This window comes from Lutjanus erythropterus, chromosome 14 (assembly GCF_056507025.1).
Source record: "Lutjanus erythropterus isolate fLutEry1 chromosome 14, fLutEry1.hap2, whole genome shotgun sequence".
NCBI classification, from domain to species: domain Eukaryota; kingdom Metazoa; phylum Chordata; class Actinopteri; order Lutjaniformes; family Lutjanidae; genus Lutjanus; species Lutjanus erythropterus.
In genome coordinates this window covers 19,057,465-19,125,856 of record NC_139330.1, presented here as the reverse complement: position 1 = coordinate 19,125,856, position 68,392 = coordinate 19,057,465, and the positions used below count along the sequence as shown (strand labels likewise).

General features: G+C 38.7%; 2 protein-coding genes across 2 annotated transcripts; one reads left to right on the top strand and one right to left on the bottom strand.

Annotated features, from left to right (window-relative positions):
* The first annotated feature begins 21,141 nt into the window (after positions 1 to 21,141).
* On the top strand, positions 21,142 to 29,993 carry plek (pleckstrin). The gene is made up of 9 exons (XM_084736203.1): positions 21,142 to 21,299; positions 26,019 to 26,174; positions 26,447 to 26,628; positions 27,612 to 27,703; positions 27,796 to 27,980; positions 28,818 to 28,922; positions 29,265 to 29,348; positions 29,459 to 29,528; positions 29,685 to 29,993. Exons 1-9 carry the CDS (start codon positions 21,258 to 21,260, stop codon positions 29,822 to 29,824), a joined length of 1,056 nt encoding a protein of 351 aa, XP_084592329.1. The 5' UTR covers positions 21,142 to 21,257; the 3' UTR covers positions 29,825 to 29,993.
* Positions 29,994 to 55,774: 25,781 nt separating this feature from the next.
* Positions 55,775 to 65,389, bottom strand: prokr1b (prokineticin receptor 1b). The gene is made up of 3 exons (XM_084735845.1): positions 64,979 to 65,389; positions 63,261 to 63,923; positions 55,775 to 58,219 (listed from the first exon to the last, which is right to left on the bottom strand). The coding sequence occupies exons 2-3, from the start codon at positions 63,725 to 63,727 to the stop codon at positions 57,514 to 57,516; spliced, it is 1,173 nt and encodes a 390-aa protein (XP_084591971.1). The 5' UTR covers positions 63,728 to 63,923; positions 64,979 to 65,389; the 3' UTR covers positions 55,775 to 57,513.
* Between the last annotated feature and the right edge of the window lie 3,003 nt (positions 65,390 to 68,392).

Here is a 68,392-nt window from a genome sequence, read left to right as displayed (position 1 = left end):
GAGGTGTCCTTTATTGATTTTCAGGTAGGTTCGAATCATTCGTCCATAAACACTGAGCTTAATCATAATAACTCAATCCGTCTGGACCAATCAGGAGTTTGGCCAACGACTGCAGAGAGATGTTTAATCTAATTAAAATCCATTTGTGCTTGTCTGACAGATCCATTAGCCAACAGATTTAAAGGATATAGTATTGTTGTTAAAGCACAAACAATAACAGATATTTCAGGGGGAATTAGTGCTAAATGGCTCAGCACGCAGCACTTGGCCAAGCCACAAATCTCACAGTAAGCTCCTGATGAATTATACATGTGGATTACATCAAAGAAATGTGGAGGTTTTTGTCTGTAAGAAGTCGCTGTCCTTCCTTGTTATGCAGATAAAGATGTCAGATCTGGGTCTCTTTTACAATGCAGTAACATTTCTTGACAGCTTGAACGATTCATAACACTCCACCAGAGCTGTACATCCATCTGACTCTGAATCCGCAGCTAACACGGCCCTGATTTACATAAAGGATATTACTTTCACTCTCATTTTTTCCAGCAATTTTAAATGTATTCACAGTGGTTTTCATATATACTGTACACCTCATCTTTTGTAACAGGCCATGTTTTATTGAAAGGTTATTCAAGGGATCTTTGCAAGACTAAAGGTTCCATTAAGACCCTTCTCATGAAATTAGCCATTTTTGGGAGGAAGATTTCTTTAAGGATATTGAAAGTATGGGCATTAAAAGATCTTCAACCTCAAATATGCAATTTTTTACCCGTTTCATCTGTTGAATACAATATAGTTCTTCATAGAACCCTCAGAAAAGTGAGGAGGGACCATTCTATAGAGAACCTCTCATGGTTTTTGAGCCGGTTCTGCTCAAGTTTCTTGGAACCTTGGTGCTAACTAGCGAACCAGCCTACGCTTCCTCCAGTTTTGAGTGGAACCATTGTAATCAAGGATGTCATCAACAGAGGGCGTTGCACAATAAACAACAACCCGTAGAATATGACCTGTTTGTTCCATCTGAGAACCAACTTTTGGGGTTCTAAACTAATTTATTTTAGGTGGAAATGGTACAGTTCAAAATTACGTGCTTGAACCTCCACTTGAACGGAGCTGATTCCATGTTAGTGGAAATGGCCTTTTAAACCTATTTTGATATGTGATTGCCTGCAGTCAGGAGGAATTGGCTCCAAGTTTTTCATTAGAGTCCAAAACGAATGCCACCACAATTAAGTAGTTAATTAATCTTTATGACAGAACACATCATTTTTCATGTGTGCAGTCATTTTTTGTTAATGTTCATTAATTCACACAGAAAACAACCCAATGCAAACTTTTATGACAAAAGATGTAGATTCCATAAACACTACTTTTAATTTAAGTATAATTAAATATTTCTCGAATCCATAAAACATAACATATTATTGTTTTTGACCTACAGCTACATTTATTTGATACAAATAAGGAAAAACAAATGTGTTACTGCTCAATGTTCAGTATAAGAAAAAAACATCACTCAATTAGTTTGTCTGAAATTTTGGGGGAAGTTGTCATGCACTGCTTGTACTTTTTCATAATTAATTAACATCTTGGACACTGTGAACATGACACAGATATCGCAGCACGGAACAAAATGTGACACATTTATTTAATATGCTCAAAGTGAGCGCTCACTGTGTTGTGCCTGTGATAAGTGCGCTAATGGCCAAATCTGATTCTCTGCCATTAAAAAAAAATGGCTCGATTTCTTAATTGTCTTTTATCATTATTGTTGGCGATTCCACAAATTGTCCCCTATAATCAGAAAATAATGAACTATTTAACCTCCCAGGCAGCCATCTGCTTGATATGCATGAGGCAGCACACATGTTAGGATGGATTTTGGAGCGAGGATCAAAACAAACAAGAGCCCGGCCGATGACAGGTGGTTGCCAATCACTGTGTGTCGATGGCAGGTGGTAGTCAGTCATGAATGTACCAACTGATTTGGCTCGCCATCCACGTTGTTTACAAGGCAACTGTCATGACCAGAGACCGAGAGGTGACAGCGACAGCGTGGCAGAAATATCATGCAGACAGCAATCACTTTCATCCGTCACTGTCAGATAATCAGCCCACATCACAGTGAAACAAACGAGTCAATCAAACCAAATGACGCTGGACATCATGGGCAATATGGACGTAATGTTCAGTGAATTAGAGGAAAGCAACAAAATAGAATCGATCTACACTGACACTGGAGGCAAGTATTCTCTTCTTAATTAAAGAGTAAATGACAGCCGGCCTAAAAGAGACACTCAGTTAAACTGCTCATATAATGAGGTGTTCTCAAAATTCCCTGGCCATCCTGGAAACAGTCAATAAAAATTAAAACATATTCTACTTGGAAAGTGAAGCGCATAAAATCTCTGAATCAATAGAAGTAGCGAGAGTATCTGGCACCAGGTTCAGATTTGTAAAGACAGAAGAAGAAATTTGTAATTATGTGTGTGGGTGCTGTGTACCCAAGTGAGCACTGACACATAACTTCATAAGTTTCTGCTCACAACTCAACAACATAAGCTTATTCCTCTTCACTGGAAGAAAACAAATAGACCAAGTGTCAAAGAAATGATTAACCAAATGGCATCATGTACAGTGTTCGAGAAAATAACTTATAGATTAAATAGAAAAAAATATGTTGCATTAGAGACACTCTAACATAAGGCAACAATCTGATAGTTCATGATACACATAAACACCTTTGAGACAAAATGGCATTAAGAATTTAGACATAATTTATATCCATTTATTGATGATTTGTTTATTTGGGGTTTGTTTATATACTTGTCTTGGTACTGTTGTATTGTTGTTTTTTTGGTTTTATGTCTCACAGTCATCTATAAAGCATGTGTTATTAGGTGACACTCCCCCCATTTATTTACTTTATAACAGTACATGAACAATCAATAAATTGTTTATGACACATTGTAATGAAGAGGCAAACAGATGTGAGGATTTAACTGTTTAGTATCTTTGTTAACAAGCAAAATATCGCCCATGAAGCATTTATAACTGGTGTATAAACAGTTAAGGAACAAAAAAAACATAAAATGCATATCAGACATGCAGGACACACAGACTTGATTAGTGTCTGAACTGTTATAAATATATATGAAAAAAATAATAGTGTGTATTAAACATGAATTTCTATAGGTTGAGTTTGGGGCTTAAATAAGTTTCAAATGTTATATTCATAAACAGTTTTTAAAAAAGTGATAATTATGTGATTATGTAAAAATGCTTGTACTCTAAGTGTGTTTAAAACTACTGAAGATGTGCTGATGAAGCATCCATTAACAGCTGTGAATGCTTCATAGAAAAATTGTTGAGTATGTTAATGAACACTTAAAAATGTCCTTACAGTATATTATCTGCGTACAAGTACTCTGAAGTACGCATATAATGCATGTATTAATTACTATAAAAGCTAAATAGAGCATTAAACTATAGTGTCACCTATTACAGTTTCTTAATATCGTAATTTTATTGTCATTGAGGGAACTGAAATGATAAGTTTAGGTTTGGGAGGTACGCAAGAGTAAGACATACTCATACAGGAGAAACTGGTGTACCTACAATACGCTTCCCTGTGTCACACAAGTATAATACTTCCAGGACTCGAGAGTCCCGCGAGGTGAAGGAGATCATTCTGGTAAGATCCAGTGCAATGTCTTGTAATGAAAAGTGAGCTCATCTTTAATTCCAGTCCTCGTGTTATTCATCTTGTAACAACCATAAATTATGCAGCACATGACATATGATGTGTCAAATACATGTAATACATAATTAAACTGTTATCAATAATGAATCAAATGCAAATTTAATTGCTATCCAGGAAATTGCTGGATAACATGTTTGAAGCGAACACATGTTAAGCTGTAAATTACATTTGCTATAGAATTATAATTTATTAAAAAGAAAAATCATAACAAAATATAATTTGCATTGCCATTTAGGGTGAGAAGAGACCCCTGCATGTCAACACTGCTTACTTAAGCGATGATTAAAATCACAAGAGCAGAATTTAAATTTAAAATAAGCTAGAAATATATATATTTTTGGATCTACGAATCAATAATTAACAAACTACAGAGCAACCTCAGTACTTTTACTGATTATGCCAACTCTGATGCATTACTCATTTGCAGTTATTCTCCATGACACGACTGCGTATGAGGTCTTTAAAGAGCCAAAAATCCAGAGGCCTGCGACTGACCAGCCAGAGGATAAGCAGTCTGTGGAGCTGCTGAAGGAGCCAGGGGATTTGGATTCTTAATATCGCGGCACATTGAAACCTCTGAGGATACTGACTCAGTAAGCTGAGCCTGGCCAGACCAGAGCTTTGGCACTGAACAGGGCCATGTGCACCGGCTGGGATACACTAGAACTATAGTGTAAATATACTGTTTGGCAATCGACTCAAACGATAAGAGCGCTTGCATGTTTGCATGGAAAAACCTAACAAAAACAGCAGGTTATTGTTTACTTTACTGAAAGACCAACCTGTAAGTGTAGTAATTAAATCTGGATACACTCTGAAAAAGAATACAGTGACTCAACTTAAAAAAAATAAAGGTAACAATTTGCAAGGATCGTTCCAACTCGGCTATAGACGTTACCTCTGGACAAGCTTTCAGACATCAGCTGAAGGATCTATTTTGAAGCACTTGAAAGTCTTTTTCAGTTCTTTTGAGTAGCTGAGATTTGTGTTTGTGTATCAGCCACATTAGCGAGGTTTACATGGGCTGCAGATACGTCCAGGTCTTCCAAGGCTTCTGTTTCCTCAATCATGATCCTTGTGCTGGCTGGACCAGCCATTAGGACCCTCTTCGTCTCTTCACTGATAATGCCACCGTCAGAATTAATGTCATCGTATTTAAAAACAAGAGGAAAACAAAGTGATTTACCTACTAACTGCTTTTTAAAGAGATCCTCCTCCTCCTCCTCCTCTCTAAAATACACCACCAAGGCACAAATAGCAACTTCTCCTTCTTTCCACAGAAACATCCAATGAATAATAAAAAAAAGAAATGTGAAACTGCCAATTTTACTGATTACCAACTTAGCAAAATGTGCCCGCTGCCTACCTATCCACATTACAGAGCAGATTGTTACATGGAAAAATAAGTTTCACTTAAATTGTTTAATGCCAAATCAAACGATTACTTCTAAAATATTACAAGATGAAAAAATTATAAGAATGGCACATACGTAATAGGAATGTTAGCATATACAAGTGCTCATGTTAAATATTGTGATTAAAATAACTAGCCAATCCGTGATGAGCCTCCTTTCTCCCCATCGATCAAGGGAGTAATGTGATGCTCAGTTCATGTATGTGCAGGAGAGCAGAGAGAAAGAAGTTTCTTAAAGTCTCTTTACGTTCAGCTCTCAGTACTTTCCTAGCTTCTACCAGAATCTTTATCTTTTGAAATATAGTTTTTCTCCTCTGTTGCAGTTTGTATTTTCAAGTATCTGCATTATTTTACTGTTTAATATTCGCTTTCAAAACAACATGGGACGTTTTTTGCGAAGAATTTAAGGAAACAGTTTGTTTATCCCAGAGACATACATGAATGGTTTATCCACTGCTTTATAGCCACCCGACTTGAGCCTCCTCGAGTTCGTCGTCAGGTAAAAGACACTCCTTCAAGTGGGTAGCCCTATTGTAATGGAAATGCAAACCCCCACCATGCTGGGCTGATGGACTGAGCCAAATAAAGTTGAGCCAGATCAGCTCTGTGTATGGAAAAGGGCCATAAATCCTTCACACTGGTCCTTTAACTGTAGCTTTAGATCAGATATCAAAGTTTTGGTACAGTAACAGTTTGCTGCTGTTGCTTGCTGGATTTTTGAATTAAGCAAATGAAGAATGTGACCCTCTATAAGCACATTATTGATAGCAGGTTTAAGTCCATGACCTGAGTTTTTTCAATTCTGTATTAGCTCAGTGTGGGTTGATGACCACTCAGATTTGTTCAGCTTACACTGTCCTACTTTAAAAGTCTCTCTGAAAGGAAGGAGAAGCTGCTATAGGCCTGAATGAGAAAAATCCTGTTTTTATAACTTATGGTCAAAAGAGTCTAGGCCAATCAATACTTCTTTCATATAGAACCACAATATGCACCACTTGAGTCGCTGCTTGAGGCAAGATGTCAGCCTCAGAGCTCAGTGTGCGTGGGCTCCCGTAAGGATTCTGGATCGGGTTCTTTCACATGTTGCTGCAGTAACCATCCAGAAAGTGCTGATTAATGGACCGAATTCGCTTTTTTTTTTTTTCTAAGACCGACAGAAGGAGATTTATAGCTTTTGCTTTTGTTTTACTTTGGCCTGCAGTCGACCATGGGACCACACTGTGTTTAAGAACTGAATGACAGCTAAACAGCTTCACTATTTCACTTCAGAGGAAAGGAGGCTTTCCGGGCCAGTTTAAACAGTAGGATACCTTGGGGCAGGCCCAGAGCACACTGGAGAGATTACACATCCCATCTGGACTGGGGACCTCTTGGTATCCCCCAGGATAAGACTGGGGAGAGATGCAGACCTTGATAATCGAGAGAAAATAGAAAAATTAAGGGATATCAAAATCTTTATGCTGTGAATACATCATAAGTGAACGAGGCCTGCTTCCTTTCAAGGGCTTCTACAATTGCAGACAAGAGATGCTGGCTCCCAGGACTAAACAGAGATTTGAAGCCTTCAGAATCAACAATCTTGTGTGCACTCGTCAACTGTCTGATGGCACTCAGGTGGTTCTTGTCTACATTGTTGTTACATACTGTCATATATACACCCAGCTGGTCAACAATCACAGGTAATATGATGTGAATTTTGGTCAGTCAAAAAGTCACAGCACGATGTTCATGCTGGACAAAAGTCATCTCCTTTTTCTCAGCAAGAAAAATTAAGTCATGCTGTCTGAATATATTTAACAGTAATGTAGTGTCGATGTGAAATGTCAAGACTGTGACTGCAAAATATCATGGTTTTTGTTCCAGTGGTATTTACAGCCTGCCGTTTGCATGCAGCTTCCTGGTGGTGAAGCTGAAATGTTTGATCTTATAAGCTGTTGAGGACCACTCAAACACACCGTTTTTTTGTGTATAGACTCTCTTTTGGGGAGGGGGAGCAAACTGGCCCAGCGAAAGAGACAAAAGGGAACGTCACACATGAGAGATTAAACTAAAATAGATAGAATGAGACTGAAGTCAATCATGTGTACCTGATTTCCAAATATTATTTTCCCTGCTCTGCCTCTTGGCTCCTGAACCAAGACACACATCACATGCAGAACATGTTGAGGGTGACGTCACAGGATACAGTCCAAGGCTTTAATCTGTGGAGACGTTGCCATGTATCTACAGTGTCCAACTGCACACTTTTGTTTGATTGTTTTATTTTTGTTTTCAGTCTGAACAGGTCCTGGAGTAGTTGGGTGAAAATGTCGGTCCCTCTGGCACGGCCAACACACATATGTTATTCCTCCCGGCTCTGCCATCTACATCCTCAAACCTGTCATCGAGACGTTTTACTTGCGTGGGTAGCATGCTAACTGTGGTCTCCAACTCATTATTTCAGAGTCTGTGGTCTCATGAGCACGTACTGTACTCTGAAGAACTTAAATTGGGTTTTTTGATTCTTGTCTCACAGATGATATTTCCGAGCACAGACTTGTGGACAGGGGATCAGTTTTCCAGAATAAGCCACACTTAAGAGAGTCCATCACTGCAGCCGTGTAGCATCAAGGCTTTTCAGACAGGGAGTGGTTGACATGCCTCATAATTCATTTTCAATGGGAGGCGAGCAGGCAGGTAAGGAGGCGCCTGTGATCATCCAGCCAGGGCAATAAGCAGGCGTGATCTTATAAAGTGTTGCGGTCATGCTTGTCTCAAGCGCACGCCTGCTTGAAACTGGGTTTGAAGGGTCCTGAACTTTTTTTCTACGTGACACGCAGCTACAACAGACAAGAGGCTAATCCTCACTGTTTGTGAGTTTCCTGAAATCTATAACTGACAGAGACATAAACAGAAAGGCTTTTCCATGGTAGAAGATGGGAGTGTTTGTGCTTGGAGATTTATTTAAAAGTTACGCAATTAATTTCACAAAGCAGTCATAAAAATGCCTGTCAGTTGCTATGTGGGTGCAACAAAACTTTTCTTCTCCCGCTGCTGCAGCTGCTCTTTCAGTCTGAGCCAACTCAGACTCAATGGGGAGCTGAAGCAACAGTGATTTAACCTGGCTGAAATCAATTTTGGTTTTAGTGTACGCTATATTTAGAACATTTTCCTCCTTTTACTTTGCTCTTAGACAGTCTTTACTGATGGCGAACTGAAGCCACCGTCTGTGCTTTCTTCACAGCCACAAAATTCCATTGAACACATCCATTTCCTTTGCAGGGCATGGGAGTTACTGGTCTACCGCTGCTTTGATGCGCAGCAAGTAACATTACTTTGGACAACAAACACCGAAGTCAAACAGTAACACAAACTAACTAACATACACAAACAAAAACTCCTACAACTCCTGTGCCCTGCATGATAAAAAGGCTGTTTCTGTCCAGGAAGTCTGGCGGCTAGACGGTGACCAAATACAGCGTCATGGCCAAATTGTAAACTGCTAAACTAGGTTAGATAAATGAAAAGTAACACATATTTTAAATCCAGTGTCTTCGTCATATTAGTTCTGATTACTCATAAAAAATATTATGAATATTGTAATGGTTATTCTGTTTCAAAATTATAACTATTATTGAATTATATTTACAATTAAATTAAACTACCCAACAGTATATGAAGAAGCTGAAGGTAGCAACTAAGTTACAACAATAAAGGACTGCTAACACATTAGTTCATCATGTAACACTGACAGGGACCAGTCTGCACAGTGAGTGCATACATACATACATAATAATAAATCTTTCTTTAAGTAGAAAAACTTGTAATGGTGTATTTTCATATTATGGTATTGCTACTTTTGTTTAAACTACTAGAAGCAACTGTTGATTTTAAAAGCCCATGTGGACAAAAGCAGTGTTTCCACCATCATAACCACAAAATTCAACAAAAAATACAACTACTGAAATAAAAATTTCCTCCAGCTCCATTTTAACTTTGTCTGGGAAAATGTACAGACAGGCTCATTTCATCTGATTTCAAGGAGAACCCGATGTGGTGGCAGCCATTAAGAATAACTAGATAGAAATAGCCAGTTTTCTTGTGGATGGACTCATTTGCACATGTAGGTCATACAGAGGCATCAGTATTAACAGATAGTGTTTCATAACCAGTTAAAAAAAACCCTCCTTGTTGTAGGTTTAAGTGATTAGCATACTTTTTCCACCACTGGATAATGTCTCATCATCCCTACACATTCCCTTGCCTTTATCTAAATCTCTAATGCTTTCCATCCTAATTATGATTCTGCTGCTGTAATCATTTTTGCATGCTTCTTTTTGTGCAGAGTTTTGAAGTCACTAACCTGGTGGCTGCCGAGGTGCAGAGGCTCCTGCAGACCTCAGAAAACACTGTGTGTGTGTGTGTGTGTGTGTGTGTGTGTGTGTGTGTGTGTGTGTGTGTGTGTGTGTGTGTGTGTGTGTGCCGTCTTGTCTCCAGAGAGATTTGATTTATATCCTGCCTCAGTCTGTTGTTTGGCATCTTCTCACTCCCTGCTACCCTCCGTCCCCCAGAGTAGGAGCGAGCCAGCCCTTCCCATCAAAACACATCATTTCCATGCCAGTACTCTCACACAGCCACATATACCCACTTTTAATTCCAACTAGATCATCAACAACAATAGGGATGTTATAAAGCATCTCAATACAGATTTTGGATTTGTTTTTGGATGATATGTCAGAGTAGTTCCTCTCTGTACAGATTAAGCAAGTGGTCATCACAATCTATTTTTTTGGCATGTGATTATGTCTATGGAATGAGTAAAGGAAAATTCTACTATGCCATCAAAGTCATATGTCACTGGGTACAGAAGCTGACTGTGATCTGTTTTTATGTCTCAAACAAAGTGAGATCAAGGCCCGAGGCAACCGAACGCACAGCTGGAACAATCATTCACCCCAGCTTTAAGAAAAAAAAAAGAAAGAGAAGACAATTTAATATTTGTACACTAATGATGTGAGCACAATGGCCCAGCCTGGAGCCACAAGCATGAATGTCAGCATCTATTTTAAGGAGCTCAAGGGAGGCAGCGCAGCAACATCATCCACAGGTGTTGGCAAAGTACTGCAGATCAAATAGAATTTATATAAAAGCTGGAGAAATGAAAACAATCTTAGGGGCACTGAACAGACATATGGATAGGCCTCATCAGTGCTTTGGTCTGATGATGAGAAGAAATCACATAAGTGGCTCCGGGCTGTTACTCAAATCAATACCTTTTAAAGGATTTAGACAAGGTGCTTGAAGGCTCTCAAAATCTTTGAGCTTCTGCATCTGGTGTTTCACTTGGTACACTCTCAGAAAAATGAGTTCCAAAAAGGTTCTTAATGAAGGGCTGAGGTTCTACCCAGAACCATTTGCTTCTGGAGAACCCTTTTTTTAGAGAAAGGCTTCACCAAGAGTTTGTTGTGCCACAAAACAGAAGTCCTCTTGGTAAAAACCTCCTTGGTGGGTTCTACGTAAAATCTTTGGTGTATAAAAGATTTCTCAGTTCAACCTCCAGAGTGGGTTCTTGATAAAACCTTTGGAATATAAAAGGGTTATTGTAGAACCCACTGGGTGGGCTCTGCTTAGCACCGCTAGAAGGTTGACAATTAAACCCCAGAGAGGGTTCTGGGTGCACCATAGATGAGTCCTCTGTAGAGAAGTGTTTTGTATGAAACCTCTCACAGATGGTTCTAACTCTCTAAAAGGGTTCCAAGTGGAACCTTTATTCAACGTTGTACCAGGAATCAACAAGGGCTTTTCTATGAGGACAAGCCAAAGAACCTTTATGGTTCTAGTTAGCACCTTTATTTCTAAGAGTGTACAAGGTAATCATATGAAAATCCATATAAAGTTTTTGAAGGCATAACCTGTGAGTGCACCCAATCGTCCAATCCGAAATAATGGGCAGGAATAGCTCGCAGCGGAGCAGGTGTGAGGCGACGGATAAGACGACTTATCTGCATAAGAGCAAATACACTGTAAAAAAGATCACATTAGCATAGTTTTGCCTTAGAACTAAACTCTTGAAGGGGGTTTCTGGCAATAGCACGGAGAGATTAGAAAAAAAAATTATGAGAATAAATAAGCTCGCTTGTTCCCCGAGGCTGTTAACAACACGAGGGTGGTGTTGGTTATGGCGGCGATGTGGTGTAGTTCCCTGCAGGGCTCACAGCACATCACTCGTCTCTGATCCCCAATGAAACTGTTTATCCATTAATTTCCTCTTTATTTAATTGGCAGCTGGAGGAGCCCCCTCCTCCCAGCTAGAAGTAGCCTGCAGGTTTATTAGTCCCACCACAGTGGGTCATTGTCTCCAGCAGCTCATTCATTTCACTTTGTTGTCAATTCAGGCTGTGAACTTGATGTCTTTGCCCTTTATCTCTTGTTTTATTTTACACCCTAACTGATGATTGAATCAGGAGGTAATTAGAGTGAAATTCACCATAAGGAAGATTTGATGTAGGCCTGATGTTATAGATCAGAGAGATGATGGTTCATTTGCAGAGACTGTGGAAATCTGAACAGGTGTAACAAGAAACATTTTCATATTTAAATGTGTGATAAAATGGCATTAGTCAGTGTGGCAGGGATACTGTATATTTGTCTGACATTACTTTTGATACAGGGTTATATTGTATGATGTATGGTGGATTATTTGATTGTGTTGTGTTGTTTTGTTGGAATTAATTTCCTGATTTGTTATTAAGTGATCCTTTTAAAGCCCTGCCTCTTTTCACTGTGTGCTTCAGTGACAGTTGAGCAAGCTTACAGTCAACTTTCTCCTTTACTGTTTTATATACTTATTCATGTTATGTGTTATGCACATCTGTGTTTTAAAGAATACCAAATTTTGAAGATGATTAAAAGATATTGCTGGGGGACCTGTAGAAGCAACATATTAACATCTTAAATTAGTTCATGCTGGCAAAAAGCTAGCTAAATAGCTGTATAATCTACATCAATCATTGACTGGCTATTTAGCTTGCATTTTGCCAACATTAGCTATCTTGTTAGGTAGTGTTTTGCTAACATTAGCTAACTTAAGATGCAAACCTACATGTCTCTTTACAGGAAAAGGAGAAAGTTGACTGAAGTATACAGTTTGCTCAGCTTTTATTGGAGCACAGGGCAAAAATGGGTGGGATGGCAAGAATGGGTCATTGGATCATTTGTGTTACGTAATTACTAACAGTTTAAATACATTTCAATTTCAACATGTCAACAAAAGCAAAGATTCTCTGCTGGGAGAAGATAAATTTTGCGGACACAGTCTTTTAATGATTTCTAAAGATGTATTGATAGATGTGCCATCTGGAAGAAAGTGAGCTCATTATGATTAGATTAAATAATTTGTGAGTCTGCACTTATGCACGGCAACACTTTTGCTAACTGCTAACTTTGACAAACTAATGTCCTCACAATGAAAATGGCAGCATGTACTGATTTTATCAGTTTATCAGGTTTAACGTTTACCATATAGTAGTACCACCAAAGTTATTATAATTTATCCTTATGGTCCATGAATGTCTAAACCAAAGGTCATCACAATCCATCCTATAATTGTTGAGATATTCCACTGAAAGCCACAAATGTCAACCTCAGAATGGTGCTAGAGGAAAAATCATGGGATCATAAAATTCATTAGGATACATCAACCTGAAACCATGAATATGATGGATACCATGTTTCATGGCAATTCTATCCAGTAGTTGTTGAGAGATTTCTGTAGGGTCCATAGTCTGTATAATAAATAGTCGACGGAGATTCTTTGTCAGAAAAGTGAAGCCAATTCTCAAATGCCTTAAACATGCATTCTGTCTCATATCCAGCAGGGGGCGAAGTCTGATTGTTTGTACTCTAATGGCAAAATGATCCTACTTCTCACATGATTTATTGCCTCCGTTAATAGTTTCCTAATGGGTTTATGTTCTCAATCACTAGTTTCAACTTTTTTTCAGTGCAGCATGATTTTCATTTTGTAAATTATGGTCCCAATTAGAGTCAAATAGATGATGAAGTATTGTATGCTTTTGGCAGTGATGTCTCGTCAGGGGAGGCAGGATAGGCGTGTTTCACCAAAGCTAAAAAAACAAATGTTGAGATTACATGATTACAAGCTGTGTTTGTTGATCATTTCAACAGATTCAGGATTTTAGGACTTGTATTTATTACATTTTAATTATTCAAAATTTGTCTCAGGGTTAAACATACTCCAGTAATAAGTTGTTTCAAAAGTATGGTACCCTCCTTTTGCCACAGTTTGCTCCTGAAAATGAACCTTCTTGCCAATTGAGGCAGAGGCTATCTGTCCGCACTAAGGACAACATTTTTGTATTCCAGCTAGCAGTGCACCTGTGACAGACATGAGTGTGTATGAGTATCTGCTGCAAGTTGGCTAACTGGTTAGCTTGTTTCCATGTCACGTAGCATTACCATTTTTTTTACATTTCAAGCAGCTTTCTATTAAGAGGACATATTGACATAGTGTGGCTGTAGTTTTTCCCAGCAGTTTGACAGTGATTGTGCACAGTTCCAGAGTCGGGCCGTTCCCTGCTGCCACCACTTATTTTTTTTTTGGCATGGATAGCTTAATGGTGGTGGCCAGCATGGACATTTCTCACTTCAACAGATTTTCACCATTGTCTTTTTAAGAAAAATGAGCTGTGGTCACTGATGGTAAACCAACATCTGGTCTGCAGGATCTTACACAGCAGAGGGGGCCAGAGAAAACACAAACTTTTCAAATAGACTGTCCACTCTTTGGCAACAGTAGTAATGACATGGGATCAGTGTGCATAATGCAAAGGTAGAGGAAAACTGAAATCTTAAACTGCCTCATTTATGTGACCTGTTACATCACCAAACATAATAATCGACCCACATTTCTTGTCACAGTGACTCTCCCTCTCTTTATTTATTGTGCTGTGTGAATACAGAGTAAGCTAGATGTGCTTATTAGTTTGGTTTGATTACAGTACATTTGCACAGTTGATTGATGATTTATAGCCTAACTAATGTAGACTATATCCAAGTGTAATAGAATGTAGACATATGCCATATTGATAGGTCACTGCCCACCCAAAGATTTCACCACTCGTGACTGGCTTTAGGGTTTGGCTAGCTTGTAATTGACAAGTTGTTGTCATTGAGTCCATCCAGCTCAATGAAACAGGCTCAGGAAAGTTAGATCAAATTGTCAAAGTAGACAGATTTCAAATATGATCAATATTCTGTTTCTATGTTTTCTATTTTTTACCTCAAATGTTTTCAGAACCATATTTTATTGTGCTGTTTAGCTGGAATACAAGAAATATTGTGCCATTTATTCCTGCTTAAGGGACGAGCCAAAACAAAACAATGCCCAACTTGCAGTACACCACCCACCATCTCCACGCTCTCATCTGCATATTGTGCATGTGCTGGTTGCAACCCCCCCCCCCCCCCAAAAAAAAACAAAACAAAACAAAAAAACAAGCTAGCATCCTCCAAAATGCCAAACTCAGGACTTCCAAATGGAGCTCAGAAAGTAGTGGGTGGCGTCACAACATCAGGGTTTACAATTGGTCCGGATCTCAGTGGTGTACCAACCGGTATACATTTCCATCCCAAGGGTTGCACAGCTAGTATGGTTAATAAAATGGTTTGAATTATTCTGAACTGGCTTGTTGTTGTAAAACATGTTTTCTGGAAACATTCAAAGTGACTGAATTGTGTTAGATGCTCACAGACAAGTCATATAGTGTCTGCCATGTTATCACACATAAAATCACCATTTGTCAAAAATGACAGGTGTTCAATATGCAAATAAACAGTTTAAAAAACATCACAATCACTTGGTTGGCAGGATGAAAAAATATTTATCAAACACCAATCAGGGAGTTCCAATTACAACCGAGCCTGAATGCATAATGTATCTTCCATTTCTTTCAGAAAAAAATATGTCTGATTCATCTGGCATCATAAGATCTGAGTTTAAAATAAGGGATTGGCTCAGCAGGATGTGTGGGAACAAACGTTGCAACACCCCGAGGGAGGGCCAGCACCATCTATTAGCTAAAAAGATGATTTACATTTCAATTATTCGTGGCAGCATGTATGAAGCAGACTCTTTGTTAATTTGAGAAATGAACTTTTCAGATTGCATCTTATCAACATAGTGCTGAATTTTGTAGCTATATAGTGTGAAGTAACAGAAAGTGTGTTTCTCCCCATATCATACAGTTTTTTTTATAGTTCCTGACAGAATGTAATCAATCTTCAGAACTCCATATATATACATATACATATATATATATATATATATATATATATATATATATATATATATATATACATACATATATGTGTGTGTGTCTGTGTGTGTGTATATATACACACATTCACACAAAATACTGTATGTTTTTCAAGCAATGCTTAAATTCCCTCATGCAGTTTTCTTTCAACGTTTTCTTTCAATGTTCAAGCAATTTCTTTCTTCCGTGTTTTTCTTTCCTTTTCATTGATTAATAACAGTCATTTCTTGTGGCTCTAGCAATAAAAATAAGCAAATAAAAAACCCTTTTGAGAACCTATATTTTAGCTGTTCAGGAGCACTTTCTTTATGTCGGAACTAAATGCTGTGTGCTTGCTGTGTGTGTCTGTTGTTCATACAGCACAAAATGATAAACAACATTGCAGAAGGTCATGTTAGGAAGTGCGGGAGCACAACAGGAGCAGAAGGAGGTAGAGGAGAGATTGAGTGTGCCATGGAAAGCCATCAACTGTTCCCCCCTCTCAAGCTCCCCTCCCATTTTCAGCTCAGTGCACTCTTTAGCAGAATTATTGATGGCGCTTGTGAGGTACAGAGGACTGGGATGAAGATGTCTCAATCCCTGGGCAGCAAAACAAGAGCTATGGCACAGGGTTGGGCAGCAGGAGGAACAACACATGCAGTATTTATTGCTGTGTCCAATATGAGGAAAGAGAGGAAGAAAAATGGAAGTGATCTCAAAAGTGGAGCAGCATAGAACTCATCCTGTACTGCTGCAACTGTACTGGCAGTGCTGAAGTACGCAGTCAGCTCCTTTACTCAATTAAAGTAGCAATAAAAGTGAAAACATCGACAATGTACATATCAAAAGTGTAAATATTCATGATGCAGAATGGCTGCTTACAGAGTGTTATATCATCATGTATATTACATGGTTGCATTGTTATTACTGATTCATTGTAAGCAGCAGAATGCATAATATTTTATTAATTGATCATGCATTTTTGTATGTAAAATCTTAATCTGCTTGGTACAGTTGTCAAATACATGTAGCGGCTTTAGAAATAAAACATTTGCCGAGGAGTATTAAGTACCAAGAAATGGAAATACTCAAGTAAAGTATGTATGAATCACATTCACAGGAATCTATATGTAAGAGGAAAAGATGTACTTTTGATTATGGGGGGAGTGCAGTATTTGAGTAAGAGCCCTTACTGTCAACATCTATGTGGTTGTAATATCACACTTCAGAAGTGAGAAAACAGAAACTAATCAGTCAGATGGAATATTCCAGTAAAGAACATAAGAGTTTGAATTCCTCGCAAAAAGCATCGAAGTAAGGCGTGACTATTTTTTGGCAAACGTAAAATTAAGTTAGACTTTGTGGTTTTCAGTTAGCATCTAGAGAGAAGTTTCACCTTTTACTTCAAAGTGTTACATTTCAACAGAAAAGAGTGGGGAAAATGTGGGTGTGACGTGCAACAAAAGGCCTGGGAGAGTTTTCACCACAGGATATCCGCCTGTGCACGGCACAAACTCCACTGACTCCAGGAAACTGGACAGAGCATTTTATGTACCATATAGAAAATAACAGTACCTTATAATAATGGTCATGGAACATTATGTACAGAGGCACTGCTGGTTGGTGTTTGACAATTGCTGTTCAGAGGTCATTTCAGGTGTGAAAAGGGGTTTGTGAGATTGAAAGAGAACAGTTTTTGTGTGTGTGCGTGAGGATGTCCTGTTTCTTCGGTTTCATCATGCTTACAGTACCTTACTCGTCTCCTCTTCAAGCTTAGTGCTAAGAGATCTGTTTCTTCTCTCTATTCCCAGGACGTACAGTACATCGCTCATGCTTTGTATGCCATGTGCAGATGAAAAGACAACTGAGGGGTGTAGAGGAGAGACACGATTTCAGGAAAATAAACCAAGAGGGTGTTTAGATTGTACCTTTTGTAATTGCACCTCGATGAGTCTCACACAAAGAAGACTGGGGTTAAGTGTCCTTTCTTTCCTTCTCAAGGCATCCTCAATAACTTGTCTTAATTAGAACAAGAGATTACAAATGCTCTGTAGCGTCCTCTTTGCTTCCATCGTTGTTTTCTCGGGGAAATTAACATTCCATACCTCGAGTCCCTTTTTCAATCACCAGCACAGAGAGATGACTCTTATGTTGACAGTTAATGAAACTCATTGCCTCAAGATTCATCAATAAACTCATAACCACCAGCCCCCTTGATGTTTATTCATAGCATGTGCGAGAGGGCAGCGTGATTCAAGGCAAACAGCACGGCCGGCGTCCCTTTTGATAAATGCCACGGTCACAGAGAACGTCCCTGCCACGTTTATAGGAATGAGATCATCATCAGAAGGTGACTTTTAATAGCGTGGTCTTATCATGAAAAAACTGTGATTAAAATGTGGCTGCTAGTTTAAAGCTTCTTCCCATTAGGAGGATTATTAAACACATAAGATAGCTTATAAATAATTCCATCAGCTTGTTTTTGTGCTCCAGTTGTCTAAATGATGTAAACCCAATCAAAGACTGATATGAAAACCCCTCCAAGGCAATTTCACCAACAGAGATATACACGAATATTTTTTATATGACAACTTTTACGAGATATTCATATATTTTATCATGACTTTTATGTTCCTCACTGATAATTTCCATCAGCCTTTTTCTTCTCTTTTTATCGTCCTCTTATTAGTGCTAGTGTATCCCCTGAACGCAGTATACAGCACATCTCAGATATCATTCAGCTTACATGTGTTTATGAGACCCTCTAGAGGAACATCAACAACATCACATCAAAAATAAGCCGCTGTAACTGATGTTGGTATTGGAATATGTCGTCCCTGTGGATTGCATCACGAAGAGGAGAGGTGATTTTATCTCATCTCATCATCCCCAAACAACCTCACCACAAACCGTATCCTTGATGATTTACGCTGAGCTGAACCTCGGCCTCTGCTACAGATGGGAAAAGAGAGTAAACATCATTATCTTCACACTTGTAACAGATTTTTCCACTCAGATATTGTGTATTGGAGGGCATTATAGTCAGTGGTGGAATAATTATCCAGATCATTCACTTATGTAACACTAGTAATACTGTGAGAATACTTTTAAAGTAAAAGTCCTTTTAAGTGAAAGTATTATTTGCAAAATGTGCTAAAAATATCAATAGTAAAAGCACTCATTAAGCAGTAAAATGGTCCCTGTAAGTATTTTGCTCTTAGATGTTTATGGACTAATAACACTGCTGTATTAATGTTATATTTTAATGTTTAAGGTTGAGCTCAACTACTTTATATACTGTTGGGTGGTTTAATCTACAGCGATGCATCATATTCTATAAGAGCATTATGTGTTTGTAGTGTCCAAGGAGAGCCACATATCAAACAAATGTCCACTTTTTATGGTGTCAGAAAACAGTCCTGTTTTCAGCTTAGTCATGATGCATTTTCTAGCTAATCGAAGGATTATTAAATTGTTCATATAACTTAAGAAATAAGAGAATTTTCTCGACCCACACTTAACCCTAATTCCACTGCTTTTGGTGGTAACCAGACATGGGCTCATTACTTATTACTTTAGTCTTACCTGAAAATAGTGGACAACTGCAGAGGACAGCAGACGCAGCAGAAAAACAGCCTGTTCCCCGATTTATGATCTAATGTCAGTATGTCAGCCAACCTTATGGATGTGAAAGACAGTTGAGCTGACGTGAGCTTGCTTTTCATCACAGCAGTGGCGGACTCAGGCTGTCTGAGAGGCAGGGGTGAAAAAGATTACGTGCATTTAAGGTGAAAAAAAAAATCCAGTTCCTGGTTTAGATTGATTTGATTGTTTTATTTTACAACAACTACTCCAACTCTGTAATAGAGACACCAAGTCTTTTCAATGATAATGGGCACAATGATTGATAAAAAAAAAATTGACAGCTGTCACTAAAATATTATAGCTCTGTAAACAGTGAAAAGCTAATTGAAGTAGACATTTAAAAGGCAAAAGTTACTTTTTCCTGTTACTTTTGAGTGAAATAACTAGTAATTGTAACTACAATAATTACTAAATTATAGTAACTTGCCCAACTCTGCTGAAAAGTTGTCAGATGTAGTGGACTAAAAAGTTTATTATATACCTCTTAGATGTAGTGAAGTAGATATAAGTATAATGTTGAGTAAATAGTTACATTCTAGCACTGATTACAGTAGACAGATGTTCCTGTTATTGCGTTGTTATTGCGTCCACCGCCTGTCGGTTGCTTCACAGGTGATTGAGGAGGGGAAAAAAAGAAAATACAGTATAAAAAGTGCTGTATTAAATTGTGTAGCTGGCCTATGTTGGATTAAATTTATTGATTCAGTCAGTCGTCCAAAACAGCCTCTCATTCTGTCACATAACACCCAGTCTGTGTTTCATCTCTGTCACTCACTTCATGGTCGGAGCTCAAGTTATTCCACTGACGCTAGCAGCTGGGTTACCATGTTGATGAGAACTGATGCCTCAGATACGAACATTTCCTTTCATGCTGTGAAATGACTACAGTTTGTGAAACTACATGCTGTGACACATGTTCTGACAAATGTTGAGTAAAATCTGTTGAAACTCAAGCTATGTGACAGTCCAGCATGTCTAATAGTGTTTAAGAGATCGGACTACAACTGTGCCGGATTATGTCATTTATACTTAAGTTGCTCTTCTGACTGCTCTTCTATGATGCAGCTTTTTACATACATTTTGAAATTTAATAGATTTAGAAGAGATTTTTTTTTACCCCAGCTGGTGACTTCATTGCAACTACAACACACTTTAACCACACTGAAAAATAAGGAAAAGAGGAACCTTTGCTTCTCCAGAAATAGGTCACCAGTGTCTCACTCAGGTCAGCTGTTGTGATCCCAAATATAGCTAAATCATGTACTCATAGTTAGTCATACTGTAACTATCTATATATTTTTGATATTTTATTTTTTTTGTGAATGCAAAATTGCAATATAAGCAATAATAAAAGTACAGCATGCCTTTCAAAACACACAGGGTCAGCCACCTTCAGGACAGTAAAAATTACAAATTCAAGAGATAAAATGTAAAAAAATGCAGCACAAACATATGAAAGAAAACCACCGGAAACAAAGATCCACTCAAGCAAAAGAGAAAATGCAGTACATATGGGCTTGAGAGTATAGGCAAGGAAAGTTTATTAATAAATCAGTGTAAAATGACAGTTAAATAACAAGAAGACCTCCTAATTATAATAAAGGAAATAAAAGTCCTGTAAAGGAAATTGCTCAATCAGATGTTAAAAAAAGAGTTTCATTCAAATTTGACTGTGGTTTTAAAGTCTAGACACGTTTGCTTGTTTTTTTCCATCTGTGCTTCACTGTTTCTTTCCCAGCCCAACCGCCTCTGTTTAAATCTGCAGTTTTAGTCTAAGTTTTATTGCAACTGTAATGAAATGTCCAAACCTTGTTCAAGAGTATTTTCATCAGAACTGCCAAGTTTACATCTTAAAGTTGTGCTGAGCACAGTAGCTGTAACTGATAATACGACCTAGAAGAGGAAGCTGTTTGACCACTCATCGTTGTAACACACCCAACAGCCCAACTTCCTGCCTGTGTGTGCGCTTGTGGTTTCGACAGAGGCAGAGAGAGATAGAGACGCCCACACACACACTCAGAGAGAGAGAGAGAGAGAGAGAGAGAGAGAGAGAGAGTGAGTAGGTGGATTGCATGGGAAATATTTTTTGACAGCCCGTAAAAAGTGACAGAAGTTGCAGCTGACAGCGGAGAGCAGAGTAATGGAGCCACAAGAGATCAGAGAGGGATATTTGGTGAAAAAGGTAAGAATAACTATGAGAAAACACCATCCACTTCTTCACATTGCATTTGTATGGCTAACACCAACAGTATTGTAACAAAATTGTCAAAATTGCACAGCTCTATGATTGGTTCAGCTACAAAAAGTATACACACTGATTTAAAAGAGATAAGAATTGTAAAATTATCAGATTTATAAGAGGTTTGACCACCTCTGAGTTCTTGAACAAATAGTAAATTACTAATGCAGTGGTGATTAACACCATAACTATTACATCAGTTACCCAAACTGTGACAAACATAAATAAATAACAAACAAACACTTGTAAAGAGGAATATGGTACAGTGAATTCAGCCAGGACCCAGAGGAAGAAATGCGCATGTCACTCGAAACACGCAACTTTACACTTCTGTTCGTCAGTTGCAATGAAAACTCAAGTTCCTGCTTCTGCCCAGAATAACCAAGAGCAAAACATGACATGTGTTCTGTAGCTTGTGTTTCGCCATTTGTTCTCTGTACAAAACAGATTGACACTCAGATCTAAAACTGCTGCGATCTTACAGCCATACCAGGAACATAACCTGCCTAAATCATCAATTCTGACCCACTAGAAGTGTGTGGTGGTGACTGTATCTGCACAGACTCTGCCCTCTGCCTGTATTTCTTGTTTTCTTATTACAAAAAAACCCTGCATATTCAGCCTTTAAACAAATAATGTGTTTGCAGTGTGCCCTGAATATACTGAAATATTCCCAAACACTCAACAAAACAAATTCTAGCTTCTTTCATGGGCGTGAACAGGGGACAGACCATGACTATCTAAATGTAAACTGGAACTTATTTTAAAAAAGGGAATACAGTGAGAATATACAGTGTGAATGTCATTCATTTCACACTTTGAACAAGCACACACACTTTTTTCTGCATCGAGCAAAGTGTGACTTTTGCTCTCTGCACATCTAACATGCCAGTCAAAGGAACATTTACCAGAAGAGATCACCAGCCAACCTAAACAGAACATCTGGCTATGACCCCTTTGTAATCACCAAAATTTTGACTTGTCATTGTTTTTTAGTGAAATGTTTTTTTTGTTAGTAACTGCAATTTTGTAAATTTGTCGAGTAGTTACTCTCCAGCACTGCTAGTATCATATTAGAGTCCAAGTGGTCTTTTGCACCAAATTTGAAGATGTTCTTGTGACATTGTGTTCACAGGAGTGGGATGAGCCATGCTGGCGTGGAGACTTAAAAAAAGGTTTTTAAAAATCGTGACTCACAGAGGTCCTTCAGCGTACAGCCATGAATGCGCACAAAAAAAAAAATAGGATAATGGGTCCAGTAAAATGCAAGACTAAGTGACTAAGTGCAGTCAGTTGTCTTCTTTTCATTTGGTGTCATCCACCAGACATAACTTTCTTACCTATATGTTCATTTTGTCCTTTATTGTGAAGAACTTTGTAAACTCTGTTTCAAAGTGCATGACAGTGACTTTATCATTTTTGACTGCCTCACTCTTGTTTGATGATGATTGAGAGATCATGGCTAAAGTGTTTACATTATCAGTGATAAGATGACACTATCGTTACCATAAATAGCCACAGCTATGTGTAATGGTCACGCCTAAAGATGGTTAAGATGTTGTCAGAGAATATTTCTTCACCGTGGACAGAGCGGAACAGACACATGTAACAGGCAAACAGCTAATTCATGATGAGTCTATGTCCACTCATGACATAAGTGTCTGTGGGAGTGTCTCTAAAAATACAAAAGAACACTGTGCTCAGGCCAAAAGGTCAAAACATCATTACGTCCATAGATAAAAAACAGACATTTCAACATTAAAGGATAAACTGATAATAGTTTGTCTGAATTGATCTAACTAATAAGAATATAATAAGTATTGATAGCCACCCTGATATACAGCAGCTTATTCTTCTGTGCCAAAAATACATCAGTGTAACACACTGCTGCACTTAGTGACATGTTTCTTCATTAGGGTGAACATGTCCACGGTGATTTATTTTGTGTCACATACACAGTCCTGCTGCCACAAATACTTGCTGCAGCAAATGTGTATTAATGTCAAAAAGGACAACTTTTTGCTCTGACTTGACATAAATGTTGATAGCACAGTATAATGGCTATACAATAATGACACCATCCATGTTTAGACTGAAAGTGTTGCCTTCATCTGTCTGCCACTGGGCATGATTTTTCCAGGGGAAATGATGTCTCCATTATAGACTACATGATAGAACACACTCATTTTTCTACAAATGTTTTCTCCTAAGGTTACTCCCCCATCCACTCTGACACCAGCCCCTGTTGTAGTTACTTGTTTGTGCAAAGCTACTCTAACGATGTTATTACTGTGCAACACACATCATTACAATGGCTTATGCCCATTCCTGAATTCTATATAAAATTGTGACAGTTTGAATGTACCTCTTATATCCAAAGTGGTGTTCATTTCTTCAGTGAGCTATGCTCTGACTCTAAGAAAAAGGAAAGTAATTGTACATGTTTTGCTGGGTGTGTTCCCTGCCACATAGTGCTTACTATAGTAGTTCCCTCTGTGGATGAGGAATAAGTTATAAGAACAAATATTGACGAGGAAATCTACACAACGCCTGTTGTCTTTGCCACAGAAATGCAACAACTTGTCTGTTTCTACTTTAAATTCAGCTGATGCAAGTTAAATGACTTATTATTCAAAATGAAACTATGCATTTGTGACCGGATTTTAAAGTTGGATATGGGAACAAATCAGCTCAGGGCTGTGTGCCACAGACGGGGCAGGGAGATCAGAAAGTATTGAGAGACGAACTAAACCATTAAATAGTCGGAAAAGTTCTGATTAGTGTTGATACCTGAGGCAGTGGACACCGCGTTTAAGCATGCATGCATAATTTAATGACATACACAAGTGTAACATAAGCAGAATTTTAGTATTAACTGTAATGTATGAAGGAATATATGGATGGTTCAGTATTCTGCTTCACACAGTGCAGGACATGAAAGACAAGACTGAGGACTACACTGCCCTTCAAAGGCAGAGAGCAGCAAATCCGTAAAAATTGAGAAAACAAGGTTTAAAAATTTCCAGCTGTAACATATGGATAGGATGTAATTCCTTAATGTTGTGTATTCTTTACGACAAAAAACATTTACATAAACCCATGGATGGGGATACAATCAAGGGGAAAACAAAATGTTAACAAACAAAATTTGTTTATTCAGAATTACAGCTACTGTTTTTTCATATATAAATAACATACAGTAAATTAATTTACACCATAATAAGCTTAAATAAGTGACTTTAAAGTAGCTTGACCACACCGAATTGTTAATTCCACACAAAACTGATCTGGCAGTTACTGATACTCTGTGAAGCTAAAGATTTTTTCTCCATGAGTGGATTTAGCCTCTGCCTTATTTAGTTATGGACAAACAAAATTACCAAGATGTTAATTAACCAAAACTGATATATTTATCCATTTCAACTGGGGAGCTTTCTTTAAGTTCAGTTGCAGCTATCTCATACCAGCTTTAGCAGGATTTGACTCTCTCTTTAGCTGTGTTGGACTGTTGCATTTGGTTTTTAAAAGTGTATTGTTTTAATTACCCTTCACTGCATTTCACATACTGTTTTCTTTGAAGTTATGCATTTCCATTACATGAAAATGTTTTATGGCAAAATAAATGTCAATAAGGTTTTGAGTAGTTACTGCATTTTGTCTGTGCAGGGCAGTACAGCCGCTGTTCAGAAGGAAAAGGCTGATATTCCAACACTACATTGTCACATATTTCTGTTACGTTATTTATCCCCTCCGTGGTTCAGTTCAAAGAGCACAGGCACAATTCTGCACACAGCTTTCTTGTGATGCTTGAAGGCATGTGTTTCACAGCAGATTGGGAAGACTTTGTTTCTAACACAAGTTATGTAACTTTAAATGTTATACTTTCTCAAAAGCTTGCTGAAAAAAGACACTCCAACAACCCGCTCCTGTTCCCCGAGGGAGCGAAGACGGCACAAGACACTGCAAGCTCAACGGGGCACAATAGTTAGTTCAAAAGTAAATCAAGCGAAATGGAACATATATAAACACAAACTCAAATTCTTCCAGCGAGGGGTTGCCAAAGTCAGTGATTCCTCTTCCCCATGTGAATTACCAGAAATTCCAACTATAGATTCATTTCTGCATTTTCACGCAGCTGGTAAATGGTGCCTGGTCAGATAAGAGCTGTCAGCTTTCATTTTTTAAGCCCTGTATGTTAATCTTTCACTTCATGTCACCACACTAACAGTGTGAAACGAAACATGAAGCAAAAGGAATATTTATAGAGGGGAAATTAAATTTGTGTCAAAGTTTGTGCGTCAAAGTCAAAGTTTTCTTTTTTTTTACGCCACATCATCTGAACAAAAAGTTAACACTTGTTTCATGTAGCACTTCCTTACATTTAAGTGAACAGTGACCTTGAAAGCCATGCACTTCACCTTGGATTTGAGGGTCACTGTTGAACATAAGAGTCATGATGTGCGGTGTCATTTCTGGAGGTTGCAGATTAGGAGGATATCACACTCAAATATGTTTATTAATGAGGAAGAAATGTTAAAATATCTATAAAACGCAATATTCACTTAATGTACAACGTGCCCTCTGTAAGAACTACATCCTCAACCAATACTTTTGCACTTTTGCTCAACTCTGCCTGTTGTCACCCGTCTCATTGATCCTCAGGGTACAGTGCTAAACTCCTGGAAGGCAGTGTGGGTGGTGCTGTCAGAAGATGGGGTGGAATTCTATAAAAAGAAAACAGACCGTTCTCCGAAAGGAATGATTCCACTAAAGGGAGCCAAGCTCATCAGCCCCTGCCAGGATTTTGGCAAGAGGACGGTAAGAAAATGTCAAGTTTACCTGCTGAAAAATCTGAACTAGCGTTGAAGGATTAGAGATGTGAAAATGACCCTTAAAGCAGAGTATATAGGATTAGTCAGACGTCAAGACTACACTTAATGTTTAAGAATTAAAGTAATACATTTGAAGATTTGATTAATTTGAGACAGCTAATAATGACATTTTAAAAAAAAACAACTGGTGGCCATATTTGTTGTAGATTTTCCTTATATCTCATGAAAAGTATAACTGACTAATAATGCTCCATTTAGATGGTTTTCAAGATTACCTCGGAGAAAAAGCAGGACCACTTCTTTCAAGCTTCACATGTGGAGGAGAGAGAGTTTTGGGTGAAGGATATCAAGAGAGCCATTACCTGCCTGGAGGGGGGAAGAAAGTTTGCCAGGAAGTCCACAAGACGCTCCATTCGCCTGCCTGAAACAGTCAACCTGACGTATGTTCTGTAATCTCTCCTTGGAGGTGTAGACAAATTTTTTGAAAAGAACGAATTAATTTTATTCTAAGAACTGACCCGTAGCTAAGTCCCCTCTAGTTAGTGTTGTTACTACCCTGTCAAGCTTTTAGTTCTCCCACAGCACATATGTATATATACAGTTACAGTCATGAAAGATCACTCAAGATTTTGAGTCATTTTTTTTTTAAAAAAGACAGCTTCCTCGATAGCTAACTATTTAATAGCTACGTACAGTACATGACACTATGTTAAAAAGTTTACAGGCCCCACTAAAAAGTCAGCATTAGGAAATCATATGCCAACAAGAAACATGTTTTACTTTTAATGTCGCAAAAGGAAAGGCTTTGAGGATGAGGGCTAACTGTTGATAGGCACACACACACACTCACACCAGTTAAGGGGCGTAGCCATGAATTTGTGTCCTTTAATTGCATTGAGTTCAATTTTCGTTAACTTTAAAGGGGCTATCAATAATTTGTTTTTTTATTAGTTTTTTTTATTATATATCTACATCTGCAGAAATCGATTTATAGAGATTAGCCTCCACCTCCATTCTCACATTCCAAGTTACAATTGGACTGAAACTATCCAAACCCTAAAATGTTCGCTGTTGCCCCCAGAGGCTAAATCATCTTCAGTCGAAGGCTGATCGGTTCTGGGAGTGGCATTACTGCTATACTGTAGCTAGTAAACTAGTTGGCCTTACAAACTTTTGCAACTTACAGTTTGATCCATTCCTTACAATTTTTCTCTTGTGCTTTTTGTTTTCATCCAAAGTCTTTGTTTAATACATTTTGTCCAAACAAATCATGCATATGAAGAAAATGCAAAGCTCAACAGGACAATGCTTGCAGTAGTTGTAGTTGCAGTACTTGTGGTTTGGGGCATTTAGTTTAGCTTGTGCTTATTGATAGAATGGTAGCATGGAAAGACATGTTGACAGTGTCTCCATTTTTTCTTAGTGAGCTGTACGCACTGATGAAAGACCAAGATGATGGAGTGAAAGAGTTAAAACTGGAGCAGGAGAATCGAGTCTTCAACCACTGCTTCACCGGTACTGTTGTCTTGGTTTTATTGATGTTACAGGTGTTGAAGAGGTTATTTCTTTTAATCTTCTAACGGTCTCACTCCTCTATTTTTGCACAGGTGCGACAGTGATAGAGTGGCTGATTGCAAAGGGGAAAGCGAGAAATAGGCCTGAGGCCCTCATGTTAGCAACAGGGCTCCTGAGTGAGGGTTTTCTTCAGCCTGCGGGTGACATGTCAAAAGAGGGAGCAGAGGGTGGAGAGCAATCAGCCTTCTTAGATCACACAAATGCTCTTTATTACTTTGTAAGATTGTTGAAAAGTCACTACATATTAAACTAAGAATTTTATATTTATTGTAAATGGAAATGGAAATTTATTGTGAATGGAAAGGGGAGGCTGGGGATGGTTGCAACACTTTTTGCATTTCTCTCAGAGAGTATTTGGACTAGAGCAACTGAATTATCATATATTAAACAGTAAAATTATAGTCACTGGGTTTTGTTTGGTTATATGTGAATCATAGGCCTACTTGGGTCAATGTCCAGATGATGCAGACGCTATTCAATCTTTCTATATTTCAGTGTGAGACAGGAGGAACTGCGCAAGAATATCTTGAAATGGCTGCTTAGCTTGTGAACAGTTGCAAAACCATCAACATCCTGTCAGCCATAACAAACATCATGTGCTGGCTAGACACACTGGCACACATGCTAAACATGTTACTTCAACAAATCAACAACACAACGATTCAAAGTCAGTAAGTTTTGGTCAAGTCATACAAAAGGTCAAGACAGTGTGACAGAAATATAGCTCACGAAAAAAAATGTACTTTTATACCACAAAAATATTTTTCTCTAATAAATGCAGCAGTAGGTGTTGGATGTGTCTTCTATCTTCCTGGTGGGAAGAGGGTCTAACTGACTACGTGCAGTATGAATATTATCACTCTAGTACGTTGTTGATTGGAGAAATAGGACTTGTTGCAACCATCCTCTGCTGAAACCATCCCCAGTCTACCCTATTTCTTAAGAAATGTCTTTTTTTCCAAGATGACAAATGTTGGCACATTGTCAGTATTAATAAGGCTGGGAATCGTGAAAAAATATTTGTTTATCCATGTACTGTACAATGTGTGTGCAGGCAGACAGCGGGTTCTTCTGTGAAGGCTACTCCAGTGACGAAGATGTGCTTGTGAAGGAAGAATTCAGAGGAAACATCATAAAACAGGGCTGCTTACTTAAACAGGTGAATTGGAAAGCAAGCAGAAGTGTCACTGTCTTTTTTTTTTTATTTACAAGGTGTCAACTGTGTCAGTGATAATAAGGATAGGACGTTATTTGACTTCAAGTAAAGTGGTATCATTTCAACTCATCATTACATTATTATGACAACGTAATGGCAGTCTTATTACACCTCTTAAAATAATGTCCTACCACAATAAGACTCTCATGCTGAGAAGCCACACTTGTCAAACAAGCTATCGCAGTCACAGTTATTTGGATTAAAATATCAGACAGCAACCCTGTGGTGGAAAGTGAGAACTTGACTTTGTTCAAAAAAAGCATGTGTTGTGCTATTTCATTACAGGGACACAGGAGAAAAAACTGGAAGGTGCGAAAGTTCATATTGAGGGATGACCCCGCTTATATGCATTATTTTGACCCATCAAAGGTAAATATACTGAATTATACAAGCAGAAATAAGAATAAGAGTTTGTTTTACTCACATGATCTTCTTTTTCCTACTTTTTTACCTTCTTTCAACTCATTTCTTTGTGTCAGTCTGATGACCCACTGGGCTCCATCCACCTGCGTGGGTCTGTGGTTACAGCTGTGGAGTACGTGCCTGATGGTGAGTGACACTGTTGTCATAGGATACACATACCCCATGTTGCTTCGCCGCTGCAACAGACTGTGACCAGGACATATAATTGCTGTTTACTGTCAGTAGTTTCTCTTCAGCTTATCCCTTTTCATCACCTTATCCCTCATCTTTTTCCGGTTTCAGCCAAGAAATATGACATTGACGGCAACCTCTTTGAGATCATCACCTCAGACGAGACTCACTACTTCCTCCAAGCTGCGACAGCTGAAGAAAGAAAGGAGTGGATCAAAGCGATACAGACAGTGTCAAAAAGTGGGAAATAACAAGAGCAGCTGTGCAATATGTGTCAGCCACAGTCAGCCACATCGATTCTAAAGTCCCATGTTAGATTTTTTTTTTTTTAAATCAAATTTAACAGTGTGTCAACCAACTATAACAATATCATTACCATAATGCAGTGCTATGTCAATCTAACTGGTGAGTTTCACCTCTCTACACACTATCAAACTAATGTTGTGATGTTTTTGTGCATTAACTAATTAAAGAAAAATAAAAAATAAATACAATTTATACTGTCTAAATTCAAAAGTATAATGTTTAATCTAATTAATCTTTGTATGTAAATAATACCACAATACTATGATGTGTTAAATTTGTTGCATTTTATATTTCAGGTCAGTAATAACAAAGCAATAAGGGGTAATATCTGGGGAACAACAGATAATAACAGGGCAAAACCATGGTCATTATACAGGTAATAAACAGGTAATTACGCACTTAATATTTTGTAATACACAATGAGATGATGATGTTTTGGTGGTTTATTTTCTATAAATAGGGAATATTATGGCAAAACATGAGTAATACAAAGCAGAATGTAAACACAGGAACAGAAATAGTTAAAATATCTGCAATATCATAGTAATAATAGGTTAACAATAGGTTAATCTGCTCAAAATAATTTCACAATAAAATATTGCCAATTAAATGTCTATCAATAAACATGTGGTACTATTACTGTGTAAAACCACATTAGAGATGGACATAATGTAATAAAAACATCACACATCATACTAACACTAAATATCTACAGTAATAGTAGTAATGGTATAATGATGTCTCGCTTAAAATGGTTTTACCCATGAATTAAATCTTATTAGCATTTCCAAAAACTATGACCTGTGTAATTACCATGTTATTACACCAGTAATGCCCCATTACATTCAAGATATTACTCTTTATTACCTTATGAGTGCTACCATATCTGTTCTAGCAGTTCATGGCCTTAAGACAGCTCATTCTGGTATCCAAAAACACAGTGACTTGTTTAACCTGTGCATCCATAAGTGCACAGTATATAATGAGTTAAATATATGATGCTGGTATTTATTTGCGAACTAAACAGACAAGTAGTGTAATTTAAACCTACTGTATGTTATTACAGAGGGTGTTATGGCAGCTATTTCACATATCAAATACAGATGATGTAAAACTGTGCACAATAACGTTGCTGCTGAATGTTTAAACATCTAAAAATTCAGGAACTTAAACACTGTCTGTTTGCACATAAAAGGCAGCAAGACAGCGAAGAGCAGTTACAAGGAAAGACGCTGTGTGCGCTTGGTTGGTTTATTATTCTGCCCAATGTGGTTTTTCTGATTTCCTCCTTGCTCATTTGTCTTTCAACAGTTTGAGATAGTTTAAGCTATCATGCGAGCACACTCAGTTCCTGGGAGCTAAGTAAGTCCGAAACATCTTACGCCTTCATAGTTGAGTGTCACTTTGTGGCTTACAGGCCTGCTGCATGTGTGAGAACATTTATCAGTGACAGAAGTGACTGGCTTGAGCTACAGTATGACATTTAAAAAAACAATTAAAGTAGCAATTAAAAGTGATGACAGAGTAAAGATAATTAGCAGATAATTGATTTATTAAATTTATGGCCAGTTTTCATAGTTTTGATCATCAGTTCCATCAGTAGTGATACCATAGTATTCATTAGGGATTATTAGTGACATTTCAGGTGTTTTCCCTGCCACTACCTCTAAAGAAAGTGTTTCAGGTAATTTGACTAAATTGTTTTTTTTAAATACCTGACTGCTGGTGGTCACAAGTGTCAGGGTGTAACAAAACAGAACCCCGTTACTTTTACTTAGATTTGATGAAACACCTCTTTTGCTGGTGTTAACTTTTTGACATTTTGTCTCCTTTCACCAGTAAGCTGTCTTCCTCCTACAAGGCACAATGAATCACTTTGGTAACTTTGTCCTTTTTCTGTGGTCATGCCCATAGGCACAAATCACCCACTCACTTGCTCACACAGTTGTTTTACATTCTCTCTGCCCACTCTTCAGTAGAGCCCAGTTATACAATTTATAGCTTATATATCATATTTATCATATTTTGTGGCTGTGTGGACACTTAGTTACATTCTGTTTTCAGTTTTTATAATTATAAGAACACCTACATCAGTCAATCAAAGTGATATTTCTATTTCAATGATCAAATGATTGTTTTAGGAATTATTGCCATTTCTATTCAAAACACATTAATTGTTGTGACTGTCTGCATGTATGTGTTTTTCACTATTTTAACACAGGAGGGCGCTATTATATCAACTTAGGACTCTTCCTGTGAGTCATAGCAAAGGGATCCTGCTTTCAGTAGTGCATGGTCAATGTTCTGTACTTGAAAAACATGATGAAAAACAGGTGAAATGTCAACACCCTATATGTTGCCTGATGTCAGACAGAGTTCTCAGCTTGTATACTTACGTCTTCAGCAGGGCAGAGTGGGCGAACTCAAAGGTCTGGATGCAGGCAGCAACGACCTGTGGTCAATCACCCACATGTTGCCTTGAAGCGAGGTGTACGCACAGTATTTCCTCCTTAATGAAGAACAAGAACAAATGTCTTCCGTTCTTCTCTTGGTGTTTGAAAGATGGAAACTATTCAATAAAGCAGAAAACTCACTTAGTTGTAATAATATGTTGATATCAGTAAATATATTATATACCATTAGCCCAGAAGTGGTAATTACAGTACATTTAAATGGCCTAGTTAGGGATTTAATCAAAGACTAAACAGTAATGTAAGAGCTCATATTAGTTCTGGTTGAAGTACATGTGGCTCTGTACAAGATGTCTTCATGCACACTATTACAATAAGGGTGCTGTGAGCTGTAAATTGACACTTTCAACGTTAATTCAATGTGTTCAATCCAGTGAAAAACTGTGGGTGTATTGGAGAAAAAAAAACTATAAATGTATAGAAACAGCGACTGGAAAGACAAAGAAATAATTGAACAGAGACGTCATCGCAGGATGGTCACCGCCAGCTCCCACTGTCAGTCTTTTCTAATCAGCGAGCAGTGGTGGTGACGGATTAAAGTACAAGACACAGCAGCTCTTTAAACCAAACGCCGAATCTGTAGGAGGAGAAAAGCACCCCACATATCCAACACTGTACAACCAACGCATCATGTCAGTGTAGATGAAGGAAACAGTCAGTTCCTTTTGTAACGTAAAGACACCAAAGTTCAGCAAAGTTCTGATATTATCAGACTTAGTGGAACTGTTTAGCTTTATATTTTAACATGATATTATACTGTCGTATGTGGTTGGTTTTGACACTGGTTGTCTTGAAACCATTATAAATATGTCATGAATATTTTCCTCAACCTCAAAGTGGTACATTGTATGATGTACAATGTTATAAAGCTAATTTGACAACAGAGGATAGTACCAAGTAATGAACAGAGAATCTGTTGCTAAAGTAGGCTGCTGTCTGCCGTTATTGTAGCTGGCGTTAGCTAGTCAGTTTGGTTAGTCATTAAGCTAGCCGCCTCATCTCAGAGGCTGTGTTTAGTCCCAGTTTGGCCAGGATCTTCTGTTGTATGCACATCCCTTCAAATAAAGTGTTACCAAAGAAAAGTTTTTTTAATGGTCAACCTGCATGAGCAGTGATTAAGACTCTTTTTGTGCATTTTTTTCAACTTTATGTTCATTGGAAAAGTTAAACAAACATATACTCTAGCTATTACATTTTGCTTTTATGTATATTAATAAATAGAAATCCAAAATTTATAATCTGCATAGATTGTCTGTACTTCCCTGTCCTTCTCCCAGTTAGCATGCTGCCCTCCGCTATGGGACTGTACCATCCAGAAATAGTGTAAATAAAACCATCATTTATCCAGTAGAAATAAAACAAAGTAGCATACACACCATACATAATATAACACTAACATTAGCATCTGCAATTACCCAACACATGACCAGAAAACTACCTACATCATTTGGATGGAATATGAAAGTTTCCGTAGCATGCCTCCAAGCCTCCTCCATCACTTCCCGCCAAGGTAACCATCAGTCTATGAATTGTGCATTTTGCAGTCTCAGCAAGAAAGTTATTTTTTCCATTGTGTAAATTTCATTCACCACTGACTGCCATGTGTCATAGGTCAGAGGCTCTTTTTTTTTTTAAACCAGCTCAGTGTTATTGCTTTCTTGGCAGCAGTAAGTATCATCTTTTTTCCTGCTCACTGTTGCTTCTGGGATGACTTTCCCATTTGGAGTTGATGAAAACTATATGAAGATAGACAGCTGAATGTGTATTATAGTAAAATAAAGCGAAACTGTATGAAGTGTATATGTGTGGGTTGATGTTTTTACTAAATGATTTGGGGGATTTTTTTTTAAAGCACCACTCTCTGCAAAGAAACAATTTGAAGGGAATGAGAAAGAGCAGAATCAATAAAATGTCCCCTGCTGAAAAATGGGAGAATTAAATCAGAAACAGGAAAACACTCTGTTCTCAAAATGTAGATGCAATGCTGCTGTCTCTCTCTTTTGCTACTTCAAACATTAAGCCATCACTACCCAAATGTCAGGGGGGGAAGAAGTGCTATCTTGTAACGTGGGAGTGTAACTGAACTTTTCAAAATGTATCACCCGTCATCAACAGCATGATATTAAAATAATGATTTGTTTCAATCAGGCTTTGAGTAATCCTGAACCTTGGTATCATGTATTGCAACTGTCAAGTAAGTTAAGTTACCAGTCATGGTTTTCAAAACAGTCCACCCATTAATGCAGAAGTCTTACTGGAAGATAGTTGTACTGGACAATTTTGATGTTTTTTCAGCTGTAATTAAACTAAACTGGAGGATGTAGTCCACTGTTCTATTGTTTGATGTAAAATAGAAAACACACAAAGACTCCCTGTTATTTTTTGCTAAGACAGTGACAGTAGCATCAGACAGCTTCGGACTCATCCCTGAGTTTAGCCAAACTGTTATTTTGAGAGTGCTTCTTTGACCAGCATGAAACAAAGGCGACTGGCGACTCCACAAGAGGCGCCTTTTACATGAGTCTGCACTCACTTTATGTGTGTTTTTAGACTCTGCTGTCAGATCACAGTTCATCTTCTGCCCAGGTGGAGTACTTCAAAGCTCCTCGGACTAAAAGCCTATCCGTCATCCACTGTTCAACAGGCACAGGGTATGTGTGCAAGACTGGATCTGGATCTATTAACGGCATTTAAAATGAGTATGTCCTTCTTTTATTGTAACTTCAAAGGTTCTGATGTCCCCAGCGAATACACTATGTGCTGCATGTTTTTGTTCTTCATGGAAAAATATATTCAGTAAAGTTTCTGATTTATTTTATGAAAAATCATCATAGTCATACAATAAGAGTAGTTCCTGTGAATAGCAAATTTAACAGGATAAGTCTTTTAACCTTTGCTAACATGAGTGCACACGTGTGGAGAGTGTGCTGTGATATGCCATTGACCCATTGACAACAGGCCCAACAATCTACAAAAGCTTCAAGGGAAATCTGGAACAGAAGGTCCTCTGTTAGACATTGAGGTCTATGACCTCCTGCTGAAGAGCAGCAGAGATGGAGGTCCTGCTGAAGAATGGGTCACTGAATGGTTTAATGATTATGGAAATGATGTGAATCATATGCTGTGACCTTTGCAGTCAGCTCTTAACTAAACTTGTTTCAGAGATTGACTGTTTAAGTGCCGATGTTATGATAATGTTGAGTAGCAAGCCACAAAAACAAGTGAAAATGTCATCTTGCTGTGCTGTTGGGTGCCAGAATCAAAGTACTAATGGCTAATAATTGAAGTGTTATTCAATACAGGGTGCCACTTTTAAGACAGCTTATATGCAATTAGACAAAAGCTGTAAGATGTGTGTGATTGTAAAAAGATTGTCCATCCATTGAGTGAGCATGTATGGGTCAACCAGTCCCATCTGGTATTGGCAACTTCTTCAGCCATTGTTAAGAATCAAGGTAACAAAACTGGCTAGCTAATGTTTGCTAATGCGTTTAGGAAATTGTTTTTGCCTCCACTGAAGCTCCGCCCCCCAAAAGTAATAATAAAAGAGGTCTGTTGGTTAAAGAACAGAGAGGGCTGTCCACCACCATAATCGAGACGCCAAATTAGGGAATATCCTTTGTAAGAATGGTGTTCATTCCTCTAGAGACTTGAAATAAAATATACACATTCAGGCAGAGGCCTGATGTCACACTGGAGGAGTGGGAGTGGTGAGATCCAACCACACAATTCACTTTATTTGCAGGTTTTATGGTCTCTGCCTGAAAACAAAGCACTCAGTTAAAAGTGTCCTAAATCTGCGTAGAGCTGCAGAGAAGTGTGCTCATTCTGTGGGCAACTTTTTCTATTTTAGATGACGACAGGCAGAGACTAGGTAGGGCACTTGTAGACTGGGAGACAGAAGGAAAAGGAATCGATGAGGCTCTGAGTTTTGAGGCTGAGTTTTTAAAAGGAAAAAAGTTCAGATTAATAATGCCAGGCCACGTTTGCCTTCTTAAAGGTCAAGTGTAGCACAGGCTTAGTCAATATTACAAACTCAGTACATCAAAAAAAGTAAATAAAAAATGAAACTGACAACTACTCATGCTTTGCCTGTTTTCTCTACGCCTCAGTCGACAGAAGGTGAAAGGTGCCAAAAGTTATAAGAACTGAAAATATAAACTATTTAATAATTGAACTGTGAAATTTACACTATTGCCTTTGGTTGGTCTTGAACTGAAAGCGAGGATAAGAACCTTGTAAAATAGCCCAGTGGCAAAAATAATGTGGTTGGTTTGGTTGCATGAGGCCACACCACTGTTACTAGATTCTTCTTTGTCTCTGACTGCCACTACTGCAAACAAAATCAACTGTGAAGCAAACAAATGTGAGCTATCAACGCTTAAGATTACAGCCTGCATACCCTGTATTTACACTGTAACTAAATGTAAGAGGTAACAATGCTTTGGATTACTCCATGTCCTGTTGTTACCCTACATGTAACAAGGGGAGAACTGAGTATATCTCAGCCTGTAACTACAGAGCATATGAGAACTGTTTGTTTCAAGTTTAGCTGCCTCAAAACATGGACGGCACATTAAATTAACCACAGTGTTTGCTGTCAGAAGAATATAGTAACTACAAGCATTGTTCATTCATACCTTATATTTTGTTTTGTTATATTTATTTGTATTTCCTGGGATGAAAGGAGGCTGTGCACAAAACTGAAAAAAGTAAGCTTGCTCCTTGAGGAGCTGAAATGCTGCCCGAACGCAATTTCCAGGGAAATTACTTTCATCATTTTAACGACTTCAGAATTGTCAGTATGTGATTACACCGCGATGCAAGTGAGTGTCCATTTTCCCTGAAAAGGCCAGATTTTTGCTCAATTTTAAGATTGTACATGCACTATAATAGCAACAGAATATGTAACCAGTAGTTAAATAAAAACATCATACATTCTCTCTATGTTCCAAACAAACATCCAGATTGTTGCTCAGTTCCTCCCAAACATCCAGTAGGTCATATTTACCCTCTAATAGTGGACTATGAACCCAGTAGCTAAAAAAAATAACTACTTCATAAAATCCTGAATTGGTACCCATTATTCTTGTTCCACAGTACCTACATATGTATCAGTATGTACTGTACTGGTATAATATCACTACAAACGATTACACATAAGTCTGCAGGCTGTAATCTAAAGTATTGCCTATGTATCATATTATTTTCTAATTTAATTTATTATCTGTTGGTTATAATGACCTAACTTTAATTCACATTGATACCCCATTCAAATCCATATACTAACACTGTTTAAATTGTTAGGCAATCCAGGCTGGTAATTTCCTTCTCTTTTGTACTTTCATGTAGCAATAGCTGTCTGAAGAAATAACTAATCATTATATTTATAATAATTGCTCAGATAAGAGTGGTTTCATTCAAAGACTGAACCCTCTCTTCCACGTAATCTAGATGAATGAATTTCCCTAAGGGTTTGTCAGACTCACTTTGTGCTTGACACTGACTCGACACAATTCACCCAGCTCCCTCTTGTTCTTATACAGTGTAAGTGAACAGATAAATGCATGAAATACATATATTCTGTACCTTCTTCTAAACAATGTTAATTTCATTTATTCTGTGCATCCCACAATAAACTGTCTCACACAGAAAATTAAAGATACAAGCTCTCGTGTTGATACATTCAAATTATTATAGAAAATCCATTTTGCCCTCTTACATGTGCTTACATCTTATGAAATCCATGCAGTCTTTTCATAACCAAAGTCAGAGCTGTGTCCGTTGAGGTTCACCAAGGTATCTTGTCATCAGTTCTTCAATTCTGTTTCAGATTCCCAATGAATCATATCATATCAGTCCCACGTTTCATATTTCCCGATTCGCTGTCCAGCTAAAAATCTGTGTTAATTGTAGGTCTGTGATGATCAGGTTAATAATGTGGCACAGGAGGAGCCAGATGAACTCTGAGCTGATCTGCTCATCCCTGAAAAACAGCCTTCTTCATTTATTAGAAATAATTTTCTTTTCATGGTTTCCCCTGTTATTTTTATTATGTTTTTAACTAAACTCGGAGAGATGAGAGTCAGTCTGTCAGTGAGATTTTTCTTCCTGAAACATTTAGCTTAATAAATAATTCCTAATGTTCAAAATCATATTCTGAATATTTCAGTAATTAATTTATGATCAGAATATCAGAGTATCAAGTACCATATCTAAATGCAGAATGTAGGTTGTTTTATTATGTGCAGGTGTTTGTTAAACAGGTAACAGCCTGCTGCTCTGACACTGATGGGCGCTGTGTGCCTTTATTGATTATTCTAACACAGAGTACGTGTGCAGACACAAACCCCATCAGAAGTCTATATAGTTGTTAAGGCCAGCTGACAGCTGATCCAGCTGGACGGAACGGACATTGCTTCAGTTGACACTTCAGGGGAAAGGATGTGTCCTCCCTCTTGCATCGTTTCCTTGTGTCTCTCCTTGAAATCTCTGGGGGAGGGATGATCGCTGCTTACTGACCCACGATGCTATTTCCACCATGCCCGCCCACTTCTATTTAATTGGCCTAAGCCAGGGGGCGACCACCAAAAGTGCAGTATTGTGAACTTTGAGTAGCAGACAGTCGCAGGGACAGCAAACGCTTCTTACCCATAATGCCGTGATTGAAACCGCTCCCCCTCTGCAGCCTTCCTCTCATTACATTGCCTGAGGTTACTGCACAGCTGTGTGAAAGGCCTTTAGGATGAGAGTTAACACTAACGAGCTGAGGTATCCTGGGATCATGTTCATGAGTTGGGGTAAGGCAAAGCTTGAGAATGTATGATATAGCATCAGCAGCGATGCATCCCTGGTGAATAGGGAGCTGACCTTGTCAACAATTTACCAATTCAGTTGAATTCATTTGCCTCACCTGATGCCACTACTACCTGGACAAAGATAAGCTGTAATGAATGAAGATGTTTATCAAAATTTGAATATAATCTGAACAGATCTATTGTGATAATTACAATAAACCAAATATGGTGAATGTGGCAGCGTTTTGAAATTATTTATACTACAATGTCACAACAGACATTTCCAGCATACCACCATGAACAGTGTCTATAACTAGGGCTGGATATCGTTCCAGAAAAAAAAAAGAGAGAAAAATACTGGTACTGATACTAATACTTTGTCTTCTGATGCTGATGAGATTTACTCCATAGGTGCTGATATTTGGTTGCAAATGACAAGGCATTATTTCATCCTTTATAGAACTGAAGCAATTCGATCAGTGCCAGAAAAGTATTGGAGTTCAGTAAGCCAAACAAAGGCAAAATGATAATCAAAATACTCACAAGCATTCTGTTATTGTCTAAAGTCAAGCACTAAGGCTAATTCTAAATCAAGTGAGTTAACAGTGTAGTAAAGTTTGATATTGATAGATCTTGAGGTGGTATGGAAGGTAAAGACAGAAAATTCTACACTGCAGTCTTCACTTCTTTCACCTTGCAACATCCTAAACGTATTTATATGATAAAATCCATCTTAGTCCACCTGCTCCAAATTGATTCATTCTCAAATACATCAGGTTTCTCCCTGCACATCTCTCCGACAGCACTGTAGGAAATAATAGCCTTTTTGAAACAAAGTGCATCTGTGTTACCAATTCATGAAAGAACTCACTGCTAGAAAAACCTTTTCCAGCTTTTTCGACCTTCCTGCTTCTAAAATACAAAATTGTTTGTCAGTTCCTCCCAAATGACTGATAGTCAGGCAAAAAATTACTGGTGACTTTTTTATGATCTTCCTGTCCTCTAGTCAAGTTTTGATAAGGTTAAGGTTAGAGAAAGATCACCTATTCATGGTAACTCTACTTTCACCTTCCTCACCTGAGAGAGGATGGTCATTATAGCAAGAGGTCACTTGTCAGGAAAATGGAAACACGGTTGTTTTAAGAGTTTGAACAAAAGATCAAAGCAGTTATTTTTCTGGAGGAGTGCAGTCTCCCAGTGTAACGCACTTCAAGCTGTCGTGTTTCATCGCACAACAAACTAGAGGGTGGACAAGAGGTCAGATGACACCTGAAATAATTCACACAGTTTGTCATTTCAAAGGTCATGCTGGAAGGTATTTCAGTAGATTCTGACAGGCTGAAATCACCTTGTTTCACTTTAGTTTGTCTGGAGATTTCATCAATAAAACATTCTTCCTTGTTGTGGAAAGTGATGTTGTCTCTCATCAATGTCTTAAATAATGTTTGATTCTGAATATAAACTAATAACTCAGATTAAAGCAGATATTATAGTATTGATTAAGGCCCCTAAAGAAGTAAATTTCACAGTAAATTTATCATACAGAAGTGACAAGGAAGTGTCATAGTGTTTGTGTCAATTCAGCTTTATAGGAATACATTTAAAGCGATAAATAATTTTCTGTGTAAACACATCCTCATACACATGACAGTGATTCCCAAAACAATATGACCAGTGGCGAGTACTGGCACCAGTGGATGGATCTATTATTATGAACTTGATACTGGACACAAAGATAGCATCCTTTCAGTTAAATGAGAATTGTACACCTGGTGCACACAGCGGAAAAGTTTTCTGTCTTCCAGGTTTTCTTCCACAATATGCAGCCCACAGAAACATGAGCAGTGGTGTTTCACTTGCTGTCCCCACCAGTAAGTGTCTGCTGCATGACATCAGTCACTTTTCTTGGCACTAGAAATGTTTCCCAAATATGAAACCTCCATAAATCAAAAAATCATAATAGAAATAGTCATAACTGACCTTATTTGCACTGTCCTGTCAACGTTTTTTTTTTTTTTACAGAGGTCTCTCTTCCTCTTATGGGCAAAACGCTTTTTGGGAATTTTTCACTGCAATACTGCGAGTGGACACTGGAAAAAATAAGAAGCAAGGCAATCCCCTGTTATACATCTACAGCAGCAACAGACTTACCAGATCTTAATCATGTATTATACCAGACCCCACCTCCTCAACTGACTTTGTTTCTCTTTAGACTGCTCTTGTCATAATTACTATACCCGCTAGAGGACGCTGCTGAGCAATAAATGAAAATATATGACGTAATTAGCTGCTTGCATGAACAACATAGAGAAGGAACTTCAAATGGCCAGAGCTGACCTGCTAAAAGGGTCTAATCTAGCAAAGTGGATGACTTTGCATTGTGTAAAAAATGCAGACATCATTAATTCCAGTTGTTCAATAAAATGCACTGCTGTTCCCGATTTGTTCATTGGGGAGTGTGCTGTATACACTAACATATAGCCAACTATATATACTTACATACAGGCTGCAAAACACTGTCAAGAGTAGGCTACTGTCAGCAGCTGCAGGTAGAAATGTCTGTCAAAAACAGAAATCAGAGATGCAGCTGTGAAAATGAGCTACCTTATTGCTAACAAAATAGCAACAGGATGAAAGCCATTGCCAACACTGCAGGTGAATTTGTACAGACATTCATGTTGAAGGCTGCAGAAATCATGCACCCTAACAAATGGATGGTTCATGAATTGTGAACATTTTCAGAATGTACTTGTACATCTTTAGACATTGTTTTTTCTGGTGTGAATGAGCTGACGATATGGCCTCTGTGTATACACCTAGATTCAAATTCATATCAATAATCAATTAAATGCACCTGTAATTAATGTGTGTATGTTTTTGACAAGTACTGTGTCAAGTGTGGTTACATAATAACTTCTGAGATATGCATTATTTTCAGTTCAAATGTTTATATTCCATTTTCTGTTACGTAGACATTTAAAGATGGTAGTAAGCCTTCTTACTGAAGAACAGACAAGACAGGACAGGACTCTCCTCCCCAGGGTAAAGCCAGCAAACCAGAACACTTAATTTTCAATTATTCTCAGAGCCTCTCCGTGACACCAGTGGGGCTCATTTGGGTTGTACCTTAACTGTCCAGGTCACGATAAATGACCAGTGCAACACAGAGTAAAGTGACAAGACACATGAGAGCAATACAAGGGGTAAACAATTATATATGTCATGGGGCGCAGCCCGCCGGTGGGCCATGAAGGCCTTGCTGGTGGGCCTTGAGAGGTCATGAAAGATAAATGAATAAATAAAATGTTTTTAAGTTTCAATTTTATCTTTGACGTTACCTTAAAACATTTATGAATAATTCTACAAAATTTAACAAGACACAATAGCAATAGCAATACACAATTAGATAGAAATATACGCTTGTGTTAAATAACTTTTGCCTGTTGCAGGTTTGATAACACTCTCCTCAGGCTCTAAGCAATCCATTCCAGTGTATTCATGTTTGACAGTGAGCTTTTAGACACACAATGACAGTTATTGAGAGATGCGATTGACAAAGGTCTTGCAAGTCTGGGAAGATTGTTATTGATGGATCGACTTGGCAGGGAGTTGATCTGAGATGAGAAATCGTACACGTGTTTAACGGTGTTTACATGTCCCTCTTCGCTTTTTCTCTGATGTTCAAGAGGGGCTAAACCTGGACCCTGACAGGCTGTCATCACCACACCAGCCCCATCAGCCACACTAACAACTAATGACACAATGGGATGGATGGTTCCCTGTTGATTTTATGCCTGATAGGGATGAAGTCAAGATGGATATATTACGCTGAAGGATTCCACCCCTGTCCTCTCAGAGCCGGTGACTAATCATTGCTCTCACCATGGGTGTGTGATAAAACTGAAATGTTTAGCCATTACTACTCAATTCAAACAACATAGCAAGACAACATATTTGCTTGATTATGTGACCTACTGCTCTGAGTCCATTCATGTTTATCATGATGTCAGCACTAAAGGGGTCTATATAAACTTGACTTGATGTGATGCTGTCTTAAAGATCAAAACGACATACATACACCACACTAATTATACCTTGTAACATTAGCAAGATCAAACTTTCCTAGTGAAAAATGCAGGTTACATTATCACATTTCAGTCACAAAACCACATTACTGAAGCCTTTGTAGCAAAATGTATAAATACAGGCTGTTAAATAGGGCCATGTCATTAGGCACCCTATGTTCCATTACTAGCTACATAAACATGTCCTTACAAAACTCTCAAGGGTCCATTTTCTGAAAAATCAAGACAAAACTAAAAAAAGCAACATCTCTTGTTTGCATCACTTGTAGACAAGGCAGCAAATGGATCCTGTTCCTGCACCTGTTGAGCAGGTCTGTTATGGTCATTATAGCTCAAGTGGAGCTAATCTGGACTTAAAGCTTATACATATATAGTATTCAAAGGGACAGTTCACCCCCAAATCAAAAATACATATTTTTCCTCTAGCCTGTATGCTATTTATCCATCCATATTCTTTTAGTGTGAGTTGTAGCGTTTCGAAGATATCTGCCACCGAGGTGTTTGGTGCTTTGAGCATCGCAAGCTGAGTGAGACTTAGTCCCATTTTACTGGAGAGAAGGTGGACATCGCTACTAGCACTACAGACCAGGGAAAAATATTTTTGATTTTGGAGTGAATTGCACCTTTAAAGAGATGATAAGAACCTGTATGTATAAACAACTAATTGAGGTTAGAACAATTTTATGAACAATGAATATGAAGACTTAAAAAAATACATCATCCTCTCAGTTCTGCTGTTTAGAGACACCTGACTGTAAAACTATATAACAAAGGCCATTTGATACATGGGCAGTTCTTCATTTAAGCTGTTAAAGGACCGGTATTGATCAAATTGTTCCCTACTCAGTGTGAGCCTGAAATCAGAATCATTATTCATGACCAGCCAACGATTTGCTGTCACAAGATGCCTCTTGCCTGCAAAGCTGTGGGCCATGTCAGGGTGGGGAACAGCACAAACATTGCATTAAACCTCTATCTAGAGAGGTGGCCTTATACCCCTGGACTGACATCTAATAGCCATCAGCCTACTGAACATGCTAGCTTCTGGCAAGACCTAACCCATTCTTGCCTTTGTGTCTTTATGAAATGGAGAGGTGTAGTGAGGTGAACAAAGCTGAGCATTTCGTCTACAAATTTTAATAGTGCAGGACTGAGGCACACATATGGTCCAGTGTGTAAGACTTATATGAATAAGGCAGAAAGTATGTATGTATGTTAGAAGTTTGCTTTCAAAAACAGAATGTGTTTATGTTTCTGTTACCTCAGAATAAATCCTTTGTATCTACAGATTTTTCCCCACGACTGCTCTGCACATCACTGCCCTACTGTGTTGTGATTGGCCACTACTACTGAGCTGTCATTGGCTAGTTCTTGTTACCTCAACATGTTTCTGTGATTGCCAAAGAGATTTTCTAATATTGTGAAAGGGTCTATTTTTACCAGAAACCATGTTTGTTTGTTTTTTTCCATAAACCTACCCAAGTACTTTTTGTTCCTAAACCTAACCACATAGCTTTGAAACTGTGGCTGAAAACTGAAAAATAATAAGTCAACTAAGTCTAAAAATAGTTAAAAGTGACATTTAGCTTCAAAGACCAGTCTCCAACAACCACCTTGCTGAACATCTCCCAAGTGCAGGTGTGCACTCATGCTCACAGCCAATCAGAGCACAGTAGTTGCCAGTCACAATGCACTATGGTGGACTGTGTCAGAATAGTCTTGGGGAAAAAATGCCATGGGTCCTCCTGTACAGAGGCTGTCATGCTGCACCACCACGTTTCCACAGTAGCCCAGAATGAACAAACTAAACACTGGCTCAAAATATAGTGTTTTGCTTGAGTATTTCAAGGAAGGGCAGAGTGGGACAAGGTATTAGCAATCTACAGGCTAACTGCTAGATACCACTGAATCCTCCTCCTAGAACTAGATTATAGCATAAATATATATTACAGCAGGTTACAATATTTTGCCCCCTTTTTAATCTATAGAAATAAAGACTGTAAGACATCTCACATTTTTCTCCAAATTTTTACTGTTGAAGGAACAGTCAGACATGTAAAAAAAAAAAAAAAGAAGAAGAAGCTTATTTGCATTCCTGTCAAAGGCTGAGAAGATCCAAAGCACTTATGTGTCCATGAGACAGAGCCAGGAGACTGTCATCTAAGTATAGCATAAAGACTCAGACCAAAAAATCTTAACTTTGTCTTTAATTTGCTATATATGTTACTTAAGACCTATGAGAAGGCAATGGTGTGATACTCAAGAGAAACTGTGAGTGTCTGGAACATACAGACCATACAGATCAAGGACAGAGAAGAAGTTGTCTGTATGGATATTTTATATGTTTTGACAGGGCTTTTTGCACCATTGGTGCGTTTCCAAGCCGACGACAGCTGTCGTCCCCCATGAGAGAGCAAGTTAAAAGCCTTTAGAGACACCTTCAGGTCTCCAGGCAGCACATATTTGATACTCAAAATACAGATTGTTGCCTTTAAAATAGTATAATGCAGTTTATGCCTGCATTATGACATATCACCATGATCTGTATCATCAGACTCGGTGTAAGTTGACAGGTGGGTTTTCTTTGAAATGGATATCACAATTTGATCTTCACTTAAACCACAGAATATGTTGATTGCCAATGACTCCAAAAATGACCTATATAATCAGTGAACAGTACCAGCTCAGGTATGACAGATCTTAAAGGGAAAATTCCCCATTCTTCATGTGGATGTCTGATCAGTGTTGATAGGGAATGCAATCATTTGAAATAATTAATTCCTGTGTGTTGATATGTTGAAAGCTAACTTCTCCTGCTGCAAAATCTGTTGCTCTTCCTGCATCCAGTGATGTCGCAGTGATGTAGAATTAGAATTACATGCTATTTCAACTTGGATTCTAGTTGGCCAACAAAATAACAGCTATAGGGTGACAGTATATATATCTAATCTACTTGGTTAGGTTTCAGAAAAGATTGTGGTTTGGGTTAAAAAAGGTATGTCAAATGACAGAGGTGATAAGTGATAAATCACATATGTAATGTAACGTTTTATGCCATTTCACCTGACTTCCTCCTTTGCTCTCGGTATTCGCCTAACCATAATGAGTTGTAATAAGCTGCTTGTACAGACAACATCTATTTGTGTGATGAGGACAAGCTGAACAATGATAAATGCCAAAGTGAATTTTGAAACTGAATTCCCATTTAAGGAAAAGAAGGACCTCTGTAGTACTAGGAATTGATCAATGTGAAGGCCTATACAATATGAACCAGGCAGCAAGAAAGAGATGAAAAGAAAGAAGCAACTTTTTGTTGATGTCAGCTGTGGCGTCCTGGACAGAGTCATCGTGCTGGAACTGCTGCTGGTCAACCATTTAAGGAAATTTTTTTCTACAACAAACAACACGAAGCCTAGTGAAGCTCGAGCCAAGCACATTCAGGGAGGCGGGAGAGGGAATGTTAGAAACAACTTTTCATTAATGTCAGATTTAGCTGTCTGGATAGAGTCACCCTGCTGAATGCTGGATGTGCTCCTGATGGCAGGTAAAAAAAAGAGTCAGCTGGGCAGACAGGTCAAGAGACAGACACATCATTGCTCCTAGATGAACATCACACAGACACATAGTTCAGACAGTGTACAGGCTGGTGGGAGAATAAAACCCCATTTGTATAAAAATGAGTGAAATATTAACATTGCAGCAATTTTCTCTAAGTTGCATAATGTATTATATTCTTTAGACCTAGCTCACCTTTTTTCAAATACACAAAGCTGTCTTCAAGAGGCCAACAATGATAAATATTGTTATTACTATACTCACTAGTATCCCTGTCTGCAAATAATAAACTTTATTCCAGTGTCAGGCCAATAAAAAAGCAAGTAACGGACATCATACTTGTGGCTCTAACCTTTTGGCAGCCAGGAGTTGCACCTGTACAGTCACTGGATTTGTGTTGATTGTTGACACACCATGAGGAAGACGCCACAGGCAGACATTCTGTAGGCAAACCACAAACACCACCACAAACCACCTGTATTCACCTTTTTACTGAATGTTCACATTGATTAGCTTCCCAACTAGACCGACAGGGCGATGCCCAAAGCATGCCCCACAAGTTTGCCTGGTCCATGTGAGCTGGCCAAAGGAACCAACAACAGTGACCTGACAGCGAGTCAGCCACACACACACCCTCCAGATTAGGGAAGCTTACATTCACCCAGTTAAGTTTACGCCACATCTTCATGAAAATGCAACATGCAGGGAGAGGCACAAGGTTACTCATTCTTGTGGATGCAATATCTTACACAAGATACAGTTACAGGTCAAGATCATGGTAAGTTCCCTATTAAATTCCTTCAGAGTCTTTACTACATACATTATTTGAGTCTGGACAGAGATGGATGTAAACTACAACTTGCTTGGTGGAGACATACAACTGCAAGGCAGTGGTTCTATTTTTGCCTGCTCTGTTTTATAGTCTTGTTTCCACTAGAGACAACAAATGTAGGGTCATGTTGGCGGAACTTTGTTCGTTGCATCTGGCAGGGGTGCTGGCATTGCAGTAGGTGCTTCACCATCTGTTGACTGGTAGGGATGTGCATTCTACTGAGCACGCACTTCTTCACTCACATAATTTTCAGATACAGTTCATGTCGTGTTGTGCTGCACTGTTTACCCCTCCATCATCAGCTCCTGTCTCTGCCTCTGAAGTGGTTTATGGTCAGACTCCACCTGTAGCTGTTTTCCACACAAATAATATAAAACACCCATACACAGTAGCTAGACGTTCTTTTTAAATTTGTGCATAATTTTTCTGCGTGTCATTGAGACCTTGAGCCGCGGGTTACCCTTCTTGCATTACTATGACTCTCAATCCTTTAGAACTTTTTGCATCCACTGACAAAATGACTTCCTCAAACTTGAGCTCTGGGGCATTGTTTACCAGTTTCTTTAAAGTTCAAAGCTGTGTAGTTGCTGTGCTTTCCAATGCCACTAAACAACCCCTTCCAAAAGCTTTCTGAGTGATGCACTTACATCAGACAGGTTCAGGATGAACTTTGAGAGGTCATGCCTAAGAAGGTCATCAGTGCAGCTTTGTTATGTGATTGTGGCGTGTCCATTGTTGCCCTGACCTTTCTTCTGGCTTGTGGTCAATGTGTTCAATGTCCAATCTTGCACTTGTCTTTGTTCAGATTGAAATTGATGATCCTTATTCTGTCACTATTCTGCAAAACCTCTGGAGCTGATGAGACACCAAAGGGAAGCCGTTTGAATCGATACCCACCAAATAGTATGTTAAAGGTACATAACTTGTAGCTCTTCTCGTCTAGTTTTATTTCTCAGAACCTGTGGTTTGTGACCAATACTGAAAAAACATTTTGAATCTCTGCCACAACCTCCTCTACTGTCTGCAGGGGATAGTGTTCTTGCTTTATGGCTTTGTTGAGGTCCTGAGGGTCAATCCAGACTCTTATTTTTTTGTTTGGCTTTTGGACAGTGACCATGCTGTTAACCCAGTCAGCGGTTTCTGTCTGTTTTTCAACCACTCCAGGTTCCTCCATCTTTTTCAGATCACTTTTGATTTTGTCTGTCAGTGCTAAAGGCACCTTTTTGGGTGGCTGTGGAGCTACTGCTGAATCAATCCGAATGTGATGAAGCCCAGGTACTCACCCCCTCTCTATGAACACATATTTGTATTGCCTCTGGATGTTTGCTTTCTCTTTTTTGTCCACCTTTTAGCATCTTTATATTTATCCCACTTGTGTCAAGGAATCTCCTCCTAAAATAGCAGGGAAGGCAGCTATTATCTGGAATCCCAACACAGGCTGTGACACAAGGCAATTCAAAGTGCTTTACTAGAACATGGAAATACATTAAAATAAAACATTAAAAGAACATTTTTAATGTTTTGTTTGATTTTTTGCATTTAAAAGACATTAAAACAAAAGTGAAATCAAGCAAATGTACAAATTATAGCTACAGAATACCTTAATAAGGAGTTATGTATGTACTTAACTGGAAAGCTGCAGTAAACAGTAATGTTTTAAACCCTTATTTAAATGAGTTGACATTTTCAGTTGACCTCAGGTATTCAGGAAGTTCCACAGGTGGGGAGCATAGAAATTAAATAGTGCTTCACCTTGCTTGTGGTAAAACATGTCCTAATAGTATTTGATCTGAAAGTGAGCTACAGTAGTTTGTTTTTTATTAATACATCTATTTGCTTTCCTGCTGTTTCTTTGTTCAGCACATGTGACCAAAGTGTTGTTTTTTTCATGAACACACTTTCCGTGTTTACATACTTACACTTACTTCTCTTTTGGAAAAATCACAAAGATAATTTTTTATTACCCGAGCCTGTTCGCTCTGACCTTTCTGCTTCCTCTTGCTGCTGTAAATCACTAAGTACTGACCATCAGGCTCTCCCACATCCTCACACACAGAGTTAGTTCAAATACCTGCATGTTATGTTACAAACGCTATTATGAAGAAAATGTGTTTTTTGTCGAGCTTCACCGACATTTATAGTTACAGCCAGGAGTTGCAGGTATAGGAATAGTCTGTTTATAAACTAACCAGAAAGGTAGTCATATACCAACCTTTTTAGTTGGTAAAGCATCATGAGCACAGCAAAATAATGAAAAAATTAGGAAATTCAACAGAGACTAGGGTCTCAGTAGATACAGCCAACACCACATACTTCTTGTGGGTTATAAGTGATGATTGAGAGGGATTATGTTTGTCCATACAAGTCCATACAGTGTTCATTGTTGCAAATCGTTGCATATTATGCTTTTAAGCTCTAACAAAATGACCAGGTGACACAAGTGGACACAGTTACATCGGGCTGAGTAAAAAAACTGTTGGATGTTAGAAAACCATTTTATGGTGTGAGGAATTTCACACCAGGTTCCCTCTGTTTTCAAAGAAGGCTTTGTGCATATATTTAGCCAACATCATACAGTGAATGAAAACTCTATGTTTGCACTGACAGTATGAGGTGTGTTGCCACTGCAAATTAAAGATGAAAATCTGAGCAATGCCTGAATGCCACAGGATTTCCAGATATCCTTGCCAGTCGTGTGTTCCTTCAAGACAGGAGCGTATCTATCTATAAATTGATTTTCGCTAGCAGCATAATTCTTGGTGTGTGTGGGAAAAATGTTCCAACATTCATTCCAGAGACAATGAAAATGAATTGTGAAATAATAAATAAAATAATAAATAATGTGTGAGATTTTTTGTGGATCTTTAGCCAACTTTGCATCTTACCCGCATTTATTGCAAGAAAAATAATACACTTTTGACTCAGAAAAGGTCATTTTTCAGCTTTCAAGTGTTGACATATTGTAATATTATTCCTTTTTCATTTTTATTCTTGTATTATTATGCTGGTATGGTTTGCTGTTGGTGGATGCAGGTGAGTATACAGTATGTGCACGTGTGTGTGTGTGTGTGTGTGTGTGTGTATGTGTGTGTGTGTGTGTGTGTAGGTGGGGGGAGGGTGGAGGGGTAGGGATGAAAGAGAGAGGCGGGTGCAGCAGGGAAGCATATAAGTAAGAAGAAGATAAGTAAATAAATAAAAGAACAAAGCAGGGGAGCACCGCTCCATCCACTGGCAGAAAGCAGGATTGGTGCAGCATCTGGGAGCTACAGAATGGGACAACAGAGTTGGTCTGGCAGGATCAACAAGGTTATTAGTTCATTTTGTAGTTATTGATCTGAAATTTGAACTTTATTCTTCCAACAATAACCAGTATTCAATCTTAACTCTTCATTCAGAGATTCGACCCCCATGATGCTATGATGCCAACCATACTGCACCACACTGCGCCGATAACGTTATAGTACGCAACCTTGAGTCAGAAACAAAACAGCTGAGAAAAGGGATATTTTTTGTTATTTTTGTTTGCATAGAGGATGTGAGGCTTTCAAATGCAAGACAAAGGTCACAGTATTGTAACCCCAGTTGTATTTGCATAGGCAGAGTCCCCTAGTGGAGTCTGTGGGTAATAGTTCTCTCTAACTACATGCATCCAACCACACCACCGACTGAAAATGTGCATATGCCTAGGCAGCCAGGATGTAGCTACAGTTATGTGTGTCACACAGTCTATAATGAAAGCATTCTCACTGCCTTTTCGTCCAACAACCACTTCAGTGAACGGGAACAGAGTGACAGCCGATTGGAAAAGGGCTCAGCACGTGCTAACAGAGCCACGGTTACAATATTATAGGCTTGCAATTACTGTATCTCACACATATTCACAGAATTTCCACGGCAAAGTCAACATCAGACACATCACATCACAGCAAAGCTTCGCCTCACATTGCTGGAAGTGGTCCTCCCAGTGCTAGCGTCTGATGAGGAAGAGTGTTCGGCAATCAACGCAGGGTGGCGGCTGCTCAATATCAATGTAAACGTGGTGCCATCAGAGGCACTCAAAGCTGTAGACATGCAGGTCACAGGTGAGGCCGGAGCACAATGGGCACAAAACAAGCTGTAGAGAGAAGATCATCTGATGAACTCACCTTTGCTGTAGTAAAGTAAAGGGACTGAAGAGTCAATGAATATGCTTTTATATACACTGTGTGACATACCTATTGGTGGCTATGTCCTGACTGGATGACAACATGCTGATAACAGCTACATACACTCAGACACATGCTTGCTTGAAGCTGGTGTTAGCAACAGATTCCAAGAACAGGATAAAGAGAAGACAGACAAGACAGAGCAGCTGACAATGTCGCAGAACAGCCGTAAACTCTCTAGCTCTTCAGGCTAAAGTTAGCCAGCAGCAGACTGCTGTTCACAGACTGACAGTTAAAATCTCACCTCCTGTTCTGGATGGAGAATAAACAACCTGTGTTGATGCGTCTCCTCAGACATTTTCTCATCCAAACTTCTGCTTCTGTTTTTCTCACGGCAAAGTTTTACTGCAGCAAACTGTTGCACCACGTCAGTCTCTGGTTTGTTTACATCTGCTTCCACAGGAGATCATGTGAAATCGCGTCCCGTGAAATCCGGCGAGATTCCATGATCGCCCAATTTATTAGATTTTACAGCAAGTCCCATTTTTCAATAGGACTTGCTGTACTGAAGCCACTTGTGTAATTTCCCTGTTTAAGGTAAGATAAATATTTTGAATAATGATTACCACTTTTTACACTAGAGTATATGAAAATGGTATTGCGAATATCTGTGGAGTATTAAGAATATATGGCTTCTGAATGAGTGGGAAATGCAATCTTGAGGGGATGTGTAAACTCTGAGTCAAGAATCCACTGCAGCCATACAATAAGAATCTGAGTTGCCTGTTGTCAGGAAAATATATGTGTTTGAAAATGGTGTTTATTTGTACGACCTAATGATAGGTTCTCCAGGAAAGTAAGGTACAAGGGGAAAAAACACACCCCTGTGCTAACCGACACTTCACCCACAGGGGCCAGAGCCCAGAGACTAATGAGGACAATAAGCAAGGGCCCTGATAATGGCAAAATAAACATTTCCCGGCATTAAACAACAGCCTGCAAGAAAATTAGCATAAAAGGCGACAATCTTCACAAGCTGTCAACATACCTAACAAGAACCTAATGGCAAAATCAGGCCAAGCATGACTAAGTGCATGGTAAAACAATAATCGTGACGCATGCTGTAGAATGAGGCTGATAAGGAAAAAAAGGTCAGATTATGCAGTTTAAATTAAATGTGTTCCATAGATAAAATCTCATTATTACTCTTCCTACTTCAAGAAATGGTAAATCGTTTGGAGCTTGGAACTTGTTGAACTGTATATGTGAATCAGAATGTGAATCGCCTTTTTAACCCACTCCTGTGGCTTCATCTCAGGCTGTTATAAGCTATCTGCAGCTCGCCATGCCATCCATAATGGAAATGTAATGACACCGTACAGTCTTGTGTCAAAATATGCCATAATGCCAGCAGGAGGAGGAAGAAGTCTCCTTTTGGTAGTGCCACTTAATGTAATTTTATTACTTTAAGAGAGGGAAATTTAGCACCTTTACTCCATTTTGCTGTCTTGCACAGTAAGATAAATGTTGACCACTGCAGTAGCCTTCTGCTGCTCTGATGACTGCTAGTCTGTGGGACCCTCCAAATGGTCTGTCGCTCTCCTGCTCCACACCCAATCCACAGGCATCCTGGGCCAAAGGCTGCATGACAGAGTTGGACAGGGCTGCCACACCCTCTCATAAGCCTCTCAGGCAATCTTTTTTTTTTTACTTGCCATAAGACAAACTTACAGCCAGAGAATAAGTGAACGTCCTGTTATTATCCTGACTATCCACAGGCCTGAAAGAGAGACTAGATTTCTGAATTTATTTACTGCCTCAACATAAACTAGACTTAATTATACATGATTTAGGGCTAATTAAACAGAACAAATGTTAAGCAGGTCACATTCTTGGTTTGACATTTATCTGTGCTACTTTTCTAAATGGAGCCTTGTTGCTGGAGGTGATGAGAAGTGAGAGCTGGAGGAGCGGAAGATACAGGAACATCTTAAGTACACATGGATTACTGTAAGGCAGAATTTTTTTTTTTTTCAGCCAAGCACCCTTGGAATACCCTATTATTTTTACACTTCTACTTAGCTAGTTGAAAGAAAAACATAAGCAATGTAATATAAAGATATTAGACATATATTAAAAATATGTCCACCAGACAGGCCTGTTCTTTCCACCAACCTGGCAGCCAATCTGGACAGATGGTACCATGACGGTGCTGAATATCCTACACCTGGATGACACAAGATCTTCACATAGAATTTATTCTCATAAGCATGTCACACTAAATTATAAAAGATTCATGAAATTTAAATATCAACTGTTTGAGATGTTGAATGCATCTTGACAGTAACTCATGAGATATTCTCAAAGTATCCTATAGCAAAAAGAAGCTGGCATGAATTTGCTATTTTAATTCAGTAGCACACGGATATGTAAAATTCATGAGCTGGCCAGGTTGTTACCACATGTTTAACAATGGCTTTCAGCATTTCAAATGTAAAGATATAGTTGAAAGTCAGTTCAGCAAATCTGGAATAAAACCTTTGTGCTGATGTTTAAAAAGGTGAAACTTTTTATCCTGCTCTGTGTCAGTGCATGAAATGTCTTAACATCCACTGTGCATTTCCACTTTATCCACTGTAGAGATATAAAGATATACATCTACAGTCAGTCTTATATCTTTTTGTGCATTTGTGTTTTAAAGAATATCGTCTGCTGTAAGGTAATGAGCATCTGAAGGTTAACAACTGATAATGAATGAGTACATGGATATTATACAATAGGTAAATGATGTACAGGCAGAAAAAAAAAGTACAGCTTTCTTTCTAGTAGTCATTGTTTATTAACATTAACAACATTATTAATATAAGCACACATAAAAATGCATTAATCTACAAAGAAAGCATGCGATGCTTTGAAACTTTTCAGGGACAAATATTCATGAAAAAAATATTTTTTTGTAAGACTTAGAAAAAAGCCTTTTCAATGCCTTATACATTCCACAAAATGACATCTCCACTGAAAAATCATTACAATAACTTCTTGGAAGCAAAAAAAGGAAAATAGAAAACACATAAAATATAAAAAGCAATGGTCTATGAAAGGATTTGTTTGTGTGAGTTATCTGACCTTACTGAAAATCAATATAAACAAAAGTGATACAGGCAGTAGTAAGAGTAACATCATGTTCTGGAGGTTGTTGACATCATGGATCAGTAAAGGTCAGTAGCAGCTGTTATCTACAGGCCTTCCATATATCTTAGACACATGCTACAACATATCACAACAACACAACGTATATTCACAATACGCACAATTACATTCTCATATACCTCAAATAGAAGTACTATATGTGCTGCAAATTAGCAAAGTTTGAGCTATGTTGCCCCATGAATCAATATGCTGTTGGAACTGACCTTTACTTGCGGTTCATGATGCTTGAAATCTTTTCAAAATGTGATTTAAACATGAGAAAAATGTTCCATGTCAGAATCATAACTGCAAACTATGTAGGTTCTTTATTCATCTTTAACTTTATCGCGCCCATTGGGAAATATGTCTTGCAGCCAGTTAAAACATCGAACACACAGAGACATAGGCGCACAGACTCAGGAACAAACAAAGTTTAGCAGTCACTATATCCATCATCATCAGCCCCCTCTGGTTAAATTAGAAACTCATGATCAGCTGGGTCATCGTGACCCTTAAACAGTTTGGTGTCGTCAGAAATGAAAGAATTATTCAACCTGTCACACCTGGCCTTTGTTGATCTATTGAATCTGTTCAATGGTCTGACCTTTAGCCTGACCTGATCCAAGTTCAAAATGATTTCAATAACACAGAAAACAAATATTTTACAGATGTTTTTCTAAGGGTATGTTAGTTGGATTCCTCTTAAAAAAAATCTGCCCCTTTCCTTTAAATCCATACATAAGAAATGGGACTTCCTTTTTCCAGGAGTTGCTTGAGTATGATGATGAGCATGATGTATCAAGGAGAACTGGATGCTTTTGCATCAGCTATATTAGGTTATGGGGCTTATACATGCTGTCTAGCGCCAGAAACATCAGAAAAAAGGTCAGGAAATTTGTCTCAAATCGGGAGAAATGTAGGAGAATTGTGACTCTGGGAGGAAACCGAGGAAGTGGAATGAAAAACAGAGAAATTGGGAATGTTTGCAAGTACGCCTTGATGACTCTCTAAATGGGCATGGTAGGCTTTCCTCTAAAGTATCTTTATTTTTGGTCGTATTAAATTTTACAAAATAGTTCTCATACCACTGAAATAAATTGTCAACCATTGGATCAAGAGCAGAATTATTCCCCTGTAATTGTCTCACTATGACAGAGTCATTTATAAACTTCAGAATATGTCTACAAGGATAGGAACTTGTGTGATTGTCGATGGACAGTATAAAATAGATGACAGAACATAGCCCTGTGGTGAACCAGTGGATGAGCACAACATATCACACTGAGCTGTCCACCAGAAACTCTAAAATCCATCCGACAATGCCCTTGTCCAAGGCACCGCCTTAGAACTGGAGTTGATCCCCGGGCACTGTAAAGTTACATGCCAGCTGCTCCTAATTTAGGATGGGTCACATACAGAAAAGGCATTTTAACTCTGCATTGTACTTGTAGCGCTATGTGGGGCTGACCTGTGTTAAAACCTGAAGAGAAATCTAAAAACAATAAGTGTGCAAACCTGTGCCTTCAGTGTCTTCTGAAGGGTAAGAAAAGCAATATAAACCTCTATTTTGTTTCTGTATGCAAACTGTGGAGGATCCAGTGAATCCTCCAATCAAGTCCCTCTTGATAAGCTTTTCAAATACCTTCATAACCACAGAAATCTAGGCTATGGGTCTAAAACCACAATATGCCCTTAGAGGACTTCTTCTTAGCCACTGGCACTATTGTTTCCACATCCTAGAAAGCTTTTGATGATCTAAAGAACAATTCTCTCTTCTCTTCAATACTCCCTTTTTTTAAAGGAGCATTATGATCTCCTCGACTAAAAAAATGAGCATCAGGGGATAATGACTGGAGTCTCTCAGTGGATTGGCTGATCCTGTTGTCAGCATCTGGGTTTAGGATGTATGTATATAACAGTAACAGTATACAACAAATTCTGGCGAAATTCCCTTGGTAAAAAAGGCAAACAGGCACTGACAACAGTTCTATGTCATCTGTCTGATGGTGACATTGCATCACATTATTGTTGATATAGATACAAACCGCTTGCCCTTTGGAATTTCCTTTTTTGTGTCATACACACAGGGGCCCTGAGTGCATCAGTCACTAAATCCAGATTACACTCACTGTTAGAAAGCCAGATTTTGGTGAGGGCCAGCACACAGGCATTTCTGTATGTGTGTAGATGGGGTACATGTGTGTTATTACAGAGGGATAGGACACTTGTAGGGATGATAAAGAGCAGTGATAGGTAGCTGATTTTCTGCTGCTGAAACCTCAGGCGAACCTGCTGTCTGCTTCTGTTTTCCAGTGTGCTTAGGATTCCTATTATGTCTGTAGATTTAAGTTATTTTCCAGGTGATGAACCAGCGAGTCTGATATCAGTGAAGGTTGATTAAATTGCAGTAAGAAATCCCGGGAGTATCAGAGTCGGATGGAATGATGCGAGCGTGAATGATGGGAGTCATACAGACCCAGTGAGATGGTGATTGTTGTCCACCACACCAGTATCAACAGTCCAAATCTGAATGACTGTTATATTACTGACTCCCTTCTCTTCACCTCAGGTGAATGCATTCAATCTCCTCTGTTACAGGCATACAGGAGGTCCTCATGTCCATCTCATCCACAGTCTTACTAGGGGCATACGTTGACCTCCAGCGCAGCAGTACAATCTTCTTCAGATATTTAACTGTGTTGTTCTTGACGCTGACAAAACAGAAGGTATTGATCATGCTGTTGCTCATGGCAATGCACTCAATGATGTAGAAGGCCACCAGTGAGTTCTTCTGGCGGGATATGAGTGTTGGATGGAAATCTCGCAGGATGGTAAAGCCATAGTATGGTGCCCAGCACAGGATGTACGCCGTCAAGATCCCAATGAGGACCATCACCGTCTTGCGGCGACAACGCAGCCTCTTCCTAATCTGCTCTGTCTGGAAACCTGGGACATTCTTGAACCAGAGCTCACGGGAAATTCGGGCGTAACACATTGCCATGACTATCACAGGTGCAACGAACTCCACAGCAAAAACGAACAGGAAGTAGGAGCGGTAGTAGGCCTGCTGGTCCACAGGCCAGATCTGGGCACAAAAGACTTTGTGAGTGGTTTGGGTGGTGCCGCCATGAGGGTACCTGGTCTCAGAGGCAAAATAGGCAGAAGGGATTGATATCAGAATGGGAACAATCCAGACTCCTGTTATCAGGCAGTAGGCAGTTTGGTACTTCATACGAGGTCTCAGAGGGTGGACAATGGCCATATACCTGGAAAAACACATGTATTATTACATTTAGGAGAGAAAGAATAAATCCATAACATAATGTAGAGTACTGTTTGATTTCAATGCATTATGCAAATGGTTCAATACAGATACATACAATACATGCAATACACATTCAGTGAGTTGAATTTTTATATTGTTAGAAGGTCATTTTTATGTATTCAAATAGTATACAGGCTTAGTGTCACTAAGGACACAATCTCTAATACAATGTAAAAGAAGATGGTGCACTGAATTAAGTAAGAGGTCATGTAAATGCATGAACTGACTCACAAATGTAATTTATTCATGATTTTTAGAATTGTAAATCTTTGTTTACACCTATAGTTTCGTGAACAGTCCTATTTTGCAAAGAAGGCTAGAATATTTTCACGTGGTTAAAAAAGAACAAAAAAACATTTGATTTGATTTTGGACTGTCAAGCAACTTAAAGGGCAAGTGTGTAGAATTTAGTAGTATCTAGTGTCTAACAGTGAGCTTGCAGACTGCCGACACCTTGCTTAATTCTCCGCTTATGTGTGTAGGAGAAACTATCACAAAACTCGATGCCACGAAAAAATGAAAGGCACTATCTACAGCCAGTGTTTGGGTGTCCACTGTGGGCTACTGTAGCATAGTGGTGCAACCTGGCAGCTTCTGTGGAAGAGGACGCACTACCTCTGAAGATAAAACGGGCTCATTCTGAAGTGAATGAAAGGTGATTATATACCATTGACCTGTGCAGAAATGAAATAAATAGAACCTGACAGCTCCCCAAAAGTCAAGCCAAAATATCTTGATCGCCCTCTGGTGGCTGGCTGCAGTATAGGTCATAAATCCTGCACCCTCTATGTTAGTAGATGAGACAAGGGTCAAAATCAAACCAAAGTAGATGTCAAAACTTTTTTCCCCAAAGATGGTTTCTGTCATTGTCAAGTGTTCTGTCTTTTTGAGGGTGAAGTTAAAAGAAAACTCTGCCAAAGACGTGTGAAGCTGTACATGATGTATCGAAATAGAAATGTAAAAACAAGAAATTTGGTTTCTGTTTCTGTGTATTGATCGTGTAACTCCACCAAGTATTCTATATCTTAATCAGCAGCATCATTACACAACATCCCCGTCATTTGATTCAAACTGATTTATAGTGATAGCAGTTAACTGAGCTAAATGTCAACTAACAATTAGTAAAAAGTTCAGTGATTAATTTGTTGACGAAACAATAAATGCTCTTTAAATGCAGTCAAATAAAATTTCAATTTAATTGCTCTGTCTAGATTATCAGCTTAATCAATTGATTGTGTATTTTTTTTGCAAATGTGTCCTATTTTATTTATTTTCCAACACCTTTGTCCCATTCATTTTTCTGCAGCATTCCCATTTACACTAGAATACACTTCTCATCTCATCAAATGTGCAACCTGGGTGCTACATTCAAATACAGAGCACCACCCACAAAGAAGTAAATGATCCCATTAGCGTTGCAGCAGGCCTATGGATTCTCCATAACAAGCTGCACTCAGCTGTGTTGTTAACACTAATAAGCTATGTCAGAAGGATTACTGAGCAGAGAATAATTTCTAATAATTGCTTTGGCACACTTATTATTCAGCCTCAACATTGCCCCTTCCAAGGCATTGTAAACCAAAAATATGCTTCTTTTTGAATCTGTGGGTGTTGTGTACACTCACACACATACGTAATCTCCCTGTCTCGCTATATTAATGTGTGCAGTAAAGTCTGTGTCACCAAATCAGAGTGTAAAGAAAGAAATCTCGAGACAAAAGTCTGTGTTATTAAAAAATACAGATATTTTTCTATACTTTCTATATTTTTCTTTTGTACCGTGAGCTCGGCCCTCAGATACAATCCAGTCTGCTCTGCTGTATTCTCCTTCCATACTCCGCTGCATCACAGACAAGAAACCGTTTCACTGGACACAAATTTAGTGTATGTCCCCTGCATTTACCTGAGTATTTCATGTCGATTTAGCTGCCTTGCAAAAAGATCGATACTGAAACTAAAAAAAAAGAAGCAGAAATAAGGACCCTGCCACAAACGCAAGAGCAAAAGTGATTACCCAACCCATTCATTTATCACAAGAAGCAGCATGTGAGTGGAGGTGGTGAAGATCACACTCTGGAAACCTTGGTCCACTTAAAGTCGGCCTGTGAAGTTGAACTGAATTGAACTTTTAAGACACAGATCAGGGAGGAAGAGCCTAAAATAAACAGTTGTATTTTATTGGGTTGTGCAAAGGTGTTCAGGCATGCCAAAAGGAGGGAAAAAAATCAATAGCACCCATTTGAGTCACTCCGACTTTCATCGTGGCTTACAGAACCTTGGATTTAGGGCCTTTAACACCAAAGACACAGGTGTAGGCAATGAACTATTCAGCTCAAAGAGTCCATAAGAGTGAGAAAGTGTAACTGTAGGCTATTAGCAAACATGGTCTTTAGCATGGTTTATCAATCTCTGCTACTCCCAGAGGCTGTTTCAGTCTATGCGATTTGAGACCATTTTCACAGCAGACACTTTGAATTATCAGAGAAGGAAAAGCACGGGTGTTACTAATAACATTAACAATGGCTCTATCAGATTCAGCTCAGTCATGACAGTGTGACAGTGAGCAAGGATACAGAATATTAGGAATCTCAAACAGAAGCGGTTAAATGAAACCCAGCCATGATTTATTTCGTTATTTATATCTGTACTTTTCCCACTCTGGTATGTCCACTGTGACAAAGTCTTATTAAACATGTATGTGTGCTGCTACTTCCACCCTCCAATTAACTGAATATGCTCATCGATTTAAATAGGCTATAAATAGCTGCAACACTCTTCTTTCCACTGCATTTTCTTCTCTCCTCTTACCTACACACTGAATATACAGAATATGTCAGCACAGCATCCTTTGTCCTTAAAGTAGACTTCTAAGCATGGTGTTAATTTTTAGCAGAAACATTCGGTATGTATGCTGATGTACTCAGTAATGCATCAGGGCTCAACATTTGTATTTATTGTCATTTAGCTTTTAAAACCTCTACCAAGTACTCTAAACTCCCTTGGTGTGCTCTGATTGCCAGGTACTTCACTGCAAAGTGGACGGCACAGGGTATTCAGCCATGTTGAGTCAGGTTCCAAACTGTAGGGAGCAAAAAATACTCAGTTCAAAGGGAGCTGTGAACTGTGTAGGGAAGGACTGACCATCAATTCTTCATTTTGCTGGAAGATGACAAGTAAGATTGCCCATCAGTCATTGTGCCTAAAACAAACAAACAAGCTCACAGAGGAGTTTTATATTTAATAGATATTTCTAGATTTTATATTAATATTTATATAATTAATCATTTTCTGAAAATGTATATACCTGTAGATATAAACTTCTACTTCTAAGGTGAAAATGAAAACTTACTTATAAATATTTTATTCCAGTTCTGCCATATTCTGCAAATAAACCTCGATGAATCTTACACACTGGACCTTCACACACTTGGCACACATCAGGGAAACCTGATGTAAAGTTGACAATCTCACTGACATCATCACGTGTCTTTGTATATAGTACATTAGTATATAGTTTTACCTTATATATTATTATATTATCATATACTATATTATATATAATATTACATATAGTAATAATTAATAGTTCCCTGTGTGTTTTATTACAGTTTAGGGACAGGGTTAGGGTTCACTGTTACTGTTTAACCATAAATACATCATGATTTTCTGTATGCTGGTTTCCAACCATATACAGCTGGTGTCCTTTTTAGTTTTTAAGTTTTGCCCCTCAGACAGCCTGACTCTGCCACTAAATATTATATTCCACTTCTGCAATATTCTGCCAATAAATCAACATAAATCATACACACTGGATCTTATGATTTAACTTACATTAATAAAAGTACTGCTGGTGACTCTGTCAGTCCTATCAATGGAGGTGCCTGAAATTCAGGCTCATATGAGATGTGTATAACACTTTAAACAGCTTCGACAGTGTCTGTGAACAGATTCTGTCAACACAATAGCGTCAGTCACAAAACTTCACAGATCGTAGTTGAGTCAAAATGAAGGCTGAGTTCAAAGATGGGTGTGGTCTGACACATTAGTACTGAGTACTCGTGTAATAATGTGGTAATCGCCACTGACATGTTGACGAGCATGGCGGCTTGTGTCATCTCACTGCAGAAGATGGTCTCTAGTTGAAGTATATTTCAGCTTGTGCCAAACAAAGACTAAATAGATAATGTAGCTGGCACAGATGGAGAAGAACGAACAGATGGACTCATAATGAGAGATATCCACTTGTTGCATGCTGAACAGAGTAGCAAGGGAACTATTTTCTGTTGAGCTTAAGTGAAAATCAAAAATGAATCAAAAGATGTTTTTTTTTTACACAGCCTTTGAAGTATGAGTGATAGTGCGCCCAAACACAAATCTTTTATTTTGATCATTTATACATCAAAACAAATCTGAGCCCCCAAATCTCTATTGCAGTGGCATTTTGTGCCATGAAAAGGATAAAAGATGGTGAATATGACAAGTTCGAATCAATCATAGTAGAATTACTGTGATTAAACTAGCAGCAGCATAGGCTAAATTTTACCACAGTGTGGTTCAGCTAAATCAAAATGTTCATAGTTTGTTGTTGCTTGACTGCAACAAATAGAGACATGTTGAAAATATTTATTACGATACAGCTATTTTTGTTCGTAATAGCAAGAGCTGTTACATCTGTTGTCTGCTTTAATCTGAATCTGAATCTATTTACTGAATCATCCAAAACAAAATCATGAGAAGGGTATCAATATTTTAATATCTCTCAAATGTCTCTCTTAGAAACAGTGAATCACAAAAGCTGACCAAAAGACCGATTATCGAAATAAAGATTACTAGAGGACTGAATACTGAAAAAATATGCTTTATTTCTTTATTGATTAGAATCTGGGCAAATCATGCTGGAAGATTTTTGCAGGAAGCAGTGGTTTGTTGAACACGTGCACACTCACAGACCCACAGAAAAAATAAATAAATGAAAGACTCACCTGTCAACTGCAATGGCAAGCAATGCGTTCGTGGACACGTAGAGTGACACAGTCCGGAGATAGTTGACAGAGGCACACAGCACCAGTCCGTGATCCCAGGAAAGCTTTTTCACAACGTAGTAGTCCACCAGGAACGGGCAGCACACCACTGCCACGATGAAGTCTGAGATGGCCAGGTTGGCAATGAGCAGGTTGGTGAGGTTGCGGAGCTTTTTGTAGCGTGTTAACGTGGCAATGAATATGAAGTTTCCCAGCCCGCAGACGAGCATGATGCAGACGAGCACCACACCAATAACAATGGTGGCCACGAAGAAGGCCTGGCCCTGCGTGGTGTCTGGGATCTCATCAGGAGGGATGCCGTAGTCCATGTCATAGTTGTCCATGTAATGATCCAACTTGCCTGTTGGGAGGCTCTCCTGCATCTCTGTGTAAGCCACTGCCATGTGGCTGACGTTTGGGTCCCCCATGTTGCAGCACCCGATCTTATTTTGGTTTGGAAAAAGTTGTTTTTGACAATTTGATCCCACAAAGTAGATGGAAAATTGTATTTTTGATACACAGTGTCAATGTTTCCTTAAAACCAGCTCAATTATTAGGTTGTTTGTGTGACGATGAACATTTGAACAGGCTGAATCTTCTTTGCAAACAGCAGCACATCTTCACCTGGAACAGAAAGTTCCCATCTCAGCATTAGTCATACAGGGTCAGGATACATGGGCACAAGATGTGATCAAAACAAATTACATGATCTCAGCTCCTCGGGCGTAATCATGCTGGCATGTGACATTTCTATGATATTCTCGGGTGAAAAATGTTGTTGGGTGAGGTCATCATAGCTAGCAAAGGCTTTTATGTAATTTATTAGGACCCTGTCACTTTACAGCAAGCTGACGTCACAGACCAGGCTCAGTGTGATGACAGGGCATTTCATTTCGTCGCTGTCCGGGGAAAACCACTCATCTCCAAATTTGGTGATTTTGAATTTTTCGATAAAACTGACGGAGAGAGTGATCCTTCATCAGCTGAGACAGTTCTCATATTTCTTGTCATTTACAGACATCATTTATAAACCTTCTGGATCTTCTGAAAAATGTGTTGCCACAAAGCTGAAAATATGGCTGTTTTTCTGAGGTACATGCTTTTCACAGCCGGTCACTTGAACCCCCCTGTATGTGCATGAGGTAAAGCAAAACTATAATATAAAACTAATTATGATAAAAAATATTGACATTCAACCAGACTGTCTGAGATTTTAATGAGTAGCACAGCACAATAACTCTCTTTTACACTCCTGTAAAATGTATGTAAAATGATGATGTAGCTTGTTTTTTTTCTCATTGATTTTGTGGATGACTCTAGGTAAAACAATAAATTGCTTATTTTAATGCAAAAGAAAAAAAGGAAGAGATTCAGTCTCTGCATAACTAGAAATAAAAATGTATTGAATTATGGATCTGGGGTAGTTTATAAAACCAAACTTGACTCTATTAAGCTGTAGGGAGTCTCAGCTGTAGTATTAAGCTCTTACAGATAATCACAGCCTGGAGGGGGATCACATACTGTGAATTTAAATCAATACAGTAAAAAACGCACTCAAGTGTAAACTTTAAAGTAAGAACGATGATTCCTCTTTCTTAATTAAAAGAAATGTTCATCTCTCATCTCTAAAAAAAAAAAAAAAAAAAACGGTGAATGAAAACAAATCTTAAGACACTTACCAGCTGCAGAAGGTCCCTCGACTTTTCTCAGCTAAATAATAAGAATTGTCCGCTCTGTGTCACGTGTGAAACCGAGTCGAAGTGCTGATTATTGGACAGTCTCTCCAGTGGCTCCATCAGCCTCCATGAACATTGATTGTATCCGCCGCTCCTCCGGAGCGCTTCTTTGCAAGGAGTAAAGTTGCGTCTGTTTCTCTTCTGCTTCTCCTCTTCAAGTGTGCGATCCGATGATGACGCGCGAAGCGTCTTTGAGGAGGAGGCAGGAGCGCGTGCCAGAGGCGCGAGGGTTGCGACGGTCGCAGTATGTAAACACACAGAGCACACAAGGTGTTTTTTCACAATGAAGGCTGCCTTAACCATTAACATTTCTCATAAGATTAGAGGATGAAGGAAGCAGAGAAAATGACACACACCCACATGCAGTCACTCATGTGTCTGTCCTTTCACTTCAAAGACAGTGCACTGTCCTGTATGTCAGAGGTGATGCTGACTGTTACAGTGGGACATCAAGTCCACTTACAGTAACGTCCTTCAAAAAGTTGTTACACCATACTGGTCTTCATCTATATACAGTAAATACAAGTCACACCATGGGTCATCCCCACTTGTCACATACTCATGATTTGTCACCGCCACTCACTTCATACTGAAGCACAACATACGTTTGACATGACCACAAGGACGTTTTTAACATGGGACACAAACCCCGGTCTCCTGGCTGAAAGTCTGAAAACGCTAGACATGTGTTATATATGTTGTTGAGGTGTGTGCCAAATGTTTCCAACAATATTCAAATGCTGTGGTGGATTAAAAGTGAAGCCAACAGCTCTTGTGATCCCACGCTACTTCATGATGTCATCAAACTACATCTTTTCTTATTGTTTTGATGTGAAAGAAACTACTAGTAGAATTTACATACTGCACATTTAAACCTGACATCAGCAAACAGTTGCCACTTACAGCAGATATGGAACATTGTGGTGAATGTAAATACAAAAAACCTTTTTCATACTGTTATGAAATAGTAGGGTAAACAGGTGTTACAATGATATTAATGAGGTGCTCTTGCATTTAGTGTACAGTCTTTCCTGCGAGCCATCATGCACTATATAACAGCACCCTGACTGTGTTTGGAACCTTAATTAATATCATTAGTGACATGTTCAAATGGCTGCTGTGAAAAGGGTCTTTATTCATTAACTCTTGGTTTCCATCAACTCTGAGAGAAATATCTGGCTCCTTTGCTGCTAAATGCTCCACTATGTCCACCAGCTACTCGCTAAAAATGCCTGCATGTTGTTTGTGGCAAGGCAGGTGGCATACAGTATAGGTTTATCAAAGCTTTTACGCTGAAAACAGCTGCCTAAAAGGGCTTTCATACAAAACACAAGCATGACATAGTGCAGAGCAAGGTCATTATTTCCACTGGAGAGAGTGGCTGCATTCTCCAGGTTGGCTTCATGAACGTATTGCTCTGGTTTCAACCAAATTGAATCTTGACTGCTGAGCCACAGGACACGCATCCAGCGTTTCTCCATTATCATGGTTGGGTTTCCACCTTCACGGTGGAAAAATCAAGGACACCTTGCCAAGGGCCCCATGTCCGTGGAACACAAATCGCATGGGGGATATGGGGGTCCTTTCCCTTCATTTTCTGCATTCTACCGATTTTCATGCAACAATTTGTGCTTTTTACGGATCATTTGAGAAGCCCTCTGTTACTCTCAACATGAATGTATTTATAGGTATGATAATAATAAATCTCATTTGAACTTTCAGTCCAAATGGATAGGCAAGCCTTGCCTTTGGCTGATGTCCTCCAATGTCCATCTGGGTTAGCATTATCTTACAGCATATTATCTTCTCTTCTGTAGGCATTATAAAGTAAATTTAATTTTAACCTTCAGCCCAACACCTTGCAGGAAAGATGTGGTAACCCAGCCTCTGAAGGACACATACAAACAAATGTGCAGAGAGGGCAGTTCTTCTGCTTACATCCACAAAGAAGTGTCAACTTGTGACCTTGTGGAAAATGAAAACCTATCACAGTGACTCAAACACAGTATGATCTGATAACAACACTTCAGACACTGGCCAACAACTTTCTATATCCACTTCTGAGGAAGTCCACTCCACTCTGCCCTTGTGCCACTCAGATGTGGTAGCTTAATCCACTTATCAATGTTGTCTTCGGTTTGTACAGTCCACCAGGGATGACAGAAAATACTCATCCCACTGACAGGACTGACAGAAGTCCATCTGCCATTGAGATCTGCAGACAAGCGGACTTGACACTGAGTGAGACTTGCCTGTCATTTTAGGTGTCATTGTCTTATACAAATTCTGATTCAGTACTTCTCTTCTATGTCTTGTGTAACTCTTGGTTTTATTATTTCTCATGTCATTCCAAGCATGTGAAAACATAGTCTGCGCATTAGAGTAGGCTGCGCACAGAAGTTGGGGACAAATAGTGTCCTGAATTGACTCAAAAACGGACAATGAATTAATTTTTTAATTCAGAACTATCACAAAATATGCCGGACAGTGGAGAACAAACTGCACAAACAGAATCATTGCCTCCATCACCTCACGTTGCTCATTGTTTCTGTCAACAACCAAAAACTAGGGAGTAGCTTTCATGTGAGCAAACAGTTTATAAATAAGAAATCCCCACTTTCTCCAACAATTAACATGATGTTGTGCAAAATAGCATTTAAGTTTTGTCCTTGTGATCCTGGAGGCAATGGACTTAAAGTGTGATCCCAGACAGTACAGTAATGATGTTCCCCTCACACGTATCCATAGTAGAAAAAGACTACAACAAAATGTCATACAGCTGCTTGGCGAACATTGCCCTCATTTGCATAAAGTCCACCTTTTAACCTCTCCCTTTTTTCTGGTCAGTACTGCTTCACTTGATTCCCACAATGCCGTGCAAAGTGAATTGATAGTGAATTGTCCCACAGAAAATGGACTGGAAAAACTTAGCATTGTGCCGTGCTCTGCTGACCTTCACTGTCTCTTCACTGTGAAATTTTTATGTAGAGAGATAATGGAGGAAGAATTAACTATATGTCTTAAATTCTTAGCAGTATAATATTACGAAGTGATCTCGATTTGAATGAGGCTACTTTTTTAAAGCTGCTGCAAGGAACATTCATTGTGTTGATTTTGAAACAACTGTGGACAAAAGCAGTAGTGTTTCCATCATAGTAACCACAAAATAAAATGATCTAGGCCTAAATAAACATCTCCTGCTTCTTTTTAATTGCATAACTTATTGCTCACTGTTGCTTTGGCTGTGGAAGTGTGAACACAGGCTTGTTTCTTCTGACCTCAAGGAGAATCCGACCCAGTTTAAGGCATTAAGAGCAATAACAGAAAAAAAAAAAATCACCTGTCTTCTCCCTGATG

Coding starts and splice junctions, on each gene's coding strand:
- prokr1b (XM_084735845.1), bottom strand. CDS start 63,727: ATGGGGGACCCAAACGTCAGCCACATGGCAGTGGCTTACACAGAGATG. Junction 58,220..63,260: donor CTTGCCATTGCAGTTGACAG/GTGAGTCTTTCA, acceptor GTGTTTTTCCAG/GTATATGGCCATTGTCCACC.
- plek (XM_084736203.1), top strand. CDS start 21,258: ATGGAGCCACAAGAGATCAGAGAGGGATATTTGGTGAAAAAG. Junction 21,300..26,018: donor AGGGATATTTGGTGAAAAAG/GTAAGAATAACT, acceptor ATTGATCCTCAG/GGTACAGTGCTAAACTCCTG. Junction 26,629..27,611: donor CCTGAAACAGTCAACCTGAC/GTATGTTCTGTA, acceptor ATTTTTTCTTAG/TGAGCTGTACGCACTGATGA.